The sequence below is a fragment of the Odocoileus virginianus genome, unplaced genomic scaffold (assembly GCF_023699985.2).
Source record: "Odocoileus virginianus isolate 20LAN1187 ecotype Illinois unplaced genomic scaffold, Ovbor_1.2 Unplaced_Scaffold_1, whole genome shotgun sequence".
Lineage (NCBI taxonomy): Eukaryota > Metazoa > Chordata > Mammalia > Artiodactyla > Cervidae > Odocoileus > Odocoileus virginianus.
The window spans coordinates 9450161-9522249 of record NW_027224263.1 but is presented as its reverse complement, the minus strand read 5'-3'; positions in this window follow the sequence as shown (position 1 = coordinate 9522249).

Sequence of the window (72089 nt, the reverse complement as noted above, 5' to 3'; positions counted from 1 at the left end):
AGAAATCTCCAGGTCCAAATGGTTTCCCTGCAGAATTCTAACAAACAGTTTAAGAAGAATGAATACCTTACTTTTATACAATGTTTTGCTAATATTTTGTTGAAATATTTTGAGTTTAAGTTTATGACACCTATCAGTCTGAAGTTTTCATCTTTTTGTACTACCATTATGTGTTTTTGGTATTAGGGTAAAACTGATCACACAAGATAAGTTGGAAAGTGTTCTATCCACTTCTGTTTGCTTTCTGAAAAAGAATGTGTAAAATGTCATATCAATTATTCTTTCCATGTGTTTTCCCAGGCATAATGCCCCTAGTGGAGATGGGAGACATCGGGCCTGATGGACCACACTTTGCCAGGTCACTTGGGGCTGGTGGAGCTCCCTCTGATCCTTCCTAGTGCTGCCTGAAAGTGTAGGATATACTGGATTGGCCAAGATATTACCAAAAAAAAAAAAAAAAAAACCCTGGATGAATTTTTTGGCCAATCCAATACTTCATTGGCCTACCGGGTGCCACCAGGTCCTACTGGGAGCTGCTGGGTCTGTGGAACGGAGAGTTCTTCCCAGGTCCTTTTCCTTTGACTATACAGTGCCAGTGGGGCTACCACTCCATCAAGACACTGAACCTGGCATGCTTTCTATCTGTTGGAGAGCCAAGAGACTTTGGGCCTGGTTTTGCTTCTTCCCCAGGTGGGTGGTTAGATACTGGGTAGCTGTATTTTTCCTCAAGTTTTGCAGTCTCTTTTCTCTTTTTAACTTGTTAGGATTCTCCATGACTGTCTATTTTACAGTAGTTATTTCCAGTATTTTCACTTGTACTTAGTAGAGAGCAGCCAGAAGAGATATGTTTATGTCATCTTGTCCTACATCAGAAGGTTGTTTTGTTTTCTTTTAAAGCCATATTTCTGGGTTGATTGTTTTCAGAGTAAGAGGGTTGGCAAAACGTCCTACTTCACTTTACCTCTGGGAATGGAAGTTATACATCCTTAGCCAAACATGTAAAGTTCTCAATCAGTTTATTCTATCACTCTTATCACCTCCATAAATGTATTTTTCATTTCTCAAAGTATCACCCATCTCTTCAGTCAAATCACTATCATTAATACATCTTGCTCCCTCCTGCCACCATGTCTTTACTAATGCCACTGCCACTGTTTGGAATCTTTATTTTTCTCAATCAATTTACATCAGTTTGGTTAAGAACAAAACTATAATCATTAACCATTATGAAATTCTTCTTCACTGACTTTATTCTGTGCCCAGTTCTTAGGAGATCTTTTAATCTCCCAGGAGACTTTTTGATCAACATTCCTTCAGCACTAAACATGTAGCATTTCTTCTGATACATTCTGTCTTTCTTCATGAGCTATTTTTTAACATAGTCAAACCACCTGGAACAGTACTATACATCGAGGAAAAAAGCTTTTAGTATGAATTGAAGGGCAATTATTTTTACTATTTTGATGAAAGCTTGTCAAATATTTCTGCTTTGTATTTGTGAATATTTCATGCATCTTTTTCTGGATTTTATTTAGGTCTGGGGGGTGAAGAGAGACTGAAGGCAGAATAATTTAGATAACAGGCTCAATTCTGCATTTTGATTTCTATTTGTAGACCTAAATTATGTGACCAGATGTCAAGAGAAAAACTGGAAACTCTCCCACCCTGTGAATGGATGATATTGTCATGAAAAGACAGATGGTAAAGAGCAGCAAACAGTTTCTGGAATGTTTCTTGCTTTGAAAGCCCCTGAAGTTTAAAACCTGGCCTTTATTGAAGTTTCATAAAGGCATGTCTGTAAATTTCATATCTATGGTAGATTAAATATACCAAATTACAGAAAGAGAGGATAGATTAGTGGTAGTAAGGGGTGGGGGTAAATAGATGTTGGTCAAAAACTACAAAGTCTCAGTTATGCAGGATACATAAGTTTTGGAAATCTAATGTACAACAAGGTGACTATATTTAATAATACTCTTTTGTATACTTGAAACTTTCTAAGAGAGTAGATCTTAAATGTTCTCATCTCACACACACAAAACGGTTAGTATGTGAGATGATGGAAATGTTAAATGGCCTGATTGTGGTAATCATCTCACAATATATATACAAATATATCAAAATGTTGCAAACCTTAAATATATAAAACTGTTTATTTGTCAAGTATACCTTAATGAAACTGGAAAAAATTGCATATGATCATTTAAACAAATGGAGAGACATTTTATGTTCTTTGATGATATGGTTTAGTAGTTATAAAGATGTTAATTCTTTCTTTAAATGACCATTAAATTCAGTGCATTCAAAACAAATATTTCAATTTTATTTCTTGAGGAATTTTATTAATTACTCCAAAGTTCATATGAAGAAATAGTGTACTGTAAGGAGCTGAATCAATCTTTAAAAAGAAAAGTCAGAATTGTTGTACCAGTTACTGACATAATAAAATCACAGCAGTAACACCAGTGTGGTGGTGGTGAGTAAGCAGACCAGTGGAGCAGAAAAGAGCCCAAAATTCATATTGTCTAAATAGTTACCACAAATCAATGAACACATGAAAGACTATTTAATTAATAATCTTAGGAAAACTGGATCACTTTATGAAGAAAGCTGAAATTAGCTAACAAAGCATAAAAAATTTGGACCCTAGATGAATTATTGACATAAACATGAAAGATAAAACTATAATGTTAGTAGATGGAAATGAAGGAGATATTTGTGTGTCCCAGGGGCAGGCAAAGAAAGGACTGTTTTGTTTTTACTCGGTAAGACATGTCTGACTCTTTTGCGACCCCGTGGACTGTGTAGCCAGCCAGGCTCCTCTGTCCATGGGATTTCTCAGGCAAGAATACTGGAGTGGGTTGCCATTTCCTTCTCCAGGGGATCTTCTCGACCCAGGGATTGAACCTGGTCTCCTGCATTGGCAGGAGGATTCCACCAAGGAAGCTTGTGAAAGGACTGTTAAAATGATATTTTACCAGTATAATTCATAAATCAGAAAAATGACCCAATTAAATTAAAATTCAAGGTTTATGTTTAACAAAAGGCACAATAGACAAAGATAAGTGACAATAGCAGTAGAAATAAATATACTTAGTGTTTAAAACTGATAGCTTATGGTGAATGATGTCAGATTCATGATCTCCAGAAGATTTAGCTTCAGGACCAGGGACCAGGCTTGATCACTCAAGAGCTTTTGTGTAGCAGAGTTTTATTAAAGTGAAAAAGGGACAGAGAAAGCTTCTGACATAGACATCAGAAGGGGGATGGAGAGTGCCCCCCTCACTAGTCTTAGAAAAGGGAGTTATATACTTTTTCAATTGGTTATTACAATAAATCAAAAGAATGTCTCAAGGTTGTAAAGATCTTACTAGACCCACTCCCACAATTTACATTTTAAGATGACAGGATTAGAACTAACAATAGAAAGATCTTACCAGACCCACTCCCATAATATACATTTTAAGATAACAGGATTAGTCAGAAGGTTCTTAAGAAGGAGAAACATGTCCTCAAGCAAGATACATTGTTGTTACATAATCCTTACTAAGACTAAGGAATGTAGAAAAAAAAATTTGTCCTTTCCTCCTCCTTGAGAATTCCAGACCCCTTTCTCCTCCAGACCTATCAACCTGCCTAGAAATTGACTCTCTCAAAACTGCACAAATGGTTAATTTATATAAAATAAGATAAAGACAGGAACTTAAGTAGAAAAATGATCAATGAATACAAACAAGCAGTTAACAGAAATGGAAACATCAAAGGCTAGCAAGTGTATGAAGAGATGCTCATGTTCATTAAAAGTGAGAGAAATACAAATTAAAATAATGAAGAACTATCATTTTAAATCTAACCTGGTGGCTCAACAGTTAAGAATCTGCCTGCAATGCAGGAGATGCAGGAGACATGGGTTGATCCCTGGGTCAGGAAGATCCCCTGGAGGAGGAAATGGCAACCCACTCCAGTATTCTTGCCTGGGAAATCCCATGGACAGAGAAACCTGGCAGGCTACAGCCCATGGGGTCACAAGGAGTTGGACACGACTGAACGACTAACACAACAGAACAGCAAAAATTAGGAGACTGGATAAGCCATGCTGGTAAGGAAATAGGAGTGTGGGAACTATGCCAGATGCTCTGGTGCCTGGATTCACACCTTTCTGCTTCACCTCTGATTTTAATCCTCTTGGTACAGGTCTGTGAACACTTGCAGCTCAGCTCATCTCACGCACATATCACGCATCTCCGCTTTCCATGCTGGGCTCTTTCAATGTTTGGACAGCTATAGAAGCTCACTAGTCCCAAGGGCACGCACAGATCAGAAGTGCAGGGGCCAGAAAAGGAGAGGTGGGGTTAACACCACCAGGAACAAATACTGACCTGTGAATGCCAAAACTGACAAATGCTTCTGCCTTTGGTCTTTTATCAAACATAACGGGAGTGATTCTGTATGCTTTCAGACATTCCTAGCAGAACTGAGTCCTCTGTGCCTCTATCAGAACCAAGTCATTAATACACACATTACTGGCTTTCCTTCCTTCTCTGTCTCTGCCTCCCCAGGGCTTATGCTGTGTTCTGAGATCACCTTCCCCATAAATTATCTGTACATAAATCCTGGTCTCATTATTCTAGGGAACTTTAGCTAAGATATTCACCATCATGTTCTGCAGGTAGGAATGTAATTGTGCAGCCTTTCTTTAGAGAAATCTGGCACTATTCATATAGGTAAATTACATATATGTGTATCCTGAAGTCAGCAAAGTGAAGTCGCTCAGTCATGTCTGACTCTTTGCGACCCCATGGACTGTAGCCTACCAGGCTCCTCCGTCCATGGGATTTTCCAGGCAAGAATACTGGAGTGGGTTGCCATTTCCTTCTCCAGGGGATCTTCCCGACCCAGGGATTGAACCCGGTCTCCCACATTGTAGGCAGACGCTTTACCATCTGAGCCACCAGGGAAGCCTATGTGTATCCTATGGCCTATCAATTCCTTTCCTAGATATATATCCCCAAATAATTATAATATAGCTTCATAAGGGGATATATTCAAAGATATTTATTGAAATATATTGTTAAGGAGGAGAATAAGAGGCAACCCAATCTTGATCACTGGTTAAATGTGGTCAGTGTACATGTGGAGTATTTATTATGCAACAGTTAGATGCATGCTTCAGATATACATAGAGCAACATGAATGGATCTTAAAAACACAATACTTGGTTCAAATAAAATAAATAAAAAACAGAATGATATAAGACAGTACCATTTACACAAATTAGAAAAACATGCACAGATACATGTTTTGCAAAACACTCATTCAAATATGCAGATATACATTTAACTTACTAACATACTTGCCTATGAGGTAGAAGGGAAAGGAAGTGGAGTATGAAGCTTAAAAAAGGAAAAATAAATAAAGACTTCTTTCACAAATAACGATAATGCATTATAAATTAAGAAACAAGACTACAGTAACTGAAACCTCTTTACTTGAGGTTCAAACAAAGTAAATACATTTTTAGATGCATATATATTACTTCATTTTCAACCTTAAGTTATGTGCTTGTTCTACTTAGGGTTAGATTAATCATTCCTCAGTCTTTCATTTCTTCATGTATAAAATATTCAATGAGTCTCCTACTATTAATATATACTAATCTTTGAAAGGGACTTCCCAGTTGGCGATAGTGGTAAAGAACCTGGGTAAAGAGACATAGGTTCGATCCCTGGGTCAGGAAGATCCCCTGGAGAAGGAAATGGTAGGGCTCATTAAAAATTTACTGTATTTTACTTTCTTTACCACAATCTTTCCTATTTCAGTGGATATTATTTGGGTTGTATTTTTTACATTACATTTCATTTCATTTAAGAATATTTTTATGTTTTCTTACTGGTTGATTCTTTAGTAGTTTAGTGTTTCTAGAAACATTGTATTGTGTGTCATGTTATTACTTCTTTAATTATGTTCATTCCAGAACATCCCTATCTCCATTTTCCTATGAATCTGTTGCATTATTTCTCCAAGATTCAACATTTCTCTTATGGATTCACTGTTTATTTAAATTTTATTGAAAGTAGGAAGCAGATGTTTTCTAAAAATTATTTCTGCTTACTCTAGTAAATAGTTTTAAAAGTGTCCGCTTTTAATTTTTTTTCAGATTAAAAAATGAGATGAGAACTTATTAATTGCATCAGATCATTTCAAATAATAAAAATACCCCTAAAAGCTGCCTTTTACATATTTCACATGTTTGCCATTGGCAGATATGAATACTGGTTTCTGGGATCTGACAATATTTTCAAAAATATACTCTTGCAAAATACGGATTTCAGTAGCAGACTTTAAAAAAAAAAAGGTCAGTTACAACTATACCAAGCTAAAAGCCTCTAACCAATAACATGGGACTTACCCTCTTAACAAGTTTTAAGTGTACAATACACTATTGTTAACAGTAAGCACAATGTATGATGGATCTATACAACTCTTTCATCTTGTATGATTAAAACCTTATACCCATTGGGTAGCAACTCTCCTTTTTCTCTTCTTCCCAGTTCCTCCCTAGTAACCAACATTCTACTTTCTGCTTCAATGAGTTTGAGTATTTAGATACCTGTTTGTATAAATGGAATCATGTAGTTATTTGTCTTTCTGTGACTAGCTTATATCACTTAACCTAAAGCCCTCAAGGTCCATCTATGTTTTTGCCTATGACAAGATTTCCTTGTATTTTATGGCTAAATAGTATTTCATTGTATCATATACAGCATCTTCTTTACCCATTCATCCTTTGCTGGACATTTGGGTTGCTTCCACCTCCTGCTTGTTGTGAATAATGCTGCAATGAAGATGGGAGTCTTCGAGATACTGATTTTATTTCCTTTGAATATATACCCAGAAATTGGTTTGGATCATATGGTAGTTCCATTTTTAACTTTTTGAAGAGCCTCTGTACCTTTTCCCATAATAGTTGCATTACTTTACGTTCCCATCAACAGTGCATAAATGATCCAATTTTTCTACATCCTCACAAATGCTTGTTGTTTTCTATTTATTTTTTTTGAATAATGGCCATCGTAACAGATATGAAGTGATAGCTCATTTTGATTTTGATTTGCATTTCTCTGATGATCTGTGATGTTGAGCATCTTTTCATACACTTGTTGGCCATTCGTAGGGTTGAGAGGCTATGTCTATTCAAAAATGGGCTATTAATGGAGATGCAGACATACAGCACAGACTAGTGGACACACAGGGTAGAGGTGGGGCAAATTGGGAGAGTGGCATTGCAACATATACATTGCCATATGTAAAATTAGATAGCTGGTGGAAATTTGTTTTATGATGCAGGGAGCATGAATCTAGTGCTCTGTGGCAACCTAGAGGGGTGGGATGGTGTGGGAGGTGAGAGAGAGGTTCAAGACAGAAGGGACGTACATATACCTATGGCTGATTCATGTTGATGTATGGCAGAAATCAACACAATATTGTAAAGCAATTATCCTCAATTAAAAATAAATAAAAGCAAAACAAAACATAAAAAATGGGCTATTCAGTTTTGCCTTTTCACTCTGTTGAATGTTTTCTTTGTTCTCTACTTCTATTTAAACCTCATGTTCTCATTAGAACTGATTCAAATGAATTCTTTTTAATGGCTGAGTAATATTCCATGGTGTATATGCACCACAGCTTCCTTATCCATTCGTCTGCTGATGGGCATCTAGGTTGCTTCCATGTCCTGGCTATTATAAACAGTGCTGCGATGAACACTGGGGTACACGTGTCTCTTTCAGATCTGGTTTCCTCGGTGTGTATGCCCAGGAGTGGGATTGCTGGGTCATATGGCAGTTCTATTTCCAGTTTTTTAAGGAATCTCCACACATATTCATAGCGAAGTAAGCCAGAAAGATAAACACCAATACAGTATACTAATGCATATATATGGAATTTAAAAAGATGGTAATGATAACCCAATATGCAAAACAGAAAAAGAGACACAGATGTACAGAACAGGCTTTTAGACTCTGTGGGAGAAGGCGAGGGTGGGATGTTCAGAGAGAAGAGCATTGAAACAAGTATACTATCAAGGGTGAAACAGATCACCAGCCCAGGTTGGATGCATGAGACAAGTGCTCAGGGCTGGTGCACTGGGAAGACCCAGAGGGATGGGATGAAGAGGGAGGCAGGAGCAGGGATGGGGATGGGAAACACATGTAAATCCATGGCTGATTCATGTTAATGTATGGCAAAAACCACTACAATATTGTAAAGTAATTAGCCTCCAACTAATAAAAATAAATGGAAAAAAAAGAAAAAAAATAAACCTCATGTTCATCTTTTTCTTTTATTTGGCAGAATATTTTCATAAGTCACATGCTAGCTTCACAAAATAAGTATGCATCTTTTAATTGGGGCAGGTCTATACTAAGCTGGTCATTGACCGAAATTAGTGTATAAGAAGTTCCCTTGGATTCCCTCACTGTGTCTGAATACTGTTGTACTTAATGACTCAGAAGTTTTGCAGGACGTGTGGGTTGATGTATCTTTATGTGACCAAATGAGTGATATTGAAGTCTGTTGTTTAGTCACTAAGTCGTGTCTGACTCTTTGAGACCCCATGGACTGCAGCCCACCAGGCTCCTCTGTCATGGAATTTCCCAGGCAAGAAAAGCCACCTGAGCTTGAGTGTGGAAGAATTTAGAATTTGGGGCTTGTCTTTCAGGGAAGATTTTTCTCTGCACACTTCCTCTTCACCATTTAGTGAATTGCTATTCCATAATTTAAAATGTGGATATTTTTCTCTGCTCTGTCTAAACTCTCCACCAGTAACAGAATGTGGCTGAGTCAGGGCATTTTCTTAGCATTCCTGTCAATTACTGCTAAGGTGGAAGTCAGGAGAAGCGAAGTCACAGCACTGTTAGGTTTTCTGTTATGTTTGACCTTGTGGCCCACTTGCAGCTGATTTCATGTGGTGTGGATCTACAGTAATGAATTTGGTCAAAGTGCCTGTTCTACATTTGTCCCCATTTTTACCCAACTTACAGCCAACATCCTCCAAATTAGGGGGTTCTGTTCAGCTTGTATTAAGCAGGGACTGCTCCAATTATTCACGCTCTGTGAAATGATATTTTGAGGCTTTTCAGGGTCTTCAATTAATCTTTTTCCATTTTTTATCTTTATTTTTTCTTTTTCCATTTTTAAAATGCAACTACTCTGTTTCGTGAAGGACACCATGATGTGTGTGTGTGTATTTAATCAAATTCCATTATATTAGAGTTACTGGAAATTCCTTAATTTTGGCAAAGTTTGTCTGTAAATCCGTTTTTCTCAAAAGCTGTGTGTTTTACTTTAAAAAAAAATGTATTCAGGCATTTTAGAAGGCATCAGGAGAGGTGGCTGTGACAGCAGCTGTCAGATATGATGTTTTAAAGCCACTCTTTTTTGTGTGTGTGCCAGGATCATATGAAAGCAAAAGCATTCACTTTTATGGTCAAAAAAATAATTACACTCATAAAAATTCATTCATTAGAAACAATCTTATATTATTTCTTTGAAAGAACAACTTTTCTTTAATTTATGTTAACACTTTCTAGTTTTGTAAAAATATATTTCATGTAGAAGATGAAAGTGTAAGCAATTATTTCATTCCTATATGGTAACAAGAATTCTTTATGATTGCAAAGTCACCTATAAGGAAAGGAAATAAAATTGTTAGAAAGTAAAATATTTTGTTAAAAATAAAAGCCAAGCGTTATAATAAGTCTATCCCAAATAGCTAGTTTGGAATGTGTGAGTCACTTCAATAAAGAAATATGACCTTGAATTTTATCTTTACATTTTTCCAAATGAGCAAATAAAATTCTCTTAAGTATTAATGTGGCAGGTAAACAGAAAATCTCCAGTTAATTGTTTTTATAATGAATTTTATGATTGTAAAAATGAATTTATGAATATAATTTATTCTCTTTTTTGACATCTTAATAGCAAGAGCATATCTATCTATCTAATCATGTAACTGTATTTTCTTCAAGAGGAAGAAATTTATGGACATTGGCTTGCTGCCCTTTTCTTCAGAAGGCTGCTAGAACATGGCATCTGACAGTAATTCTCTTTCAAGTATCCTGTGAGCATTTTCACACCCATGACAGGTGCACATCCTGTTCTTCTTAATTTCCAGAAATGAGATCATCTATGTGAACTGTTAAAGGTGCTAGATATATTGAAGGTGTGAAGTGGCACTATGATGGCTTTTTAGAATACTGAACATTTAAAAAAAATTATAGCTCACCCTCAAGTCTCATTAGTTCTAAGGGTAAAAGTTTTTCTCAAGGATTCAGGGGTTACCTGAGTGTCTTTTCTAATTAGATATAGCAACTTCTTTTAGGTTTTCAGCTTACAAGATTTTTTTTTCAAATCCTGTTTGAAAATTTTGTTTACTTTATGAATCTTTTTGAAATGTCAGCCTTCAGTTCAGTTCAGTTCGGTCGTTCAGTCATATCTGATTCTTTGCGACCCCATGGACTGCAGCACGCCAGCCTTCCCTGTCCATCACCAACTCAAACTCATGTCCATTGAGTCAGTGATGCCATCCAACTATCTCATCCTCTGTCACCCCTTTCTCCTCCTGCCTTCAATCTTTCCTAGCATCAGGGTTTTTTTTTTTTTTTTTTTTTTTATAATGATTCAGTTATTCACATCAAGTGGCCAAAGTATTAGAGTTTCAGCTTCAGCATCAGTCCTTCCAATGATTATTCAGGACTGATTTCCTTTAAGATTGATGGGTTGGATCTCCTTGCAGTCCAAGGGACTCTCAAGAGTCTTCTCCAACACCACAGTTCAAAAGCATCAATTCTTCAGTGCTCAGCTTTCTTTATAGTCCAACTCTCACATCCATACATGACTACTAGAAAAACCATAGCTTTGACTAGATGGACCTTTGTTGGCAAAGTAATGTCTCTGCTTTTTAATATGCTGTCTAGGTTTGTCATAGCTTTTCTTCCAAGAAGCAAGTGTCTTTTAATTTCATGGTTGCAGTCACCATCTGCAGTGATTTTGGAGCCCAAGAAAATAAAGTCTGTCACTGTTACCCCATCTATTTGCCATGAAGTGATGGGACCAGATGCTATGATCTTAGTTTTCTGAACGTTGAGCTTTAAGCCAACTTTTTCACTCTCCTCTTTCACTTTCATCAAGAGGCTCTTTAGTTCTTCACTTTCTGCCATAAGGGTGGTGTCATCTGCATATCTGAGGTTATTGATATTTCTTCCAGCAATCTTGATTCCAGCTTGTGTTTCATCCAGCCCAGCATTTTTCATGATGTACTCTGCTGATAAGTTAAATAAGCAGGTGACAATATACAGCCTTGATGTACTCCTTTCCCAATTTGGAACTGGTCTGTTGTTCCATGTCCAGTTCTAACTGTTGCTTCTTGATCTGCATACAGGTTTCTCAGGAGGCAGGTCAGGTGGTCTGGTATTCCCATCTCTTTAAGAATCTTCCACAGTTTGTTGTGATCCCACATTCAAAGGCTTTGGCATAGTCAATAAAGCAGAAGTAGAGTAGATGTTTTTCTGGAACTCTCTTGCTTTTTTGATGATCCAACTGATGTTGGCAATTTGATCTCTGGTTCATCTGCCTTTTCTAAATCCAGCTTGAACATCTGAAAGTTCACAGTTCATGTACTGTTGAAGTCTGGCTTAGAGAATTTTGAGCATTACTTTGCTAGCATGTGAGATGAGTGCAATTGTGTGGTAGTCTGAGCATTCTTTGGCATTGCCTTTCTTTGGGATTGGAATGAAAACTGACCTTTTCCAGTTCTGTGACCACTGCTGAGTTTTCCAAATTTGCTGGCATATTGAGTGCAGCCCTTTAATAGCATCATCCTTTAGGATTTGAAATAGCTCAACTGGAACTCCATCATCTCCACTAGCTTTGTTCATAGTGATGTTTCTTAAGGCCCATTTGACTTCGCATTCCAGGATGTCTGGTCTAGGTGAGTGATCACACCATCCTGATTATCTGGGTTGTGAAGATCTTTTTTGTATAGTTCTTTTGTGTATTCTTGCCACCTTTTCTTAACATCTTCTGCTTCTGTTAGGTTCATACTGTTTCTGTCCTTTATTGTGCCCATCTTTGCATGAAATGTTCCCTTGGTATCTCTAATTTTCTTGAAGAGATCTCTAGTCTTTCCCATTCTATTGTTTTCCTCCATTTCTTTGCATTGATCGCTGAGGAAGGCTTTCTTATCTCTCCTTGCTATTCTTTGAAATTCTGCATTCAAATGGGTTTATCTTTCCTTTTCTCCTTTGCCTTTAGTTTCTTCTTTTCTCAGCTATTTGTAAGGCCTCCTCAGACAACCATTTTGTCTTTTTGCATTTCTTTTTCTTGGGGATGGTCTTGATCACTGCCTCCTGTACAATGTCATGAACCTCCATCCATAGTTCTTTAGGCACTCTGTCTATCATCTAATCCTTGAATTTATTTGTCACTTCTACTATATAATCATAAGTGATTTGATTTAGGTCATACCTGAATGGTCTAGTGATTTTCCATATTTTCTTCAATTTAAGTCTGAATTTTGCAATAAGAAGTTCATGATCTGAGCCACAGTCAGCTCCCAGTCTTGTTTTTGCTGACTGTATAGAACTTGTCCATCTTTGGCTGCAAAGAATATAATCAGATTTCAGCCTTGGTTTTACTGATATTCTTAAAAAGTTTTTGGTGTTGTTGTTAATATTTAAAATTTCTCTTATCTTTAATATTTCTTTATGCTTTTGTCTATGCCTTTAGTTCTTAGCTTATTTATTTCAATACTCTACTCAATTATTTTCAATATTATTGTTTTTAAATATGCATTCTTAATGTTACATATTTACCCGTAAGTACGACTTCAGTTTTGATGTATAGAACTTTCATTATATCATATTCTAAATGTTCTGTTTAACTGACCATTTGTTTACAAGTGACTTTTAAACTAATTAAATATGTTTTTCTATATTTAGATAGTTATGTGTGCATGCTAAGTCGCTTCAGTCATGTCGGACTCTGTGTGACCCTATGGACTGAAGGGGCTTCCAAGGTGGCTCAGTGGGTAAAGAATCTGCCTGCAGTGCAGGAGACACAGGCAGACACTGGTTCGATCTCTGGGTGGGGAAGATCCCCTGGAGGAGGGCATGGCAACCCACTCCAGTATTCTTGCCTGGAGAATCCCAGGGACAGAGGAACCTGGTGGGCTACAGTCCATAAGGTCGCAAAGAGTCGGACATGACTGAAGTGACTGGGCGTGCTCACATACATGGACTGAAACCTACCGGGCTCCTCTGATCATGGAATTTTCCAGGCAAGAATACTGGAGAGGGTTGCCACGCCCTCCTCCAGGGGATCTTCCTGACCCAGGGATTGAATCCGTGTCTCTTTCATCTACCTGCATTGGCAAACGAGTTCTTTACCACTAACGCCACCTGGGAGTGTTTTTAGTCGCTAAGTTGTATCTGATTCTTTGGAACCCCATGGACTGCAGCCCGCCAGGCTTTCTTATTCTTCACCATCTCTTGGAGCTTGCTCAAACTCATGTCCATTGAGTCCATCTGACCATCTTATCCTCTGTTGTCCCTTCTCCTCCTGCCTTCAATCTTTCCCAGCATCAGGGTATTTTCCAATGAGTCAGTTCTTCCCATCAGGTGGCCAAAGTATTGGAGTTTCAGCATCAGTTCTTCCAATGAATATTCAGGACTGATCTCCTTTAGGATGGATTGGTTGGATCTCCTTGCAGTCCAAGGAACTCTCAAGAGTTTTCTCCAACACCACAGTTCAAAAGCATCAATTCTTCTGCTCAGCTTTCTTTATAGTCCAACTCTCACATCCATACATGACTACTAGAAAAACCATAGCTTTGACTAGATGGACCTTTGTTAGCAAAGTAATGTCTCTGCTTTTTAATATGCTGTTCTAGGTTGGTCATAGCTTTCCTTCCAAGGAGTAAGCATCTTTTAATTTCATGGTCGCAGTCACCCTCTGCAGTGATTTTGGAACCGAAGAAAAGAAAGTCTGTCACTGTTCCCATTGTTACCCCATCTATTTGCCGTGAAGTGATAGGACTGGATGCTGTGATTTTAGTTTTTTGAATGTTGAGTTTAAAGCCAGCTTTTTCACTCTCCTCTTTCACTTTCATCAAGAGGCTCTTCAGTTCCTCTTTGCTTTCTGCCATAAGGGTGGTGTCATCTGCATATCTGAGGTTATTGATATTTCTCCCAGCAATCTTGATTCCAGCTTGTGTTTCATCCAGCCTGGCATTTTGCATGATGTACTCTGCATATAAGTTAAATAAGTAGGATGACAGTATACAGCCTTGACATACTCTTTTCCCAAGTTGGAATCAGTAACCCCCCAAAATGATAACATTTCTATATCATTTTTTGGGGGTATTTGCTTTGTGTTAGTTGCTTGTGTCTGACTCTGTGACCCTATGGACTGTAGCCCGCCAGGCTCCTCTGTCCATGGGATTCTCCAGGCAAGAATACTGGAGTGGGTTGCCATTTCCTTCTCCAGGGGATCTTCCTGACCCAGGGATCAAACCCAGGTCTCCTGCATTGCAGGCAGATTCTTTACCATCTGAGCTATAGGGAAGTCCCAGTATTTGCTTACCATAACATTTTTTGTGTTATTCTTAATTTTAAACTTCCTGTGACAGTTTGTTTGTTGTTGTTCAGTAGCTGAGTTGTGTCCTACTCCTTGCAACCCCATGGATTGTAGCACATCAGGTTCTTCTGTCCTCCACTATTTCCTGGAGTTTGCTCAAATTCATGTCTACTGAGTTGGTGATGCCATCCAACCATCTCATCCTCTGTCGTCCCCTTCTCCTCCTGCCCTCAATCTTTCCCAGCATCAAGGTCTTTTCCAATGAGTTGGCTCCTCACATCAGGTGGGCAAAGTATTCAAACTTCTGCTTTAGCATCAGCCCTTCCAATGAATAGTCAGGGTTGATTTCCTTTAGGATTGACTGGTTTGATCTCCTTGCTGTCCAAGGGATTCTCAAGCATCTTCTCCAGCATCACAATTCGAAAGCATCAATTCTTTGACACTCAGCCTTCTTTATGTCACAACTCTCACATCCACACATGACTCCTGGAAAAATCATGTTTGTGCAGTTGCTCAGTTATGTCTGACTCTTTGCGACCCATGGACTGTAGCCTGCCAGGCTCCTCTGTCCATGGAATTTTCTAGGCAAGAATACTGGAGTGGGTTGCCATTTCCTACTCCAGAGCATCTTCCTGACCCAGGACTTGAACCTATGTCTCTTCATGTTTCGTGCATTGGCAAGCAGATTCTTTATGACTGTGTCATCATGAAGATGCTATGGAAAAACCATAGCTTTGATTATACGGGTCTTTGTCACAAAGTGATGTCTCTGCTTTTGAATATACTGTCTAGGTTTGTCATAGCTTTACTTCCAAGGAGCAAACACCTTTCAATTTCATCACTGCAGTTACAGTCCACAGGGATTCTGGAAGTCAAGAAGAGAAAATTTGTCATTTTCCCCTATTTGCCATGAAGTGATGGGACTGAGTGCCATTATATTAATTTTTTGAATGTTGAGTTTTAAGCTAGCTTTTTCACTTTCCTCTTTCACTTTCATCAAGAGGCTCTTTAGTTCCTCTTCACTTTCTGCCATTAGGGTGGTATCATCTGCATATCTGAGGTTGTTGATATTTCTCCTGGCAATCTTGATTCCACCTTGTGCTTCATCCAGTCCAGCATTTCACATGATGTACTCTGCAGAGAAGTTAAATAAGCAGGGTGACAATATGCAGCCTTGAAGTACTCCTTTCCCAATTTGGAACCAGTCTGTTGTTCCATGTCCAGTTCTAACTGTTGCTTCTTGACCTGCATACAGGTTTCTCAGGAGGCAGATAAGGTGATCTGGTATTCCCATCTCTTGAAGAATTTTCCAGTTTGTTGTGATCCACACAGTCAAAAGCTTTAGCATAGTCAATGAAGCAGAAGTAGATGTTTTTCTGGAATTCCCTTGCTTTCTCTATGATCCAATGAATGCTGGCAATTTGATCTCTGGTTTGTCTGCCTTTTCCACACCCAGCTTGTACATCTTTCAGTTCTCAGTTCAAGTACTGTTGAGCCTAGCTTGAAGGATTTTGAGCATAACCTTACTAGCATGTGAAATGAGTGCAATTGTACAGTAGTTTGAACATTCTTTGGCATTGCCCTTCTTTGGGATTGGAATGAAAACTGATTTTTTCCAGTCCTGTGGTCACTGATGAGTTTTCCAGATTTGCTGGCATATTGAGTACATCATTTTCACAGCATCATCTTTTTAGTCAGTTTGGTACAGTCCAGTCACTCAGTCATGTCCAACTCTTTGTGACCCCATGGACTGCAGCATTCCAGGCCTCCCTGTCCATCACCAACTCCCGGAGCTTGCTCAAACTCATGTCCATCAGTCAGTAATGCCATCCAACCATCTCATCCTCTGTTGCCCCCTTCTCCTCCCTCCTTCAATCTTTCCCAGCATCAGGGTCTTTTCAAATGAGTCAGTTCTTCACATCAGGTGGTCAAAGTATTAGAGTTTCAGCTTCAGCATCAGTCCTTCCAATGAATATTCAGGACTGATTTCCTTTAGGATGGACTGGTTGGATCTCCTTGCAGTCCAAGGGACTCTCAAGAATCTTCTCCAACACCACAGTTCAAAGCATCAGTTCTTCGGCACTCAGCTTTCTTTATAGTCCAACTCTCACATCCATGCATGACTACTGGAAAAACCATAGCTTTGACTAGATGGACCTTTGTTGGCAAAGTAATGTCTCTGCTTTTTAATATGCTGTCTAGGTTTGTCATAGCTTTTCTTCAAGGAGCAAGCATCTTTTAATTTCATGGCTGCAGTGACCGTCTGCAGTGATTTTGGAACAAAACTAGTGGATGTGATGGAATTCTAGTTGAGCATCATCATTTAGGATTTGAAATACCTCAGCTGGAATTCCATCACTTCCACTAGCTTTGTTCATAGTGATGCTTCCTAAGGCCCACTTGACTTCACACTCCAGGATGTCTGGCTCTAGGTGAGTGATCACATCATCATGGTTATCTGGGTCATTAAAACCTTTTTTGTATAGTTCTTCTGTGTATTCTTGCCATCTCTTCTTAATCTCTTCTGCTTCTGTTAGGTCCTTACCATTTCTGTCCTTTATTGCCCATCTTTGCATGAAATGTTCCCTTGATATCTCCAGTTTATTTTGGTATTTCTCTTTAAAACAACAGTTTTCTGGCTTTTAAAAAAAGTTGAAACAATCTTTGTTTCTCATAGAGATTCATTTTTAATATGGTTATATTTTGAATTATATTTTAATATTATTCTTTTATTTTCATCCCTTTATCCTTTTTAATTCTCCATTCTCACCTTAGCTTATATGGAAAATGTTCTGTATGAACTCCATTTCCCCTTCATTTGCTAGTATAAAAGCAGTAAGTTGTTTTATTATTATCTGCCCATTTGTCAGTTGTAATGTACACTGTGTACTACTTCTCTATCTTATTTCTGTCCCAGCAAAGCTAGTTACTACCCTGAATGCTATTTTAAAATTTAATTTGTATGTGTATGTATGCTTAAACATGTATCATTTTACATATTTGATTTTTTTGGTACATTTTCAAAGATATAATAGTACACAAAATGTTGTTTTATCACTCAAAAATATGCTACTAAAGGTCATCTATTCTGTACATGCAGTTCTAGGATATATTTATATGAATATACCATAATTTATCCATTCTTCAGTCACTAAGCATTTGAATATTTTTTTTGTCATTTTACTTTTTTTACATGTAAAAGTACTGCTATGAACATTCTTATAAATATGTGCCAGAGTTTTCATGTCATTTTTGTTTTGTAGAGTGTGTGAATATTCATCTTTACAAAAATGCTAAATTGTTTTCCTAAGTAGCTGTACTAGTTTATACTCTCAACAGTGATATATAAGAGATTCTGTTCATTCAACACTGGATCCTCTTCAATACTTTTGACTCTTTACTAATCAAAGTGGGTACATATGGTTATCACATTGTGGTCTTGGTTTATTATAGTCCCTTCTTTGTGAAGTTAGACATATATTTAGTCCTCACAAATGTTTCTCTTCTACAAAATATTTGTTCATGATTTGGTATGTTTTCTTTTTCTTATTTTTTTTTTTGAGTTTACAAGAATTCTTGCTGTATTATCAAATAATCCTTTGCCAGCTCTTTGTGCTGTAATACCTTCTCTGTATCTAGATTGTCTTTTAATGGACAGAAGTTCATTCTTTTAACATTCAAATTTATCAAACTGTTTAATTCTGGTGTTAAGTATGGCTTGTTTTAGAAAGCCTCCCTTATCCTCAAAGTTAGAGAGATATTCACCTATATCTTATTCTTTAAAGTTGTGCTTTGGCAGCCTGGATGGGAGGGGAGTTTGGGGAAGAATGGATACATGTATATGTATGGCTGAGTCCCTTTGCTGTCCACCTGAAACTATCACAGCATTGTTAATCAGCTATACCCAATACAAAATAAAAAGTTAAAAAAAACCAAAGTTGAGTCTTGGACTTTTAAATTCTTAATCCAGTTGACATTTATTTACCTATATGATGAGGCATAGCTGTATGATTTCATTTTGGGAAAGTAGATAACAAATATTTTCAGCTCCACCTAAAAAATATTCTTTCCCCTGAACTAATTCATTTAACAAAGTACATGCATGTATTTAAACATGTTTGGTGAGGGTACTTTTCTCTCCTCCCTTTAGTGAATAGTGTGCCTCATCCCCAACCACTGGCTTTATAGCGAGAGACTGGCATTGATCCCATCTCATGTGGAACACATTTCAAAAGAGCCAAACTCCTGGCAGCTACTACATGCTCCAGAGACCAGAGATTTCAAATCCATTCACTTCCTTTTATTCTTGTTATGTTTCTGGTTCTTGCTGTGCTGTGCTTAGTCGCTCAGTCATGTCCGACTCTTTGCGACCTCATGAACTGTAGCCTGCCAGGCTCCTCTGTCCATGGGATTCTCCAGGCAAGAATACTGGAGTAGGTTGTCATGCCCTCCTCCAGGGGATCTTCCCAACCCAAGGATCAAACCCAGGTCTCCCACATTGCAGGCGGATTCTTTACTGTCTGAGCTACCAGGGAAGCTCATGAATACTGGAGTGGGTAGCCTATCCCTTCTCCAGGGGGCCTTCCTGACCCAGGAATTGAACCAGGTCTCCTGCATTGCAGGTGGATTCTTTACCAGCTGAGCTACTAGGGAAGCACTTCTGGTTTTTAGTTATTGCTAAATATTTGAAGCACAATTGGAGAACTAGATAATAAAGTTACTAACTCATTTTAACCAGACTAAACTAATAATTTTTTTAATATTATAGAAACTAGATGGTGAGATCTTAAAAAGCAAGAATTTGTATTTGATGCCATATAATCTTCAACAACAAAAAAATGTATGTCTTAGTATAAGTTAAGTCTTCAACAAATGATGTTGAATAAATGAAATGAGTGTCTGCATGATCATTTGGGAACATAGAAAGCCTGGAAAACCTGGATTAAAAAAATATATGTACATGTGTAACAGCACACATCATCTCTTTAGTTTTTGCTTCACTGAGATGTTTAAAATTTTATTTTTAGTGATTCAGTGGTTAAGCAATAAACCGTATATGTAATTATCTGTTTGGTACTGTCATCACAACATCATTATGTTGTTGCTAGGAATTTGGGGCCTTATCTTGTGCTTAAGCAAAATATACATGCAAATAATCCCAGCATATTTGTAAAACAATATTAAATTAAACTGCTTCTATAATGATTTAAAACTAGCTATCACTCCATTGCAAAACACCTATTTAAGCAAACTCTTTTTTTTAACTTTATATTTTATATTAGAGTGTAGTTGATTGTTGTGATAGTTTCAGGTGTACAGCAAAGTGATTCAGTTATACATATATATATATATATATATCATTCCTTTTCAAATTCTTTTCCCATTTAGGTTGTTATATAATATTGTTGGTGATGGGCAGGGAGGCCTGGCATGCTTCAGTCCATGGGGTCTCAAAGAGTCGGACACGACTGAGTGACTGAACTGAACTGATAATATTGAGCAGAGTTCCCTGTGTTATATAGTGGGCCTGTTGGTTATCCATTTTAAATATAGCAGTGTTTTTTAAATAAGGATTTAGTAATCACAAGGTGAAACAAAGATTCAATTACCACTGAAATTTTAATGTGACAATAATCTGTTTGCTCTATTCCCTTGCATGGTCCAACACTATACACTATATATTATCCATTTAGCAAACCAATGATTCCTATTTTTCAAATTCCCAACTGCACTGGCAAGGTTAAGATAACTGTTCTTTCTAGAAATGTATGAAGTTCAGTGTCCAAAGCCTTTGTAACAAAGCTATTAATTAGTGTGTCTCTCTGACTGTTTTTCCCCACTCTCTTCTATTTTATTTCAAACGACCAACAAATGTCTTAATGGGCTTCTGTAGTAAACAAAATGTCACCATTAACATTACACCTCTGAATAATTTTCCAAGCTTTGGGAGAAGTTTAACATCAGTCAGAATTGGTGTATTGAAAGCAATATATAAAAATTATTGGCTTTAATTTATTTCAGACTCGTATGCCTAAGTCATACTAAATGAATTTTGTTCAAAGTAGCATAGGAATCAGGGTACTTACCCCATTTTATTGGGGTATACTTGATAACCACGTAAAATGTACTGTGTGAAGAACTAAGCTTAAAGAAATACTATCATATTTATATGGATAATGCCAATATCCACCCTGAAACAGGGAGAAGCTTGTGTTATCTTGGAATAAGTCTAATTAATGTCTTGATTCAAACATTTTAATCAAGAATTGCATTGCATACTCATTTAGCAGGCAGCAACTGACATGCTTCCAATATTCTCACATTCTATTTTGATATGCAAATAAGCAACTTTATGGTTGATTCCATCAATATTAAATTAATTCAATGTCTCTATCTTCTTCTATTCTTAATTAATTCAATTAATTAAATTCAATGTCCCTGCCCTCTTTCCTAAATAAGTTGTCAAGCATTAAATTTCTTCAGGTTGAGCATATAATAATTGGCTTAACTTTATGCTTGGGAAGAGTGTTTGGTCAGATCACTGGACTCTAACCTAAATTTTTGAGGTTATTTGGACTTACGAGTTGATACTGAGCTAAACCTTGGAAATGTGCACTGTACTTAAAACTATAAATTCCATGCAGAGAGGAGGGTGGATATGAGCTCTTTCTGGAGTTTACCCTCCTTGCTGAAAATCTTCAAACAGCTTAAACAGGAGGAAGAGCCATTGCCAGCAGCTTCAAGAATTGTTCAGGGGCTTCCCTTGTGGCTCAGCTTGTAAAGAATTGTTCAGTACTGAAAATAATTTTTAAAAATTTAAACCATATATAAGTATCAGGAAGCATTTAACAGGAGGCTTCCTGTGTGCTGTTTTGGATCTGTCAGGAATCCTCTGTTCCTTATTAATTCCTGAATATTCAGGAATTAAGAGGAGAGGCAAGCCTTTCCCGGGGCTGAGGAATCCAGGCATCTCCTTCGTTAGTTTTTCAATACAGTGATAAGTACCCTCTTCCTTCTTATGAACCATATGGTAAAAGTGATTGTTTACAACTCTCTCTCTTTAATATGGATCGCCTTATGTTTTGTAAGTCTGGAATTTTAATCTTTATCTTTGCTGAGAATAACTACTTTGTAAGACAGTATATATGCCCACACCATGTTGATTAAAACACCTTTGCTCCATCAGAGCTTGGGTCCCCGTGTCTTTCTTTCTTTCTCTTCTCTCTTCTCTCTCTATTTCTGGCTGATTCCCTGGAGCGCAAAGGCCGGCTGCGTAACCCAGGGAATATTAGCCTCTTTCCTTCTTTCACTCTCTCATCGTCGACTCCGGACCACCAGGTTCTGGTCCAATAAAGGACCAACATATAAGTATTATTGTAAGTACATATATAATGTCATTTAATTTTCTCTATTGTTCTATGAAATGGGTTATAATCCCCATTTTGTTGGTAATTAAAGAAAAGAAAGTAAGTAATAAGCACTTGATAGTACTGATAGGTACTAATTATTTGGTTGGTTGCCCTTGAGCAGAAGCTTTGAAGTAATCAGCACCTACTCAAAGATTTGATCATCTGTGGCACATTTTACCTCTGCCTCATTTTATTTCTGTGTCATAAGTTTCATAGCAAACAATCCCCTCATCAAGGAAACTAGTCAGGATAGTATAGTTTGATCACTGAAATCAGTCTTACAGGAATATAAACATTCAGTATCAGCTGATGGTGAACTTTTATATTCATGAAAGCCTGAGTTCTCTTCCTAAAAATTTGATGAGTTTTGTCTGTATTTACCACATCTAGCAATCAGATATAGGTACCAACTAATCCCATAACTTCAAAATCAAGGAAAAATGCATTGTTTGCTTTTACATGGCTGGAAAATGGCCCTACGTCTTCAGGCTAGAAGCTTATAATTCAACAACCATTTATGACTTCCATTTCTGAAACTGACCACATGGAAAGAACTGGGGACACACAATAAAGAAATGATTCCTGCCATCACAGAATTCACAATTCAGTGTGGAAGGCACACATGCTAACAATTCATCACAACACACATATGAGTACGTGATAATAAATATATGCATACAATATTGACATCATGTTGATATAATACAGTAGTGAAAAAAGAAAGACTGCATAGGGAAAGTGATATCTGAGCATGGCTTTGAGAGATAAGTAAGTGTTTACCATGAAAAAGAGAATCAAAAAATGAAGGAAAAAGCAATGAGACCCTCATTGTTCAAATGTACACAACAAGACAATGCATGTCTTTGGTTTCTTTTGGAAAAGTTATTTACCTCTATCCTTAAGAACTGGGTCACACTACTTCAGAAATAGTAGAAGTAAAATCACTGTGCACTATTAGAGGGAAAGCAAACCAATTTGATGTGTTTTTGAAGTAGAATCTTGTGCCTGGCACTGTGCTACAGATTATGAGGAGTGATGTGTTAGTTGCTTAGTCATGTCTGACTGTTTTGCGACCCCGTGGACTATAGCCCACCAGCCTCTTCTGTCCATAAAATTCTCCAGGCAAGAATACTGGAGGGAGTTTTTGTGCCCTCCTCCAGGGGATCCTCTCAATCCAAGGATCGAACCTGAGTCGCCTGCATTGTAGGCGCATTCTTTACCATTTGAGCCACCACAGAAGCCCTAGTGTGATGGGTAATCAGAAAGGATAGGTAATACTGAATCTCAATAGGTCAGAAGTGTCTCTTATTCGCAGCTTCCAGGACTTTTGTGAGTACAGTATTTCATTGTCACTATCATTACATTGGTCATAATAGTATATCTTATATATTGTGCTGAACTTGAATTATAAGAGTTGTATTTATGATACTTCTGGTTTGGCAGATAATCACCTATAGTTGTATATTAGGCATCATTTGTATCTGGGACACCTTTCCCATGACAGTCTTAAGCCACTGATAGCAATGTCTCCTTACACAGTATAATGCCTCTCGTCATTGATTCTAGAAATAGTTGCTAAATGGAAATGCAAAGTCATGCCCCAATTTCTGGCTAGCACTCTCAATACAAGGATGCTTTTATAAAGATGTAATTTAGGGGGGAGGGTTTAGGGAATAAGAGCAATAAATGACACATTCTTTAATTTCATAAATTCCAAGTCCATTGAGACATAGGACAAGGTAGCCTGACAGATGATTATCAAAATATCAGCTATAATTTGATAAAGTGATACTGGAAAGCATGTGTCTGATTGCTTAGCAACAGCTAACTTCCTATTATTGTACCCTAGAAGGATTGCAGGCACAGCTTAAACACCTCTAGACCACCCCTGACAAGTGTAGAGATTAGACCACTTACTTTCCTACCTGGGTTGAGTGCAGAGCAGTGTGTTCCTTCATTGTAGTCAATCAGATCTCCCAAAGAGAAATATCAGAGCCAAAAAACACCTACTTCTTTCTCTGAAACTCACTGACCAGATCAATCACGCCTCCTTCTGTAGAGAGGATGGAAGTAGTAACAGTTAATTAATGTTCCTTCACACAGAAAGCTGAAGTCAAGAAAAAGGAGGTTCTCTCCACATGAATTAATAGAAAATATAAACGTATGTAACACAAATAAAACAAAAGATATCATATCAATGCTAACAAGACTCACAAAACTCCTACATTCGCCGAGGGTAGATGATCTCCAGAAACTTAAAGGCATTAGAGAGAAAAAGACTAAACAGAGTTTTTTCTGCCTTGGAAACTAGAGTGGCTGTGCTGCTTACTACTGGATCAATTTCAATTCCTAGCAGGTGTCTTTTTTTTTTCCATTTATTTTTATTAGTTGGAGGCTAATTACTTTACAACATTGTAGTGGTTTTTGTCATACATTGAAATGAATTAGCCATGGATTTACATGTATTCCCCATCCCGGTCCCCCCTCCCACCTCCCTCTCCACCCGATCCCTCTGGGTCTTCCCAGTGCACCAGGCCCGAGCACTTGTCTCATGCACCCAACCTGGGCTGGTGATCTGTTTCACCCTAGATAATATACATGTTTCAATGCTGTTCTCTTGAAACATCCCACCCTCGCCTTCTCCCATAGAGTCCAAAAGTCTGTTCTATACATCTGTGTCTCTTTTTCTGTTTTGCATATAGGGTTATCATTACCATCTTTCTAAATTCCATATATATGCATTAGTATACTGTATTGGTATTTATCTTTCTGGCTTACTTCACTCTGTATAATGGGCTCCAGTTTCATCCATCTCATTAGAACTGATTCAAATGTATTCTTTTTAATGGCTGAGTAATATTCCATTGCATTTATGTACCACAGCTTCCTCATCCATTCGTCTGCTGATGGGCATCTAGGTTGCTTCCACTTCCTGGCTATTATAAACAGTGCTGCGATGAACATTGGGGTGCACGTGTCTCTTTCAGATCTGGTTTCCTCGGTGTGTATGCCCAGAGGTGGGATTGCTGGGTCATATGGCAGTTCTATTTCCAGCTTTTAAAGAAATCTCCACACTGTTTTCCATAGTGGCTGTACTAGTTTGCATTCCCACCAACAGTGTAAGAGGGTTCCCTTTTCTCCACACCCTCTCCAGCATTTATTGCTTGTAGACTTTTGGATAGCAGCCATCCTGACTGGCGTGTAATGGTACCTCATTGTGGTTTTGATTGGCATTTCTCTGATAATGAGTGATGTTGAGCATCTTTTCATGTGTTTTTTTGCCATCTGTATGTCTTCCTTGGAGAAATGTCTGTTTAGTTCTTTGGCCATTTTTTGATTGGGTCATTTATTTTTCTGGAGTTGAGTTGGAGGAGTTGCTTGTATATTTTTGAGATTAATCCTTTGTCTGTTGCTTCATTTGCTATTATTTTCTCCTAATCTGAGGGCTGTCTTTTCACCTTGCTTATAGTTTCCTTTGTTGTGCAAAAGCTTTTAAGTTTCATTAGGTCCCATTTGTTTATTTTTGTTTCTAAAATTCTGGGATGTGGGTCATAGAGGATCCTGCTGTGATTTATGTCGGAGAGTGTTTTGTCTATGTTCTCCTCTAGGAGTTTTATAGTTTCTGGTCTTACATTTAGATCTTTAATCCATTTTGAGTTTATTTTTGTGTATGGTGTTAGAAAGTGTTCTAATTTCATTCTGTGTAAGCTGTGCTGCTTACTACTGGATCAATTTCAGTTCCTAGCAGGTGTCTTTTAATTAATCACTTGATAATTTTGGTTTTCTCTGTGATAACAATGGGCTTCCTCGTGGCTCAGTGGTAAAGAATCCACCTGCCAATGCAGGAGACACAAGAGACACAGGTTCGATCCCTGGGTTGGGAAGATCCCCTGGAGGAGGAAATGGCAACCCACTCCAGTATTTCTGCCTGGAGAATTCCACTGACAGAAGAGCCTGGTGGGCTACAGTCCCCGGGTGCCAAGAGTCAGACAGGACTGAATGATTGAGCATGGGCCTATGATAACAATTGCTCTTTTTCCACTGTGTTGCCAAGTCTCGTAGTCAACTTTAATCTTTTTTTTTTCCTTAAATACTTTTCTAAGTACTTATTATATTTTAGGCATTAGAACCTACAAGTAGCCCAGCTGCTTCATATTTGCTTTCAAAGAGATATTAATCAAGGGTCTAAATACAAATAAAAAACAATTAAAAATTTTACTGTAGGCATGGCAAATAGATGGGGAAACAGTGGCTGACTTTATTTTTGGGGGCTCTAAAATCACTGCAGATGGTGATTGCAGCCATGAAATTAAAAGATGCTTACTCCTTGGAAGGAAAGTTATGACCAACCTAGACAGCATATTAAAAAGCAGAGACATTACTTTGTCCACAAATGTTCATCTAGTCAAGGCTATGGTTTTTCTAGTAGTCATGTATGGATGTGACAGTTGGACTATAAAGAAAGCTGAGCACCAAAGAATTGGTGCTTTTGAACTGTGGTGTTGGAGAAGACTCTTGAGAGTTCCTTGGATTGCAAGGAGATCCAACCAGTCCATCCTAAAGGAGATCAGTCCTGAACATTAATTGGAAGGACTGATGCTGAAGCTGAAACTCCAATACTTTGGCCACCTGATGCGAAGAGCTGACTCATTTGAAAAGACCCTGACACTGGGAAAGATTGAGGGCAAGAGGAGAAGGGGACGACAGAGGATGAGATGGTTGGATGGCATCACCGACTCAATGGACATGGGTTTGGGTAGACTCCGGCAGTTGGTGATGGACAGGGAGGCCTGGCGTGCTGCAGTTCATGGGGTTGCAAAGAGTCAGACATGACTGAGCAACTGAACTGAGCTGAACTGAACTTTGGTAAACTATCAATGGCAGATTTTATTCATAATATGGCCATGCAAATAGCAGCTGTCCTTTCTCCTCCACAGCTCCACTGCCTATCCGGTGAACCTCTCCAGCTTTACTGTTCTTTTCCTCATTCATTATCCTAAATTTTAACTGGCTAGTTAAAGGGAATTAACTCTCCTTAGAAATTAGACAAAGATAAGGGATAATTATATTTTCTTCATCACATGTTTAAAACTTATTTAGTCACAATGATAATACTGTAAGTTATTATTTCCCTTTTGTAGAAGAGGAAACAGGAGCTTGGAGAAGTTAAATTAATTTCAATGTCTACAAAACCAGTAAAGGTAGGAGAACTTGGATTTGAAAGTAGGTTTGTTTGTTTGTTTGTTTTTAAAGAAGCTTTGGAAATGTATTTAAAAAATGAAGCAAACAAACAAAAAAAAGGATTTAAAATAAAGTTTCACTGACCTAAAAATTGTTAAAGATTAATGAAGAATTTTATACACTCAAAATATTCCTTGCAGATAGAACAAAAATTCAGCGTTATGAGCTACCAAATGCTTGAGTGAATATTCTCTTGAGGAATGTCTACCATCAAAGGATTTTTTTTTCCTTTTGGTGGTATTATTTTACAGAGATGACTTTGTGAAATTTGTTTTGTGGGGCTGGGAGAGGATCTCAGCTCAGGACAAAGTCTTACTTGTGTTAAGTTTATAAAATTAATAGACTATTTTTTAAACAGTTTTAGATTTACAGAAAAATCAAGCAGTACAGGGGGTTCACATATGCAACAGTTTTCCCTTTTATTAACATCTCCTGTTAGAATGGTACATTTGTTAATATTAATGAACCACTGTTGGTGTATTATTAATTTAAGTCTACACTTTATTCAGATTTCTTCATTATTTTATTACTGTTATTTTTCTGTTTCACAATCCCATTCAGGATACCACATGACATTTAAATGTCATATCTCCTTAACTCCTCTTAGCTGTGACAGTTATTCAGATTTTCCTTGTTTTTGATGATCTTGCTAGTTTGGCAGAGTACTTGTCGTGAATATTGTAGGAGGCCCCTCTATTGGAATTTGTCTGATGATTTCCCTATGATCAAATCGAGGTTATGAGTTTTAGAGAGGAAGATCACAGAGTCAAAGTGCCATTCTCATCACATCATATCAAGAATGCAGACTACCAGCAGGACAGATAACTCTTGACCACCTGACTGAGGTTGTGTTTGTTAGGTTTCTCCACTGTGAAGTTACTCCACCACCATCCACCACCCCCCCCCCCCCACTTTTCATACTGTTCTCTTTGGAAGGAAGTCACAATGTGTAGCTCACACTTAGGGAGTGGGATGCTTTGCTCCATCTCCTTGAAGGCACAGTATCTACATAACATATTAAAATTATTCTCTGTGGGGGATTTGTCTATTCTCTCAGCGGTACATTTTTTTTTGCCCATTATTTAATAGAGTTGTTTGCTGTCTTATTTTTGAGTTTTGAGCATTCTTTCTTTATTGTAGATACAAGCCCTTTATCAGATATGTGTTTTGCAAATATTTTCTCTCAGACTGTGGCTTGACTTTTCATTATCTTAGCAGAGTCCTTTGCAGAGCACATTTTGAATTTTGATAAATAGTAATTGGTCAGTTATTTCTTTGATGGCTCATGTTGTACATATGCTATCTAAAAACTTATCACCAAACCCAGGGTCACATAGATTGTTTTCTGTTTTCTTCTAGAAATATCATAGGCTTTGTCTTTTTAAATATTCATTTTAAGTTTATTTTTTAGGTAAAGTAATCGATCTGTATCTAGATTTTGTGGGGTTTTTTTTTTGCTTATGGATGTCTACTTGTTCTAGCACCATTTATTGAAAAGACTATCCCTTCTCCATGGAATTGTTTTCCCATTTTGTCAAAAATCAGTACTTGTTTGGGTCTATTTCTGGGCTCTTTATTCTGTTTCACTGATTTATATATCCATTCTTTCATCTAATATCAAGCTGTCTTAGTTTCTATAACTTTATAGTACATCTTATAATCACATAGTGTGAGTTCTCCAACTCTGTTCTTATGCGATATTGTGTTGGCTGTTCTAGGGTCTTTGTCTTATCATTTAAGCTATAGAATAAGTTTGTCAATCATTTTAAAATATCTTGCTGGGATTTTAAATCAGATTGTGTTGAATCTATAAATCAAATTGAGGAAATTTTCATTTTAAAAATATTGAGTTTTCCAATTCATGAATACAAAATATTTCTCCATTAATTAGAACTTCTTTGATTTTTTTATATAATAACTTTTTTTTTAAATTGGAGGATAATTGCTTTGCAATGTTGTGTTGGTTTCTGCCATACACCAACATGAATCAGCCATAGGTATACATATGTCCCCTCTCTCTTGAACCTCCCTCCTACCTCCCACCCCATCCCACCCTTCTAGGTGCTTCTTTGATTTTGTTTTGTCATTTTCAGCATAGAGTTCCTGTACACATTTACTAGATATATACCCAATTATTTCATTTGGGGGGGATGCTATCATAAATCATTGTTTCATGGTGAATTTTTTCAAATAACTTTTCAGCATTAATTAATATGATCATATGATTTTTCTTCTTTAGTCTGTTGATGTGGTAGATTACATTCAGTGGTTAATTGATTTTCTTTTTTTTTCCATTTATTTTTATTAGTTGGAGGCTAATTACTTTACAATATTGTAGTGGTTTTTGCCATACATTGACATGAATCAGCCATGGATTTACATGTGTTCCCCATCCCAATCCCCCCTCCCACCTCCCTCTCCACCTGATCCCTCTGGGTCTTCCCAGTGCACCAGCCCCGAGCACTTGTCTCATGCATCCAACCTGGGCTGGTGATCTGTTTCACCCTTGATAATATACATGTTTCGATGCTGTTCTCTCGAAACATCCCACCCTCGCCTTCTCCCAGCTTCACAGAACATTCAGTCATGGTGTATTTTTTTAGACATTGTTGGATTCATTTTGCTAACATTTTCTTAAGGATTTTTACATCTATATTCATGAGAGATATTGATCTGTCATTTTTCTTCTTGGAATCTCTTTGCCTGATTTTGGTATTAGAGTGATGGTGTCCTAATAGAATGAGTTAAGAAATATTCATTCTGCGTCTATTTTTGTAAGAGATTGTGGAGAATTGGTAGTCCTTCCTTAGAAGTTAGGCTTCCCAGGTGGCTCAGTGGTAAAGAATCCACCTGTAGAATTTAATGGTGAAATCATCTGGGATAGTATGTTAAAGACATTAATATTTAAAGTAGTATTGATACATTTAGATTAATATTATCCATGTTTATAACTGTTTTCTAATCATTGCCAGAGCCTTCTTTTCAATCTTTGCTTTTAACTAAGTGTTTCTTTTTTTTTTTTTTTTTTTCCCATTTATTTATTTTTTTTTTCCATTTATTTTTATTAGTTGGAGGCTAATTACTTTACATCATTACAGTAGTTTTTGTCATACATTGAAATGAATTAGCCATGGATTTACATGTATTCCCCATCCCAGTCCCCCCTCCCACCTCCCTCTCCACCCAATCCCTCTGGGTCTTCCCAGTGCACCAGGCCCTAGCACTTGTCTCATGTACCCAACCTGGGCTGGTGATCTGTTTCACCCTAGATAATATACATGTTTCAATGCTGATCTCTTGAAACATCCCACCCTCACCTTCTCCCAGAGTCCACAAGTCTGTTCTATACATCTGAGTCTCTTTTTCTGTTTTGCATATAGGGTTATCATTAGGCAAACCCAGTGTGGCCGGAACTCGGTGAGCGCTTTAACTAAGTGTTTCTTATTATTCCATTTTACGTCTCCCTTAGTGCACCAATTACTGTTTTATTGAAAATATGTTATAATACTCTAAGTCCACTTTAAATAAAATTTCTTGTGTAGCTCAGTCGTCTTATAACAAAATAGTCCTCATTCCTGTCTCTTGGCTCTTATGATATTGCTGCTACTCATTCATTCACTCACATGCTATAATCACTGTACTCTGTGAATATTATAACATTAAATAGTTATCTTTCAGATAAATGAAGAATATGAAAAAAGTAGATTTTATTTTATTTCTATTTACTCCTTCTCTGCTGTTCTTCCTTTCTCATGTAGATCTGAGTTTATGACCTAAAGCATTTTTCTTCTTCCTGAAGATTTTCCAAGAACTTTTCTTGGAGGGCAGGTCTCTTGTCAATGACTTTCTGTTGGGGGAGTGGAAATGGGAGGGTTTGTAAAAGGTTTTATTTCTTCTTCATATTTGAAGGATAATTTTACTGTTTTCTTTTAACACTTTAAATATCTCATGCCACTCTTCTTACTTTTTATAATTTTTGATAAGAAGTCCACTGTAATTATCATTGTTTTCCTTCTACACACAAGCTGTCCCCACTGCAGTTTAAATAGGATATTCCTAAGTATAGTTATTTAGTGCTTATCCCATTTGATATTCTATGAGCTCCCTCAATCTATGATTTGATGTCTGTCATTAATTTTGGAAATTTCTCAGACATCATTGCTTCAAATATTTCTTCTCTATTTTTTCTTTCTTCTTCTTCTGGTATTCCAATTATTCCCTTTGAAGTTGTTCCAAAGTTCTTGAATGTTCTGGTGGGGTTTTGTCCCCCATTTTTTCTTTGCATTTCAACTTGAGAAGTTTCTAGTGATCTATCATGAAGTTCAATAATTTTTTCCTTGGCTATGTCTGGTATATTGATAAACCAAACAAGAACGTTCTTCATATCTGTTACAGAGATTTTCAAGTTTGTAATTTCCTTTTGATTTTTTTCCTAGAAATTTTCATCTCTGCTTACAATACCCATCATTTCTTGAATGTTTAATTTTTTCATTAGAGCCCTTAGCATGTTAATCATTGTTATTTTAGTTTCATATCTGATAATTCAAAATCTGTGTCCTATCTTAGTCTGATTCTGACCCTTGCTTTGTCTCTTCAGAATATGCTTTTTTCTTCTTTCGTTTTAGAATGACTTGTATTTTTGTTGTTGTTGTTAAAAACCAGACAGGATGCATTGGGTAACAGGAACAAAGATAAATAGGCCTATAGGGTGAGGATATATATTAATTTTTCTAAAATTGACTTGTGTCTAATATTTTCTTTGTAACAATAGATACTGAAGGTGTCAAATTCTTAAAATGTCTTTCTTTTTGTTCCTTCCAGTTTGGGTTCTATAATTACTCCTTCTCACAGAGATTTGCTCTCTTGTAGCTCTTTCAGCTGTAATTCACTGTTACCATACTACAGGTCTGTTGGCATCATTGTAGTATATAGGAGAGGCAGAGTTTTCTATAATCTCTTGATTAAATATCAGGCTTTCAGTGGATTTATGCCTTTGACCTATGACCTTTGTAAGTGTTTCTGAATGCTAGAGGGGGCTGGAGTGGGAGAATGTCATTTCATCAGGTGGGATAGGGCTCTGGTAAGTCTTTCCAGCTGGAGAGTAGGATTTTTTTTTACATGTACTGATATGTACACACTGCTGTATTTATGTATTTTGGGTGAGCTGGGTCATCATTGCTGCACATGGGCTTTCTCTAGTTGCAGAGAGCGTGGGCTACTCTCTAGTTGTGCTGCACAGGCTTCTCTTTGTTGCAGAGCACCGGGCATCAGTAGTTGCAGCATGCAAGCTCATTAGTTGCAACTTGCTGGCACACAGGCTTAGTTGCTCTATGGCATGTGTGGAATCTTCCCAGACCAGGGATCAAACTCCATGTCCCCTGAATTGGCAGGTGGATTCTTATCCACTGAGCCACCAGGGGAGTCCAAGACTGGGATTCTTATGCACAGTGCTCTGGGCATACTTCAAATGGATACTTTGCCCCTAATTCTGCCAGAGACGTATGATTTTTCTTGGCTCTTTAATACGAGAAAGAATTAGGATTCTTGCAAATAAACCTCATGGGAATGTGAGGGTCTATGAGGCCCTGGTTGTTTCTCACTTTCATGCTCATCAACCTTCAGCTTCCAACAATTCATTAGAATCACCATTTAAGTGTTCTGATTAATTTATGGCTCTGGCAGTTTCTATTCCAAAGAAGTAGATTCCAGTGACCATTCTCTGGATTGACTGTCTATTCATTATTCATGAACTGGTGGTCCTCCAAACTAAGTTTATTTCTGGGTCTCTTTGATTTTTAGTTTGTCCAGCTTTTCTCTTGTTGTAAAGATGGGAGTCAGCCACTGTTTCCACTGTTTCCCCATCTATTTGCCATGAAGTGATGAGACTGGATGCCATGATCTTAGTTTTCTGAATGTTGAGCTTTAAGCCAACCTTTTCACTCTCCTCTTTCACTTTCATCAAGAGGCTCTTTAGTTCTTCACTTTCTGCCATAAGGGTGGTGTCATCTGCATATCTGAGGTTATTGATATTTCTCCCAGCAATCTTGATTCCAGCTTGTGCTTCCTCCAGCCCAGTGTTTCTCATGATGTACTCTGCATATAAGTTAAATAAGCAGGGTGACAATATACAGCCTTGACGTACTCCTTTTCTTATTTGGCCAACCAGTCTGTTGTTCCATGTCCAGTTCTAACTGTTGCTTCCTGACCTGCATATAGGTTTCTCAAGAGACAGATCAGGTGGTCTGGTATTCCTATCTCTTTCAGAATTTTCCACAGTTTATTGTGATCCATACAGTCAAAGGCTTTGGCATAGTCAATAAGGCAGAAATAGATGTTTTTCTGGAACTCTCTTGCTTTTTTGATGATCCAGCAGATGTTGGCAATTTGATCTCTGGTTCTTCTGCCTTTTCTAAAATCAGCTTGAACATCTGGAAGTTCACAGTTCACATACTGCTGAAGCCTGGCTTGGAGAATTTTGAGCATTACTTTACTAGCATGTGAGATGAGTGCAACTGTGTAGTAGTTTGAGCATTCTTTGCCATTGCCTTTCTTAGGGATTGGAATGAAAACTGACCTTCTCCAGTCCTGTGGCCACTGCTGAGTTTCCCAAATTTGCTGGCATATTGAGTGTAGCACTTTCACAGCATCATCTTTCAGGATTTGAAATAGCTCAATGGAATTCCATCACTTCCACTAGCTTTGTTCGTAGTGATGCTTCCTAAGGCCCACTTGACTTCACATTCCAGGATGTCTGGCTCTAGGTGAGTGATCACACCATCGTGATTATCTGGGTTGTGAAGATCTTTTTTGTACAGTTCTTCTGTGTATTCTTGCCACCTCTTCTTAATATCTTCTGTTTCTGTTAGGTCCATACCATTTCTGTCCTTTATTGAGCCCATCTTTGCATGAAATGTTCCCTTGGTATCTCTAATTTTCTTGAAGAGATCTCTAGTCTTTCCCATTCTGTTGTTTTCCTCTATTTCTTTGCATTGATCGCTGAGGAAGGCTTTCTTATCTCTCCTTGCTATTCTTTGGAACTCTGCATTCAAATGGGTATATCTTTCCTTTTCTCCTTTGCTTTTTGCTTTCCTTCTTTTCACAGCTATTTGAAATCCAAAATCACTGCAGATGATGATTGCACTCATGAAATTAAAAAGACGCTTGCTCCTTGGAAGGAAAGTTATGACCAACCTAGACAGCATATTAAAAAGCAGAGACATTACTTTGCCAACAAAGGTCCATCTAGTCAAGGCTATGGTTTTTCCAGTGGCCATGTATGGATGTGAGAGTTGGATTATAAAGAAAGCTGAGCACAGAAGAATTGATGCTTTTGAACTGTGGTGTTGGAGAAGACTCTTGAGAGTCCCTTGGACTGCAAGGAGATCCAACCAGTCCATCCTAAAGGAAATCAGTCCTGAATATTCATTGGAAGGACTGATGCTGAAGCTGAAACTCCAATACTTTGGCCACCTGATGAGAAGAACTGACTCATTTGAAAAGACCCTGATGCTGGGAAAGATTGAGGGCAGGAGGAGAAGGGAATGACAGAGGATGAGATGGTTGGATGGCATCACTGACTCGATGGACATGAGTTTGAGTAAGCTCTGGGAATTGGTGATGGACAGGGAGGCCTGGCGTGCTGCAGTCCATGGAGTCGCAAAGAGTCGGACACGGCTGAGTGACTGAACTGAACTGAACTGAATGAGGCAAGTTCTCCAGCCACTACCACAAGAATTATGTATGTTTTCTGTCTAGTTCATCTGGTTGGTGAGAATAGGTATTATTACTAACTCTGTATGAGAATGGGCCACTCTTTTCCTTTTTTTTTTTTTTAATCCCAAAGACATTTATTTTTCAAGATTGGTAGTGCCCTCTAAGCTCCACAGATGAGAGACATACAAACTCTTGATCACTGAGCCTCTCTGAAGCCTCAGTTTCTACATTGGAGTCCTCCCACTGGAGTAAATGTAGCTTCCATGCAGAATAATACAAAAATCCCAGTACCAGAAAAAGGCAGAGGGCTAGCAGCAGATTGCGTACAAATATCAAGAGTCCCATCTTCACATGATCTACAATTTCCTACATGACCCCAGCGGGAAGGGAGGCAGTGGGGAGGCGGTGCCGGAACGAAGCGGGAGGGAAGGTGGGGGCGACGGCTTAGGCGGGGGCGGCAGCCGCGGGGGACCCCGGCGGGCGCCCACGACGCGGTGGGCCGCCTGGGCGCCGCCATAGTGGGGACGCAGCCGCGGGCGGAGCGCACGGCCGCGACCCTTGGGCCACTCTTTTCTGATTCTTTTTGAGTATATTTTCCCTCTAGCCTCAGGTGACTCTTTTCATACATATGTGCTTATCAACTCTCAATCAAATACCATAGGGATATTCTCTAAAGATCTCTAGGGTTCTCATTCTGTGCAACTCTCTTTTCTGTGGCACTCTGTCCTGTGAACTCCTGGTCACCTTGTTCTCCCTGGACTCTCAGCTCCATTTCCTTACCTCAGGGATACCAAGGGTGCTCTACTTGAATTATCCTGCTCACCATAGCAGTCTGGAAACTCAAACAGATAATCTGGGATTCACAGTGCTCAGTTGATTTGTTTTCCCTTCTGTCTTGGATTACTTTCCTTCATTGCTTGATAGCCAGTGTCTTGAACTCTACTATTTCATACATTTTGTCTATTTTATTTTTGTTTCAGGAGGAAAGGTAAATTTGGTCTTTGTCATTCTATGACAGTCAGAAGTAGACCTCTCCATTATTTGAGTTTAACATTAATCTGGACAAGTGTAGTACAGTGCTTTTCAAAAAGTCATCTTTAGAGTTAGAAAGACCTATGTTAGAATTCAAATTTCGACTTTGAGCAATCTACTTAACCTAAGATAATGTCAGAGTTGATGAACAGTACAAATAAATGATTAAGAGCATGAGCTCTGAAGTCAGCAGTATATCTGATTAACCTCAGGCCTCATTATGCAGGTGGATACCCTTTACCTCATGATATGGAGATGACATGAAAACACATGCTCTCAGCTAGACAGTAGCTTCAGTGCTGAGAGAGGAAGAGAAGAAGGGTTTAATCATGCTTGCACAGTTTATTCTCCCAGGCTCTCCAATCAGTTAAGTCACTCTTCCTCTGGTGAGGAGAAAGGCCAGGAGCATTACTTTAGGGAAAGGCCTTCATATAGAATAAGTGGAGTGAAAAATAAGTAACCACTCACCTCCAAGGGGGAAAAAAAAATTCAATTCTTGGGAAAAATAGACAAGTAAGAATTGCCTAGTGTTCATGTTGAACTTGAGACCTTATTTCCTAAGGGCTCCAAGTTCAATAAAAAGAGGTGATTATAAAAAAAAAAGAGGTTATTATTAAAAAAAATTTAAGCCATACTTATACCAACTAGAATCTTTTAAGAAATTGCAAGTACCTTTTTTTTTGTGGATGATCTACTCTCAGATAATGTCATAGCCCTCATGTGGTCTTTTTATGGATGAAATTCTGTGTGATATAATTGAACTGCCCAAAATCAAACCATGAGAAAAGAAATCAGGGTATTGAGACAGATGCTCTTTCTGTGATTTACAAGAAATACCATTTCTTAATAAGACATTGATTAGCGATCACTCTGCAGAAAACATCCTGTGTAGTGAAGCATGTAATAAACTGTCAGGAAACAAATTGAACCAGCAACTAACCTTTGAAAATTTCTCCTAAATTTATTTGATCTTTTTCATAAAAAGAAAGGTGGAAATACTGTTATTTCTTAGCATTTTATTCTTGGTTTGGATGTAGGTCAAATATAACTAGGAATTATAAATAAAAATGTGATATCTGACATACAAAAATGTATTTCACTTACAGGTTAGTAAGTATGATTGTCTTTCTATTCTCTTTTCAGTTTCTTTTATTAGAAGGGTAAAACCTTTTATTTTAGTGGTCTCAAAAATAGGAATTAACACATCAATAAAAAGAAAGAATTTTAATTCCTTGAAAATAAGATTTACAGGATTTTCTTCATCATTAGGCCAAACTAAGCCACCAGGTCTTTAACATATTTTGTCTTCAGTCTTGAGTTATATTTAACTTAGCAAATCAATATCAATAAAAATCTTCAGCAGCATAAATGGATTAAATTCCTACTATATGTTATCTTTGTAATATTATAAGATTCAGCTTCTCACTCAAAGACTTTCCAGTCTAGTTAAAAACCCTAAACTATCAAATGCCCACTAGAACCAGAGTTCTCTGAAAGTCTAAGAAAAGAGTGATGAGTATAAGTTCTGGTGAATATGAAGGCTTTATGGAGGAAATGTCCTTAGGTAGTAGGTAGGAATTAGATAAGTAGAGGAAAGGAGGGAGAATATTCTTAGTTTTGCAATCAGTGTGGAAGTATAAATGAGATTTATGTAAAAGAAAAAGAATTCATGAATAAAGTTCATGATAAGGAATTGGTGGAAATAGGAGTGGGGACATAGGATAGATCTCAAATATGGAAATCATGGAAAGATATTCAAGATTGATGGGCTGACAAATGTGCCATTAATGTTCTGTGCAGAAGAACAATGTGCTCAAATTTTCGTTTTATGGAATTAGAGGTTATATGAGGAAAGGGGCAAGATACAAGAAGCAACAGGCTGCTGTAGTCATTTAGGCATAAAAGATAGAAGAAAATAGAATTAAAAAGGAAAATGAACATGTCTCTAATTATACCAGGAGATTTTAGCACAGATTTTTGCCTCAGAGATTGATAAGATTACACACACAAAAGACAAATAGGATATAAAAAAAATGAAAAACTATTAACAAGCTTTATCTGGAGATGATATATCTGCTCCCATTGTTTAGATATTACACATTCATATAACACAGATATTGACCATGTACAGGCCACAAAGTAAGTCTAAAAATGGAATATATAGGCCACTTCTACTGATGACTATGTGATAAAGTTAGAAATCAATAAAACAAGAGTAGCCTCCATATACTCAGAAAATGAAAAACAAAAAATTTCTATATAATTTATGGCTCAAAGAAGAAGTCATAATAGAAATAAGAAAACAAAACTGAACAATAATAAAAACACCACATTCAGATTGGAGATGACGTTAAAATGACACATAAAAGAAAATGTATATTCTTAAAATCTTCTTTTCCTATTTGGAATTTTAAGGATAAACATTACGTTAGTAGCCAAATTAATAAGATGGAAAAGTACAAAAGAGTCAACTCAAAAAACTGGAAAAAAAGAAATAATAAATATGAAATAGAAGAAAATAGTTTAATCCAAAAGTGGTTATAAAATGAGAAAATAAGCAAAATCAAAAGATAGTTTTCTGAAAGATTTAATAAAATAGACACATCTCTGTCAAGATTAAAACTCTCCAGGATAAATTCCATGATCCGAGTGATTGCATTTGTTGTTTTTGATGTTGATCATGTTTTTACCAATGTATCCCTAGAACCTAAGAAAGATCCTGGAACGTCTTGTGTCTTGAATAATATGTGTTACGAAATGTCATGTTTGAGATGATAAGCTGCCATCTAAATGGAAGGGCAACAGGATGATGTACATGTAAAATAGCACTAGTCTGAGAGTCAAAGCCTCCTTACAAGTACAGGTTCAGCTGCCTAATGTTGGGAAACTAACTTATCTTCTCTGGACCTTAAAATAGAAATAGAAAATAGAAAGGTGTGAAATTCATTCATATCCCTTCTAGCTCTTAATCTGAATCTCAACTCTAACTCTGCATCTGTAATTTACTTTTCTTAATTAGAAATTACAGATTTATTCATTTGTTTGTTTGTTGTGCATTTTTAACCAGTAAGCTTCACTGAATAACCTTATCTGTTTTGCTTCAGTGTCTACCCAAGACCTAAAACTGTCCCTGGCACTTACCAGTGCCTAATAAATGTTTGTTGGCTGACTGAATAAACACTACAGTGGATAGATAAAAGACACAGAGCTTGAAGAGAGACCTATAGGTCATGAGCAGTAAGATATACATGCGTACGGCTTGGATAAAAAGTTCAGAGAGAATTTAATAGCTTTAGGAGGCATCAGAAAAAAGGTATGAGCTGAAGCTCTGAGGAAAGAAATCATAAAAAAAATGTGGGCCTCTCAAGTTTTTCAATGGTGTATAATTTTCTACTTAAAAGGTAATGCAGAGTCATTGCACAGAATTTGAAAAATAGAGAAATGTACAAAGAAGAAAACAGCACATTTTAAAAACACATTTGAAAATGCTTGTGATTCACTAAAAACTCTAGTTTTAACAACAAGATATATCAATTGTCTGACTGGGGAAGGTTGTGCGTGGGTGGTTTGGGGTTGGGAGCTGTTATTAAGCAAGCAGGAGGGCCCCTGTCCTTAAAGAGCTCGCAATTAAATTGAAGGGACAAAACAATCTTTCTGAAATAATCAAGAATAATTCCAAAGTACTATATGATTAAGGACATAAACACACAAAAAAATTAAAACTTGAGTGTTGTGCTGAGAGCTAGAGGTATAAATCTGTAATCAGCGTGGGCTGGAGAATGGAGTTAGTCAGGTTTCACAAAAGAGGTATGTTTTTGCTTAGGACGTGGCAGATCTAGGGGCAGGTGGTGAGGGTGCTGTATTAGGGAAGGGAGACAGGTAAATAGGAGAGAGAGAATGCCTACAGTTTGAATGAGAGCCGTTAAAGGCCTCCTTTCCTTTGCAGTTTTACAGGGGCAGCTCTTGTATAAAGCCATGGCCTGGGAGCAGTACGATCTGGGCTCTAGTTTCATCTCTGTCACTAATTTTCTGTGAGCTTCTAGAGAAGTTGCCTCAAGCTCTGTACCTCAGTAGGACTCAGGTTTCTTCTACCTCTAATATTAAAGGGAATATCCATAAAATCTGTCATTTAAATCACTGCTTGCCCATTTTGTCTCTTTTGACTTTCAAATAAAGCATATCATTAATGAAGAATGCAAGTTGATTTGAGAGGAAGAGCATTTATTTAGGCAAAACATTAGTTCCCCAACTATGATCGTTTTTCCAGACGTGAGAATATTTTAAACCTGAGGCAGAGCCAAAGGCATATTTGCATAATGATTGATATAAAAGCTATGCCACCTCCCACTCGTCTATTCAGCCTGTACCCAGAATGGGAGAAGGCTCTGAAACACAAATTTATGTAATGCAAAACTTTCCCTAAGAAGTACCAAATTGCCTACTTAAGTACTTGTCACCAGGGATATGTTCAATGTTTTATAAGTACTGTGTAATTTTCAGAATCCACAAGCAATTTGCTCCTGTGAAGAAATTTTCCCCATTGACTACTAGATTCTCCTGCCAAAGGCAGACAAAGCCCTGAAGTTCCATAGTCAATGCCTTCTCCCCTTGACAGTTTTTTTCTTTTTTCTCTTTTTCTTTCTCCCTTTCTCTCACTCTCCCTCCCTCCCTTTCTTCTTCCCTTGCTTTCTTCCTTCTTCCTTCTTTCTTTCTCCCCTCTCTCTCACTCCCTTTCTGTCTCTGACTCTTTCTCTCTGAGTTTTCTATCTCTGTCTCGCTTTCTCTCTGAGTTCCTCTCATTGTTCATCTATCAGGCAGCCTCACTCCCTCTTGCCTCCAATTATCCATTAATATTAAAGTTATTTTCATAATCTTATTAGCAAAGGTTTTTCTGGGAGTCTACATTCAGACAGTTGAAGTCTTTCTTGTCAACTTGAACTCAAGGAAAAGAATCAAAGGTGTGTTCAGGTAGCATAATAAAAAGAATAATGAAAATTCATATCAGTATGTCAGTGAAAAGTCTTATGAAAATAAGACCACACAGTACATTATTTATTAACACATCGGTTGAGTAAAAGTGTGAAGTCTGTCAGCTAGAACAGGAGAAAATGAGAAGTCTTAGTATTCAGAAGAGTGAACTCTTCATTAAGTTAATTAATTCTTGCACTTCTTTCTGGAAATGCAAGAGTAAGACTTTTCACAAGATTTTTCATTCTATTCTGCAAATCTGAAACACATCCCCATATCCTGTTGTTTCAGAAATAGCTTTGCTATTACTTAAATGTCACCGGTAGATACCTCTTGAATGCTCATCTTCCTCTTCTTTATATAATTGTTTCTTCTACACAGCTCCAAACAAAATCTTCACCATATATACCAATCAAAGTCTGTTTTTATTTTGAGCTGCTTGGAGAGGGTATTACAAAGGACATAATTTCTATGCATTAAAGAACAATAAGATTATTCAGGGCCAAAGTAGAGGCATTCACTTTCTTACTTATCTTCAGTTGATTTCAATCAAAAGAATTGTCAAATGTAAGGCTAAAGGAAAATGAACACATAATACTTACAATGTCCTATTTCTTTCTCCACTAACAATCATTTTTAGAATTTGCAGGTCATAAAAAACAACTAAAACAACCAACAAAACAACAATGATTGCCCAAGAAAACTCTAGGTAGTTGCATGTTTTTCTTTCTTGATATTTATCGACTCAATTCAATTTATCATCATTGAGTTCTATTTTGCTTAAATGGGTAATTCTGGTGATTTAAGGCATTTGATCGCCTATATGTGGGTGTATGAAGTTGCTTCAGTTGTGTCTTTGTGACCCTATGGACTGTAGCCTGCCAGGCTCCTCTATTCAAGGGAATCTCTCCAGGCAAGAATACTGGAGTGTGTTGTCATATACTGCTCCAGGAGATCTTCCTGACCCAGGGATCAAACTTGCGTCTCTTCACGTGTACCCCAATGTTCATCGCAGCACTGTTTATAATAGCCAGGACATGGAAGCAACCTAGATGCCCATCAGCAGATGAATGGATAAGAAAGCTGTGGTACATATATGCAATGGAATATTACTCAGCCATTAAAAAGAATACATTTGAATCAGTTCTAATGAGATGGATGAAACTGGAGCCCATTATACAGAGTGAAGTAAGCCAGAAAGATAAACACCAATACAGTATACTAATGCATATATATGGAATTTAGAAAGATGGTAATGATAACCCTATATGCAAGACAGAAAAAGAGACACAGATGTATAGAACAGACTTTTGGACTCTATGGGAGAAGGCAAGGGTGGGATGATCTGAGAGAACAGCATCGAAACATGTATATTATCAAGTGTGAAACAGATCACCAGTCCAGGTTGGATGCATGAGACAAGTGCTCATGGGCTGGTGCACTGGGAAGACCCAGAGGGATGGGATGGGGAGGGAGGTGGGAGGGGGGACCGGGATGGGGAACACATGTAAATCCATGGCTGATTCATGTCAATGTATGGCAAAAACCACTACAATATTGTAAAGTAATTAGCCTCCAACTAAGAAAAATAAATGAACAAACAAACAAACAAACTTGCATCTCTTTATGTCTCCTGCTTTGACTGGTGGATTCTTTACCATTAGTACCACGTGGGAAGACGTTTGTTTGCCTAGTAGAGATCAAATACTTGTACCACATTAATTAATTTACAAATTTTGACTAGTTTTAGATGCATTTGTAGGTCCTTTAAGGGTGGTGTCATTGCATATCTGAGGTTATTAATATTTCTCCCAGCAATCTTGATTCCACCTTGTGCTTCCTCCAGCCAGCATTTCTCATGATGTACCCTGCATATAAGTTAAATAAGCAGGGTGACAATATACAGCCTTGATGTATTCCTTTTCCTATCTTGGAACCAGTCTGTTGTTCCTTGCACCACCCTTATGGCAGAAAGCAAAAAAGAACTAAGGAGCCTCTTGATGAAAGTGAAGAGGAGAGTGAAAAAGTTGGCTTAAAACTCAGCATTCAGAAAACTAAGATCATGGCATCTGGTCCCATCACTTCATGGCAAATAGATGGGGAAACAGTGGAAACAGTGGCAGACTTTATTTTTGGGGGCTCCAAAATCACTGCAGATGGTGACTGCAGCCATGAAAGCAGAGACATTACTTTGCCAACAAACGTCTGTCTGGTCAAGGCTATGGTTTTTCCAGTGGTCATGTATGGATGTGAGAGTTGGACTGTGAAGAAAGCTGAGCACAGAAAAATTGATGCTTTTGAGCTGTGGTGTTAGAGACTCTTGAGAGTCCTTGGACAGAAAGGAGATCTAACCAGTCCATCCTAAAGGAAATCAGTTCTGAATACTCATTGGAAGGACTGATGCCGAAGCTGAAACTTCAATACTTTGGCCACCTGATGTCAAGAACTGACTCATTTGAAAAGACCCTTATGCTGAGAAAGATTGAGGGCAAGAGTAAAAGGGGATGACAGAGAATGAAATGGTTGAATGGCATCATCGACTTGATGGACATGAGTTTGAGTCAATCTAGGAGTTGGTGATGGTCAGGGAGGCCTGGCGTGCTGCAGTCCATGGGCTTGCAAAGAGTCAGACACAACTGAGTGACTGAACTGAGCTGTAGGTCCTTTGTTCCCAATAGGGGAGAAAGAATTGTCCCCACTCTGATTCTGGGCTGAGAAGTATAATTGACAAAGAATATAAATAAGAAGGAAGGCTCAGATATACAGGAATCTTGAGCAAAACTGTCAAAGTTGTTTTCAACTTTGGCTGCCTCACTTGTACTAATAACTGCTCCAGAAAATCTGTGATCTACAAGTTACTATAATTATAAATCATCTACAGTCAGTAGAGAAGTTTATGATTGTTAATCATTCATAAGAAAAAATAATTACTATATCACTATTATTTGGCAAGCTTTATATTAAACTATTGGTATAAAATACAGACTATCTGCAAGGTATTCATAGGGCTCTTATTTTTAATCTTTTAGTCATGTACAAAAAGACCATAGTTGAGGTCTTGAAGCTGAAAATAACAATATATGAATGGATCTCCATTCTATTTTACTGTTTCTTATAAACTAAACTCTGAGTAGACAGGAATGAAACTTCCTCCAGATACTTGTAATACAAAAGGCCAGACTCATTGGGTGTAATCACTGTAGATGTCATAGAGATAGTTTCATCCTCAGAGAAGGCAATTTGTCAAGCATCATTTTATGAGGTAAAACCAGAAAAATAAAGAAAATGATCGTTTTTATTCCTACTGCCATTGTCTTTTGTCAAGTACTAAGTGATTATTTTTTAATAGGTCTTAACCCCTTCAATCCATCCTCTACACCACATACAGAGGGAAAGTGAAAAGTGAAAGTGAAAGTCACTCAGTCGTGTCCGACTCTTTGTGACCCCATGGACTATATAGTCCATGGAATTCTCCAGGCCAGAATACTGGAGTGGGTAGCCTTTCCCTTCTCCAGGGAATCTTCCCAACCCAGGAATCAAACTGGGGTCTCCTGCATTGCAGGCTGATTCTTTACCAACTGAACTATCAGGGAAGCCCAAGTTGTCTACAAATACAAATTATATCACTTCATTCCCTGAGTGCTCCCTGACCCCTGCTAATATGGTTTGTTAACTGTATCATTCAGATTAGATTTTGAAAACAGTATTTACATCCCTTAATTAACTAGCCTCAGTGTAGTTTTTTAAAAAAATCTCATCTCCAATTGGAGCACCCAAAACTCCAGCGACACTGCTGTCAAAGTTTAATAAGCAAGGGCTTCCCCGGTGGTCCAGTGGTTAAGAATCTGTCTTCCAATGCGCAGGTTCCATCCCTGATCTGGGAACTAAGGTCCCAGAAGCCACTCCACATCCTTACTCATGACTATTCCCACTACCTGAAATACATTTCCGACCTAACAAAATTCATTTTCTTCACTGTAGCTCATCTCAGCTCCATATTATCAAATTCACCCCATTTCTCTCAGCTGAGATTAATTATTCTCTTGTAAGTGCCCTCAAGCACTTTCTTTAAACTCTTGTTATAGCATATAGATCATTCTATTACTAGTAGATGCAGGTTGCAGCAGCATCTGCTGTTTTCTTGAGTGAGTTGCTGGAACTTGTGTCTTTCTAAGAACTGGTCTTTTTCTTGTTTATTTTTGCTTTTGCTACTTAAAATGAAAATTGTTGATGAACAGTCAGAGGCAGACACAGAATAACACCATGGAGAGGTAGATGAAAGTGAAAGAGATTTATTATACTCACAACTCCTAAAGGAGAGAGGCACGGGACACCATTCAGGTGGCCATATGAGAGGAGCTCCTAGGAAGAAGGCTCAACCAGGCAGATGGGAGGCCAAGAGAGTGAAGACACATGAGCAAGTGCCTTTATTGAGGGTCAGTGTGGAGCACACAAGTAAGAGATGTGAGGAGAATTTCTTGAATGCCATTAGGTCACAGTCAGGGGAGGGCAAGACCGGTGAACTGTGACAAGGACCAGTGTATCACACTGGTGCACCTAGCCTGCACAAGGTATTCACAGATGATGGAGATGTTGAGGCATCAGGTAAATATGAATTTTAAAAATTGTACCCTACTATTGATCCCATGATGCCTCACCATTAACAATACTAATTAAGCACTGATTCCCTTGGTCATAGAGATGTTAAAGGTGAATGGAACAGCCGGGCCAGGCGACTGAAGTTGGATCAGCCAGGGCAGATGCCAGTCCTTGGTGGGTGCTGCTGCCTAAGCCACCCTGAAGGGACTGTTGGGGCTGAAGTAGGCCCGGGCTGGAGACAGTCCCTGGACAGTGCTGCATCCAAGGCTTCCTTGGCTGAATGGCTGGGGCTGACGCTGGAGTGGGCCTGGGCTGGGGGAGCCCCACAGGGATTCAGTGGCCCTCACTGTGCTTCTGACCACAGGGAGGGCTTCGGCAGTTGCCTGCTCTTTGACAGAAGTTCTAGGGTTAGTAAATAGATTTTCTTCCCTTAGAGTCTAGCTGTTCTTTAAACTGCTATTTCTTCACTGTGTCCCATGGTGGGTGAGTGCATTCAGGTCCCTCAGCAACCCCTTCTTACTGCTGAGTCAAGAGTGGGGTTCCTATGGATATCGTGTCTCTGTCTTTTCTACTCATTTCTACACATTCATTCTGTGTATAGTAGCTGGTCAATCAGTCCTCCAGTCTTCTTCAGGAGGAATTGCTCTATAGGCAGGTGTAGATTTGGTGTGTCTGTAGAGGAAGTGAGCTAACAGTTTTCCTTTACAGCCATATACCCTTCCCCCAAATATGGTAGGCTTTTAGCCATTATTTCTTCAAATATTCTTTCTGTCCCTTTCTTTCTCTCCTGTCCCTTTGGGACTCCATCATGTGGATGTTCATGTACATGATGGTGTTTCACAATTCTCTTGGGATATGTTCATTTTTCTTCATTTTTTTCCTTTCTGCTTAACGAATAGTCTCAATGATCTTATCCTCAAGCTTGCTAATTCTTGCTTCAGCCCGTTCAAATCTGCTGTTTAACCCCTATAGTGAAGTTTAATTTTAGCTATTTTACCTTTCAGCTCCAGAATTTCTATTTTGTTATGTTTAATATCTTCGTCTCCATATTTGATTCTCTATTTGGGAAGACTTCATCCTCCTGTTTTGTTTTTGTTCTTTGTCCACAATTTCTTTTAGCTATTTGGTTATATTTAAATCAGTTGATTTAATCGTTTCTAATATGTCCAGGGCTTTTCCCTTGACAGCTTTTTATTTCTTTTCTTTTCATGTGAATGTGCCATACTTTCTAATTTCTTTGCCGGCCCCATTATTTTTGTTGAAAATTGAACTTTTTGAATATTATAAAGTGGCAACTATAGAAATCACATTCTCCCCCTACCTGGGGTTTGTTTTGCAGTTTCTTCTGGTTTGTTCTTGTTTTCTTGTTTAGTAACTTTTTAAAACTGTTTTGTAAAATCTGTGTTCTTTGTCACATGTGACCACTGAAGTCTGTTCTTCATTAGTTAAATGGTTAGCCATTGTTCTGACAGTTAAAAGAAATACCTAGAGAAAAAAAGAAAGGAAGAAAGGAGGAAGGAAGAGTCTCCCAGTCTTTTCAAATTGGATTTGTATTAGAACTCTTTTTCAATGCTTATCTAGGCCATTTACTACTTTGCCTTAGCTTTCACTCCCTGCTTGCATGAAGTCTTTAGGTCAGCTTCAAGTGAAGTTTAGGTTTTCTTGGGACTTTTCTGAGTGTGTGGTCAGTCCTGGTCATGAACATGGTCTTTTTGAATCCCTGGTATATATGGGAACTTATAGAATCCTTTAGTTCCCTTCATGTATTCTTTCCTAATCTCTTCCTTCCCAAGTTTTCTGATATGCCTAATCCTTGTTTCAACTGTTGCCCCTTGTCACAGTGTGCTATGGCTAAAACTTGTGCTTTTACATGCTTTTGGAAGATGCCACCAGGAAGCCAACCCTGCTCTGGGAACATTCATCATTAGGCAAAATACTGACAAGTTCATGTACTTGCTTCTCATGAAAGATCAGGCAGTTCCAAATGGACACACAGTTCCTTAAGAATAAGGTCCATATTGCTCACTCTGACACTAGCAACCTTCACCATTACCTCAGGGCCACTCCCAGCATAAAGATTGGTGGATGGTAGGTAATCAATCCAAAATGCTAGGTTACTCTTGCTTCATCATACCTTCTCTTGATTGTTGCAGAGTCTAGGGTTCTGTAAAAGTTAATCTGATAATTTTTGCTGGCGCATTAGCTGCTTTTGTGGTGAGATGGAATCTTGGAGTTTCCTACTCTATCAATTTCCAGAAGATATTCTTTTTAAAACCACTATATATTTTCTATATTGGGGCATTCCTTTTCTCCCTCCAAAAGATGGTGCCAGTTTCTACTTTTGTCCATAAGAAAATAAAAGTGTATAAAATTAAGTTCCAGCTACAAAAAAAAAAAAAAAAGAAACTGCGTCAAATATATTAAATGTCTGTTTTCAGTTACTGGACAGTGGGCAACAAAGGATTATAAACTTTGAGAAAAGAAAAAAAGACATAGTTGAGGCTTACAGATACCTGAATTTCTGTCTAGAGAAAATTTCTGAGACACAGAGCAGGGGGGATAAACTCAAACAGAGGTCTGTGTTCTTGCTGAGTTAAGTAAAGTGATATATGAGTTTTAAGATGCTGAGACAACTAGAATTTGAGGGGCAGAATACTGAAAAAAAAAGGGAGCTATACAGAAAAATAAATCCAATAATCTGCATGAGTGACTGAAAGTCCATTTGTATACGTATAAAATGAAAGGCCTTTCTGTCTATCGAAGTACAATTTTCTGAGGAAAAAAAAACGATTACAGAATCTGTAAGTCACAGCACCCCAAAGATCATGCAGGTCAAGGGATCATTTGACTCCGCAAAAGCCAGAATGAAGATACCTCATTGACTATTTAGAGAATTCAGTATAGACCCTGAAGGATTATGCCTTAGCAGTGGGGCTAAATTAGTCTCAGGATGAAGGCTACCCCTCACCACAACAAAGCTACGGAACAAGCATAGCAAGGAGCCAAGTTACTGTAAATAACTGAAATGCTTGTTAGATACTTAATTTGTCTAAAGACTCAAAGAAAAATATGAGAGAACAGCAAATAATAAAAAGGAAAAATCTACCAGTGGAAATTCAATATTGGAAATTAATACTTTACTAAATAAGATTAACAGCAAATTAGACACTGGAGAAAAATATATCTATGAACTTGAAGACCTAACAGTAGATATTATACAATAGCAAACACAGTAAGAGAAAAGACTTACAAGGCAAGGCAACATTAGTGAAAAATGACACAGTATCAAATATTCTAAAAGGCACATAATTAGATTGTCAGGAACAGTGGGGGTAGAAACCTATTTGAAGAAATAATGGCTGAAGTTTTCCCAAATTTTTGAGAAATCAGTTCAGTTCAGTTCAGTTGCTCAGTTGTTTCCGACTCTTTGCGACCCCATGGACTGCAGCACGCCAGGCCTCCTGTCCATCACCAGCTCCTGGAGTTTACTCAAACTCATGCCCATCGAGTTGGTGATGCCATCCAGCCATCTCATCCTCTGTCGTCCCCTTCTCCTCCTGCCCCCAATCCTTCCCAACATCAGGGTCTTTTCCAATGAGTCAACTCTTCGCATGAGGTGGCCAAAGTACTGGAGTTTCAGCTTCAGCATCAGTCCTTCCAATGAACACCCAGAACTGATCTCCTTTAGGATGGACTGGTTGGATCTCCCTGCAGTTCAAGGGACTCTCAAGAGTCTTCTCCAACACCACAGTTCAAAAGCATCAATTTTTTGGTGCTCAGCTTTCTTCACAGTCCAACTCTCACATCCATACATGACCACTGGAAAAACCCATAGCCTTGACTAGATGGACCTTTGTTGGCAAAGTAATGTCTCTGCTTTTTAATATGCTGTCTAGGTTGGTCATAACTTTCCTTCCAAGGAGTAAGCGTCTTTTAATTTCATGACTGCAGTCACCACCTGCAGTGATTTTGGAGCCCCAAAAAATAAAGTCTGACACTGTTTCCACTGTCTCCCCATCTATTTCCCTTGAGGTGATGGGACCAGATGCCATGATCTTAGTTTTCTGAATGTTGAGCTTTAAGCCAACTTTTTCACTCTCCTCTTTCACTTTCATCAAGAGGCTTTTTAGTTCCTCTTCACTCTCTGCCATAAGGGTGGTGTCATCTGCATATCTGAGGTTACTGGTATTTCTCCCAGCAATCTTGATTCCAGCTTGTGCTTCTTCCAGCCCAGTGTTTCTCATGATGTACTCTGCATATAAGTTAAATAAGCAGGGTGACAATACACAGCCTTGACATACTCCTTTTCCTATTTGGAACCAGTCTGTTGATTCCATGTCCAGTTCTAACTGTTGCTTCCTGACCTGCATATAGGTTTCTCAAGAGGCAGGTCAGGTGGTCTGGTATTCCCATCTCTTGAAGAATTTTCCACAGTTTACTGTGATCCACACAGTCAAAGGTTTTGGCATAGTCAATAAAGCAGAAATAGATGTTTTTCTGGAACTCTCTTGCTTTTTTGATGATCCAGTGGATATTGGCAATTTGATCTCTGGTTCCTCTGCCTTTTCTAAAACCAGCTTGAACATCTGGAAGTTCATGGTTCACGTATTGCTGAAGCCTGGCTTGGAGAATTTTGAGCATTACTTTACTAGCATGTGAGATGAGTGCAATTGTGTGGTAGTTTGAGCATTCTTTGGGATTGCCTTTCTTAGGGATTGGAATGAAAACTGACCTTTTCCAGTCTGTGACCACTGCTGAGTATTCTAAATTTGCTGGCATATTGAGTGCAGCACTTTCACAGCATCATCTTTCAGTATTTGAAATAGTCAACAGGAATGGAATTCCATCACCTCCACTAGCTTTGTTTGTAGTGATGCTTTCTAAGGCCCACTTGACTTCACATTCCAGGATGTCTGGCTCTAGGTGAATGATCACACATTGTGGTTATCTGGGTCATGAAGATCTTTTTTGTACAGTTCTTCTGTGTATTCTTGCCACCTCTTCTTAGTATCTTCTGCTTCTGTTAGGTTCATACCATTTTGTCCTTTATCGAACCCATCTTTGCATGAAATGTTCCCTTGATATCTCTAATTTTCTTGAAGAGATCTCTAGTCTTTCCCATTCTGTTGTTTTCCTCTATTTCTTTGCATTGATCACTGAAGAAGGCTTTCTTATCTCTCCTGGCTATTCTTTGGAACTCTGCATTCAAATGGGAATATCTTTCCTTTTCTCCTTTGCTTTTTGCTTCTCTTCTTTTCACAGCTATTTGTAAGGCCTCCTCAGATAGCCATTTTGCTTTTTTTGCATTTCTTTTCCATGGGGATGGTCTTGATCTCCTGTCTTCTGTACAATGTCATGAACATCCATCCATAGTTCATCAGGCTCTCTGTCTATCAGATCTAGTCCCTTAAATCTACTTCTCACTTCCACTGTATAGTCCTAAGGGATTTGATTTAGGTCATACCTGAATGGTCTAGTGGTTTTCCCTACTTTCTCCAATTTAAGTCTGAATTTGGCAATAAAAATTTCATGATCTGAGCCACAGTTAGCTCCTGGTCTTATTTTTGCTGACTGTATAGAGCTTCTCCATCTTTGGCTGCAAAGAATATAATCAATCAGATTTCAGTATTGACCATCTGGTGATGTCCATATGTAGAGTCTTCTCCTGTGTTCTTGGAAGACGGTGTTTGCTGTGACCTGTGCATTCTCTCGGCAAAACTGTTAGCCTTTCCCTGCTCCGTTTTGTACTCCAAGGTCAAACTTGCCTGTTACTCCAGGTATCTCTTGACTTCCTACTTTTGCATTCCAGTCCCCTATGATGAAAAGGACATCTCTTTGGGGTGTTAGTTCTAGAAGATCTTGTAGGTCTTCATAGAACCACTCAACTTAAGCTTCCTTGCCACTAGTGGCTAGGGCACAGACTTGGATTACTGTGATACTGAATGGCTTGCCTTGAAAACAAACAGAGATCATTCTGTCATTTTTGAGATTGCACCCAAGTACTGTATTTTGGACTCTTGTTGACTATGAGGGCTACTTCATTTCTTTTAAGGGATTCTTGCCCACAGTAGTAGATATAATGGTCATCTGAGTTAAATTCACCCATTCCTGTCCATTTTAGTTCACTGATTCCTAGAATGTCGACATTCACTCTTGCCATCTCCTGTTTGACCACTTCCAGTTTGCCTTGATTCATGGACTTAACATTCCAGGTTCCTATGCAGTATTGCTCTTTACAGCATCAAACCTTGCTTCTATCACTAGTCCCATCCACAACTGGGTATTGTTTTTGCTTTGACTCCATCCCTTCACTCTTTCTGGAGTTATTTCTCCATTGGTCTCCAGTAGCACATTTTACACCTATCGACCTGGGGCGGTTCCTCTTTCAGTATCCTATCATTTTGCCTTTTTGTACTCTTCATGGGGTTCTCAAGGCAAGAATACTGAAGTGGTTTGCCATTCCCTTCTCCAGTGGACCACATTCTGTCAGACCTCTCCACCATGACCCGACTGTCTTGGGTGGCCCCACATGGCATGGCTTAGTTTCATTGAGTTAGACAAGGCTGTGGTCCTGTGATCAGATTGGCTAGTTTTCTGTGATTATGGTTTTAGTGTGTCTGCCCTCTGATGCCCTCTCGCAACACCTACCGTCTTACTTGGGTTTCTCTTACCTCGGACGTGGGGTATCTCTTCACAGCTGCTCCAGCAAAGCACAGCCGCTGCTCCTTACCTTGGACAAGGGGTATCTTCTCACAGCTGCCCCTCCTGACCTTGAACGTGGAGTAGCTCCTCTCGGCCCTCCTGCACCCCACAGCAGCTGCTCCTTGGAGGTGGGGTTGCTCCACAAATCTACCAAGATAAATAAGCAGCTACCAAGAAGATTAAACATAAAGAAAACCAGTCAAATGTACATCATGGTCAAATTGCTGAAAGCCAGTGTTAAAGAGAAAATCTTATAATCAACCAGAAGCAAGAAGTATGTTTCATACAGAGAAAAATGATCAAACTTTGAACATGCTTCCTTTTAGAAACTCTGCAAGACAATAGAATCATACCTTTTAAATGCTATGAGGGGGAAAAAAGCTATCTAAAATTCTATATAGAAAGAAAAGTGAAAGTCACCCAGTCATGTCCGACTCTTTGCGACTCCATGGACTATAGAGTCCATGGAATTCTCCAGGCCAGAATACTGGAGTGGGTAGCCTTTCCCTTCTTCAGGGCATCTTCCCAACCCAGGGATCAAGCCCAGGTCTCCCGCATTGCAGGCAGATTCTTTACCAGCTAAGCCACAAGGGAAGCCCAAGAATACTGAAAATATAGTTCAAATGTGAAATAAAAACAGAAGTGAGGAAAATTTGGTCTCAGTGGATTGGTAGTATAAGATATACTAAAGGAAGTTTTACACACAAAAGGAAAATATTGCCAGATGAAAGCACAGATATACAGAAGAAAATGAAAAACATAAAAAAGAAGTATGTGAGTAAATATGAGAGACATTTCTTTTTTATTTTTAACTTCCTTGAGAGATAGTTCCTTCAAAATAAAAATTAATAATTGAGAGGTTTATCACAAATATAGAAATGAGATGTGTGACAGCTATAGTACATTAGTACAAAAGAAGAGGGATTGCTTCCTCTACTTTTGAAAGGCTTTTATATTTAACATGAAGTAATATGCTATTTTTTAAAATTAATTTGTTTATCTTAATTGGAAGCTAATTAATTTGTGATATTGTAGTGGTTTTTGCCATACATTGACATGAATCAGCCATGGGTGTACATGTGTCCCACATCCTGAACCCCCCTCCCAGTAATATACTATTGTTTGAAGTTAGCCAATGATAAGGAAAAGGTGTACATTGTAAAACTTAGAGCAAGGACTAAAAAAGTAAAACACAGAAGGTTAGTTAATAAGCTAAATGTGTAGATTAATAGAATCCTAAGTAAGTTAGTTATTCCAAATGAAGCCTGGAAATAGAAAAGGGAATAAAGAAGAAATGAATCAAAAGCAAAGTTGGGAGACTTACACTACATAATTTCAACACTTACTAAAAGTTACAGTAATGATATTGGCATAAAAACAGAAATATAGATAAATGGAATAGACTACAGAGTCCAGCACATTTATGGTCAATTCATTTTTGACAAAGGTGCCAAGGTAAATCAATAGGGAAATGAAAGTCTTTTCAATAAATGGTGCTGAAACAATTGGCTGTCCATGTGGAAATAAAATAACTTTAATGATTACCTAACACCATATGCTAAAGTTATCACAAATGTATACTAGACCTTAATATAAAGGCTCAAATTATAAAACTGGATGAAAACAAAAGAGAAAATCTTATTAGGATAAGAACAGTTTTCTTAAACAGGATCCAAAATGTGTGAATTTTGAAAGATAACTTGATAAACTAGACTTCATCAAGATGGAAAACTTTTCAAAAACGCTTATAATATTGAAAAGATAAGCTCTAAAACACAGTACTTATATCTGACAAACGGCCTGCCTGTATCTAGCACATATGACCTTGCTTCTGCTAAGTCACTTCAGTTGTGTCCGACTCTGTGTGACCCCATAGATGGCAGCCCACCAGGCTCCCCGGTCCCTGGGATTCTCCAGGCAAGAATACTGGAGTGGGTTGCCATTTCCTTCTCCAATGCATGAAAGTGAAAAATGAAAGTGAAGTCGCTCAGTCGTGTCTGACTCTTAGCGACCCCATGGACTGAAGCCTACCAGGCTTCTCTGTCCATGGGATTTTCCAGGCAAGAGTACTGGAGTGGGGTGCCATTGCCTTCTCTGACATATGACCTTACACCTCAGTGATAGAAGAAAAACTCATGAAAACAGCTAGATTAAAAAAAAAAGATGGCAATATCAAGTACTGAAGAATGTGGATCAAATGGAACTCCCATGTTGATGGTGGAGCATAAAATAATACAACCACTTTTGAAAACAGTTTGACAGCTCCTTAAAAGTTAAATGAATACCATCAGTTCAGTTCAGTTTAGTCGCTCAGTCATGTCCGACTCTCTGCAACCCCATGGACTGCAGCACGCCAGACTTCCCTGTCCATCACCAACTCCCAGAGCTTACTCAAACTCATGTCCATTGAGTTGGTGATGCCATCTAACCATCTCATCCTCTGTCATCCCCTTTTCCTCCTGCCTTCAATCTTTCCCAACATCAGGGTCTTTTCAAATGAGTCAGTTCTTCATATCAGGTGGCCAAAGTATTGGAGCTTCAGCTTCAGCATCAGTCCTTCCAATGAATATTCAGGACTGATCTCCTTTAGGATGGACTTGTTGGATCTCCTTGCAGTCCAAGGGACTCTCAAGAGTCTTCTCCAACACTACAGTTTAAAAGCATCAATTCTTTGGTGCTAAGCTTTCTTTATGGTCCAGTTCTCACATTCATATCTGCCTACTGGAAAAACCATAGCTTTGACTAGACGGACTTTTGTTGGCAAAGTAGCATCTCTGCTTTTTAATATGCTGTCTAGGTTGGTCATAGTTTTTCTTCAAAGGAGCAAGTGTCTTTTAATTTCATGGCTGCACTCACCATCTGAAGTGGATTTTGGAGCCCCAAAAAGATCCTGTCACTGTTTCCATTGTTTCCCCATCTATTTGCCATGAAGTGATGGGACTGGATGCCATGATCTTTGTTTTTGAATGTTGAGTTTTAAGACAGCTTTTTCACTTTCCTCTTTCACTTTCATCAAGATGTTCTGCCTTGACCCCAAATGATGTAACAATTTTGGGCAGCAGGGCAAGCCTTAAAGGGGGCTGTGGACATTTCCCTATGCTTATTTTTCTTGACAGAAATTATTGAAACTGGAATGTTCTAAAGATAAAATTTCCCCCCCACTAATAGTATCTTTAAAATTTTCTCTGGTAATATTAAGTGATTAAACAAAAATAAGACATTAACTCTTCTGGTTGAGCTCTGGAAATATTCTTTGGGAGTGATGACCTGTATAGCTTGTAGAAAGGCATTTAGTCAGTTGCATTTCTATGTAAATATTACAAGACTAGAAAAAGATATGCTAAATAGATAACCGGGAGGAAGTTGGCTATGGTGTCTTTGATATTTATTGCATGTTTAATTTCTTGCTTCTGAAGATGGATCTGTGATAAGAAAGAGCATAAAGTAAAAGTTAGGAGCCCTGACTCTGACACTAACTCCCCATGTGATCCTGGAGCAATTCTTCTCCACTCCCTGAGCATCCATTCTATTATCTACAAAATTAGGTACTGATGAAAGCATTTCTTTTTAAAAAAATTTTTTTATTGGAGTATAGATGATTTATAATGCTGTGTTAGTTTCAGGTGTACAGCAAAGTGAATTCAGATGTGTGTGTGTGTGTGTGTGTGTGTGTGTGTAAATGTGTGTGTGTGTACTCTTTTTTAGATTCTTTTCCCATATAGGTCATCACAGAGTATTGAGTAGAGTTCCCTATGCTATACAGTAGGTCCTTATTAGTTATCTATTTTATATATGCTAGGAGTTGACTGTGGCTCAGATCATGAAATCCTTATTGCCAAATTCAGGCTTAAATTGAAGAAAGTGGGGAAAACCACTAGACCATTCAGGTATTACCTAAATCAAATCCCTTATGACTATACAGTGGAAGTGAGAAATAGATTTAAGGGACTAGATCTGATGGACAGAGTGCCTGATGAACTATGGATGGAGATTTGTGACATTGTACAGGAGACAGGAATCAAGACCATCCCCAAGAAAAAGAAATGCAAAAAAGCAAAATGGCTATCTGAGGAGGCCTTACAAATAGCTGTGAAAAGAACAGAAGTGAAAAGCAAAGGAGAAAAGGAAAGATATACCTATTTGAATGCAAAGTTCCAAAGAATAGCAAGGAGAGATAAGAAAGCCTTCCTCAGTGATCAATGCAAAGAAATAGAGGAAAACAATAGAATGGGAAAACAATAGAATGGGAAAGACTAGAGATCTCTTCAAGAAAATTAGAGATATCAAGGGAAAATTTCATGCAAAGATGGGCTCATAAAGGACAGAAATGGTATGGACCTAACAGAAGCAGAAGATATTAAGGAGAGGTGGCAAGAATACACAGAAGAACTGTACAAAAAAGATCTTCACCACCCAGATAATCATGATGGTGTGATCACTCACCTAGAGCCAGATATCCTGGAATGTGAAGTCAAGTGGGCCTTAGAAAGCATCACTACAAACAAAGCTAGTGGAAGTGATGGAATTCCAGTTGAGCTATTTCAAATCCTGAAAGATGATGCTGTGAAAGTGCTACACTCAATATGCCAGCAAATTTGGAAAACTCAGCAGTGGTCACAGGACTGGAAAATAGAAAAGGTCAGTCTTCATTCCAATCCCAAAGAAAGGCAATGCCAAAGAATGCTCAAACTACTGCACAGTTTCACACATCTCATACGTTAGTAAAGTAATGCTCAAAATTCTCCTAGCCAGGTTTCAGCAATATGTGAACCGTGAACTTCCAGATGTTCAAGCTGGTTTTATTTATTTATTTTTCTTTTTTTTTTGTTTGTTTTTGGTTTTATTTATTTATTTTTTTTAGTTGGAGGCTAATTACTTCACAATATTGTAGTGGTTTTTGTCATACATTGACATGAATCAGCCATGGATACATATGTATGCCCCATCCCGATCCCTCCTCCCACCTCCCTATCCACCCGATCCCTCTGGGTCTCCCCAGTGCGCCAGCTCCGAGCACTTGTCTCATGCATCCAACCTGGGCTGGTGATCTGTTTCACCCTAGATAATATACACGTTTTGATGCTGTTCTCTTGAAACATCCCACCCTCGCCTTCTCCCACAGAGTCCAAAAGAAGACAGAAGAACCAGAGATCAAATTGCCAATATCTGCTGGATCATCGAAAAAGCAAAAGAGTTCCAGAAAAACATCTATTTCTGCTTTATTGACTATGCCAAAGCCTTTGACTGTGTGGATCACAATAAACTGTGGAAAATTCTTCAAGAGATGGGAATACCAGACCACCTGACCTGCCTCTTGAGAAACCTATATGCAGGTCAGGAAGCAACAGTTAGAACTGGACATGGAATAACAGACTGGTTCCAAACAGGAAAAGGAGTACCTCAAGGCTGTATATTGTCACTCTGCTTATTTAACTTATATGCAGAGTACATCATGAGAAACGCTGGGCTGGAGGAAGCACAAGCTGAAATCAAGATTGCTGGGAGAAATATCAGTAACCTCAGATATGCAGATGACACCACCCTTATGGCAGAAAGTGAAGAAGAACTAAAGAGCCTCTTGATGAAAGTGAAAGAGGAGAGTGAAAAAGTTGGCTTAAGGCTCAACATTCAGAAAGACTAAGATCATGGCATCTGGTCCCATCACTTCATGGCAAATAGATGGGGAAACAGTGGAAACAGTGGCTGACTTTATTTTTCTGGGCTCCAAAATCACTGCAGATGGTGATTGTAGCCATGAAATTATAAGACGCTTACTCCTTGGAAGGAAAGTTATGACCAACCTAGACAGTACTTTATAAAGCAGAGACATTACTTTGCCAACAAAGGTCCATCTCGTCAAGGCTATGATTTTTCCAGTGGTCATGTATGGATGTGAGAGTTGGACTATAAAGAAAGCTGAGTGCTGAAGAACTGATGCTTTTGAACTGTGGTGTTGGAGAAGACTCTTGAGAGTCCCTTGGACTGCAAGGAGATCCAACCAGTCCATCCTAAAGGAGATCAGTCCTGGGTGTTCACTGGAAGGACTGATGTTGAAGCTGAAACTCTAATACTTTGGCCACCTGATGCAAAGAACTGACTCATTTGAAAAGACCCTGATGTTGGGAAAGATTGAGGGGCAGGAGGAGAAGGGGATGACAGAGGATGAGATGGTTGAATGGCATCACCGACTCGATGGACATGAGTTTGAGCAAGCTCCGGGAGTTGGTGATGGACAGGGAGGCCTGGTGTGCTGCGATTCATGGGGTCACAAAGAGTCAGACACGACTGAGTGACTGAACTGAACTGAGTATATATATATAAATATCAATCCTTAGCTCCCAATTTATCCCTGCCCCTTCGCCCCCCTGGTTACTTGCCATGTTTGTTTTCTATATCTGTGACTGTATTTTGTTTTGTAAATAAGTTCACTTGTACCATTTTTAGAAGATTCCGCGTATAGGTGATAGCATACGGTATGTGTCTTTCTCTGTCTGACTGACTTTAGTTTTCTGCCAGTTTTAAAATTTCAAGACGGTAACTATTACTGTTTGTGCTGTTTCTGAATCCTGAAGAATCCAGTTTATTTTGGTTGGATACTCAAGGTCGCACCCCAGTCAGTTTCTTGACACAGAGCAGTGATTTCCTCTACCCTCACAGAAATCTCCTCAAAATAACTACTATTAGGCCCAGAGCTCTCTCAGCTGCCAAACTGGTTTCCTCTGCTCTCTAGCCTCAATTAGTGTTATCTTCTTATTTATGCTCCACCTCTTTCCAAATCAGCTTTGAGGAGGGCTTAACTCACTCTATCCTGGATTTCTCATTGTTTCCAGACTGACTGATTTTGTCACACATAATCTAATTCCTATTATACATCCCCCCTCTACTTTGTTCCTGTTTAGTTATAATCTTGCTTCTTGGTCATTCAGTTCAGTTCAGTTCAGTCGCTCAGTCGTGTCTGACTCTTTGCAACCCCATGGACTGCAGCACGCCAGACTTCCCTGTCCATCACCAACTCCTGGAGCATCATTACTATTTATTAATACATCCAAAAACTGCCACAAACGTAACTTGTATAAGATGAATCCTGTGTGTGTGTCAGTCACTTAGTCATGTCCGACTCTTTGCGACCCCATTGACTTTAGCTTGCCAACTCTTCTGTGTGTGGAATTCTCCAAGCATGAATACTGGAGTGGATTGCCATTTCCTTCTCCAGGGGATCTTCCTGACCCAGGGACTGAACCCGGGTCTCCTGCATTGTGGGCAGATTCCCTACTATCTGAGCTATAGGGAAATCCCTTATATGAATCTTATTGTCAGCAAAAGGTGTACATTCAATACGTACTTAGGGGAGAACTACAAAAGATCTTTATAAGTTCTTTTCTTATGAATCCTTCTTTAGGTGTCTTACCTATTTTTCAATAAGATGTGAATCCTTCCCTAGAGACTCCTAGAGAAAAAGACTTTGAATTGTCTGCACTGTTGGCATTTTCTTTAAAAATGCAGTGGGATATCTTGGAGACTGGGGATTATCAGTTGTCTTGAGTGGTGTGCTATTTTGAATAAACCAATATCAGTGGATGAAAATTTTATGATTCTCTGTACTCTTGGGTATTATAAAATAGAAATACCATATCACTCAAGAATTTCAAGTTACAAAGTTGCTTTCATGTGTTTTTTCTTCCCTTGGATTTGGAGTTTTACTATAACCTGAGAGAAGCATCTAAAGATAGAGCAATTAGATTTTTATCTTTCCCTCAATCATTATTTTCCACTGAATGCTAGTCAGCCCATAATAAGCGCTTCCTCTATCTCCTTCTCACTTTGAAAACAGATACAGCCACTTTTCTGATGGTTCAGACGATAAAGAATCTGCCTGCAATGCAGGAGACCTGGGTTCAATCCCTGGGTCGGGAAGATCCCCTGGAGAAGAGAATGGCAACCTACTCCAGTATTCTTGCCTGGAGAGTCCCATGGCCAGAGGGTTACAATTCATGGGGTCACAAAGAGTCGGACACAACTGAGTGACTAACACTTTCACTTTTCACAGCTGCTTTTTAAGCGCTTGTATCTATGTCTTATAGTACTGTCTCCTTAACTCCAAAGGGATTGATATTGTCAACAATTTGGTCAGTATATATAGTCAGAAAAATCAGGACAACCCACATAGCCATAACCACTTGCTAGGATCACTGTATTATAGGTGAAGACTACAGGTTCCCCATTGTTCTATAACTCTCTTAGTGGGTCTAGGCAAATGATGGAGAGAGGACATAGATTCATTCACATCCCTTTCATTCACAGATCACCAATCCCTATTATATCTGCCTATAATAATTATTAACACTAACCAAGCACTTAATCTGCCACAAACACTGCTTTAAATTTTTTTAATTGAAGTATAGTTGATTTACAATATTGTGTTAGTTTCTGGTGTACAGCAAAGTGATTCAGTTTTATATATATATATATGAAACATATGATTTGGTTATATATATATATATATATTTGTGTGCATATATATATATACACACACACACACACAGTAGAACCTTATTGTTCACGTACTTTATATATAGTAGTTTATGTCTGCTAATCCCAAACTCCTAATTTATCCTCCCCCACCCCTTTCCCCTTTGTTAACCATAAGTTTGTTTTCTGTCTGTGAGTCTATTTCTGTTTCATAAATAAGTTCATTTGTATCATTTTTTTTAGATTCCACATATAAGTGATATCATATGGTATTTGTCTTTCTCTTTCTGACTTACTTTGCTTAGTATGATAATCTCTAGGTCCATCCATGTTGCTATTGTGTATATATTCTATTGTGTATATACACCACATCTTCTTTCTCCATTCATCTCTTGCTTCCAAGTCTTGGCTTTTGTAAATAGGACAAACATGGTTTTAAATGTTCTACACGCATTGTCTCATTTATTTTTTTCCCATTTATTTTTATTAGTTGGATGCTAATTACTTTACAATATTGTAATGGTTTTTGCCATACATTGACATGAATCAGCCATGGATTTACATGTATTCCCCATCCCAATCCCCCCTCCCACCTCCCTCTCCACCTGATCCCCATGCATTGTCTCATTTAATCTTTTCCCCTGGATTATGCAATAAGTGCTAATTTTGCCTTTATATTAAAATGGGAAAATTAAAGTACAAGGAATTTAATTGACTTGCAAGGTCACAGAGTTAGTAACTGACAGAGTCATGATTTGACTACAGCAGTCTGGCCAGAACATTAAACATATCTTTACAGGAAATATGGACATTCTCTGGTGCATATAGGAGTCTGGACAAAATTAGTCCTTTTGAAGGATGAAATAGGTAGCCTTCTAGCTAGTGTAAATGAAAGAGTCCAGAAATGTTCCCTCCAAGTCTAAAATTGTATCCTTACCACCCAAGTACAATGCTTGGATGTATACATGAATTTTTTGTTTTGAACACAGTGAGTAAAACTGCTTTTAAAGAAAGGATTTTACCCAGGAATAATAGTATATTAAGCCATTACCAAGTTAGTGTTCATCAGATTTATTCATCAAATTAAGGAACACTCATATAACAATAATCTAACAGAGGGAAAGGGACATAGAATATGGTTTCCAAACTGCACCAAGGTACCCCAGCAAGACACAATGAACTCCACAGGGGTGCCATGGGATACTTTAAAATTTAAAGAAAAAGAATATGATATTTGACATATGTCAGACACCACGTGGACTTTTAGCTTAAGATATTTCACAGTTTCAACACCAGACTGTATTACATTATTTCTTATAAGATCATGCATTTGCTAAATTAGAATTTGGGCAGTTCCTGTATTTAAAAGCAAGTGCCCCGGTGAAAACCATTGTGGAACAGGAAATGATGATGTCCAATCTGATTCTAAAGGTTTAAGAATTTATATAAGCATGTGTATTCCATTAATAAGTAATGATGATTTTTTAAGGATAAAATAAAAATATTTTTCCTTCCAATTTATGTGTATAGTTTTCTCAATTTGTCACTAAATTGTTAGGACATTGTTGTTGTTCAGTTGCTAAATCATGTCCGACTCTTTGTGACCCCATAAACTGCAGCACACCAGGCTTCCCTGTCCTTCACCATCTTCCTTCACCATTGCTCAAACTCATGTCCATTGAGTTGATGATGCCATCCAACCATCTCATCCTCTGTCGCCCCCTTCTCCTCCTGCCCTCAATCTTTCCCAACATCAGGGTCTTTTCCAATGAATTGGCTCTTAGCATCAGGTGGCCAAAGTGTTGGAGCTTCAGCTTCAGTATCAGGAATTCCTTCCAATGAATAATCAGAGTTGATTTCCTGGTTTGGCCTATTGCTATTCAAGGAACTCTCAAGAGTCTTCTCCAGCATCACAAATTGAAAGCATCAATTCTTTGGCACTCAACCTTCTTTATGGTCCAACTCTCACATCCATATATGACTACTGGAAAAAACCATAGCTTTGACTATATGCACCTTTGTTGGCAAAGTGATGTCTCTGCTTTTTAATATGCTGTCTAGGTGTGTCATAGCTTTTCTTCCAAGTAGCAAGCATCTTTTAATTTTGTGGTTGCAGTCACCATCTGCAGTGATTTTGGAGCTCAAGAAAATAAAATCTGTCATTGTTTCCACTTTTTCCCCATCTATTTGCCATGAAATGATGGGATGGGATGCCATGATCCATACACACTTACTAATTTGGTTGCAACTAACTGTTTAATATATTGAAATAGTCTTTTGGTCTGGGAACACAAAGAATATTATTGCTGGGATATTAAGTGATCTGTGAACAGAGAAATTTGGAGAACCTCTGCACAAAGATTATATCATATATTTTGTGGGTAAAGAGTAGAAAGAGGGAAAGTATATTTGGGCTGGCAGGCAGTGTACCATGAAAGTTCTGAGCATGTGCATGGCAGGAAAGTGTTGCCAAAAGATATGGAACCTTTCTGAGAGAAAATTGTAGACAAAAATCCCCCATGAGTCTGTTAGACATTGAGCTCTGTGAGGATAGGGACCATGTGAATCTAATTCCTCTGTGGTTTCTCAGTCCCCAGTATATTATGTAGCAGGGCAAATACTTTCTGAAAGAACAATGAATGGAATCTATTTCTAGCATTGCCACAATAGTTCAGTTTGTCCAAATGACAAATAAAGTCAATTATTGCACTCAATATCTCTAGCAATCTAAAAGGGAAAGATTTTATTTCATTATATCACAACTCACATACAAGTACTGCTTTCTTAGCCAATAATGACTGTTTCCTGGATGTTAGCAACACCCTTATCTTGATACTACCCATCTAAGCTGGAGGTACATTAACACTTCTGCTGAGAACTAAATTTAATATCAGGCTCAAGCCTATTGATGAATTCAGAGCACTGTTTTTAGGTACATCTATGCTGCCTCATTCATTTATTGAAGCTTTCTTACCTTGGTTAACTGTAAGTATAATTAAGAGTTCTTACCTGGAAAATTCCATGGACAGAAGAGCCTGGTGGACTATAGTCCATAAAGTCGCAAAGAGTCGGACATGACTGAGCAACTAAGCACACGCTTACACACACCTCAGTCTTTACATGTTGACCAATTGATTTTTAGCTTATTTGTGATCCCTGGTGATTTGGGGAGCCATATTATTCACACTAAGAAGTACAAAAGAATAGAAGCAAACGTCTTCAGTCTAACATAAAGTATTTAAGAAAAACCGTTTATTTACAAGTGATATAAAATGGTATGTGTAGAAAACTGACATAATCACAGATAAATTATCAGAATTATTTTAGAAAAGTAAGGTTGCTGGATGTAATCAGTCAGTCAGTTCAGTTGCTAAGTCATGTCCAACTCTTTGCGACTCCATGGACTGTAAGCACACCAGGCTTCCCTGTCCTTCACTACCTCCCTTCACTATCTCTATCTCATGTCCACTGATTCGATGATGCCATCCAACCATTTCATTCTCTGTTGCCCCCTTCAAGATAGCTTTAAAATGAACAATTCCCAGAGCTTTCTCAGAGCTATGAGCCAATCTAATTCTAAGCAACCAGGATGAAGGGTTGCTGTCTTGCACCTAAGTAATGCAGTAGAATTCCTTGAGTTACACCTTAGCAATACAACTAAACTAGCCCTAGAGTAAATGTCATTCTAGACCCATGCCCTAAAGCCTAAGAAAGTGAAAGTGAAGGTGTTAGTCACTCAGTCATGTCCAACTCTTTGTGACCCCATGGACTACAGCCCACCAGGTTCCTCTGTCCATGGATTTCTCCAGGCAAGAATACTGGAGTGGGTTGCCATTTCCTTCTCCAGGGGATCTTCCCGACCCAGGAATTGAACCTCTGTCTCCTGCATTGCAGGCAGACTCTTTACTGACTGAGCCACCAGGGAAGACAAGATCTCATAAAGCCTAAAATAGGCTTCAAAAGAATCAAGTTGATCCAAAAGTGTAATTCATACTGGCTAAAACAAGATAACTAATTCTAGTACTTGGCAATGTAAACTTCACCCTATTCAAGCATATTAATGTCATATGAAGAAACAGGAAAATGTGACCTATAATTTGAATGGAAATAAGTCAGTAGGAAAAGAAACAGAAATTAGAATGATGATAGAATTTACAAACATTTTAAATGGATGACATAAATATGTCCAAGGTATTAGAGAAACACATGAAAATGAAGAGAGAAATCAGTGCTACCAAATAGATTTTCTAGAGCTGAACAATATACTATTTAGAATGAAAAATTCGCTGGTTGAGAAAAGCAGCAAGCTAATTACTGAAGAATAAAAGATAGACTCTTCAATATTGTCGACTAAAAAATATAGTCACAACCTGAAAGTAGAGAGTTATTTTATTTGGTGGGAATGTTTAGGACTCCGAGCCCAGGAGACAGCATCTCAGTAGCTCTGAGAAAACTGCTCCAAGGAGGCAGGAGGGGAGTCAGGCTATATACAAGTTTGCAACAAAGGGAGCAGGCAGTCTGAACATCAAAGATCAGGTATCAAGTTAAGGAATTTAGCATTCTATGTATGGGAAGATGCAAGCCTCTGGGCTCACTGAATTCATTCCTTTCATATGCACCTTAGCAGATTTGGGGCCAAATCTGTTTCCTTGTTCACCTTGCTTCCTGCATTCCCCCAGCTCCTTAGCAGTCACCTTGGGGAGTGGCTGCATCCGCTGGATTGCGGTTTTGGGAGCCCTCATTTACATTTGGAGGCCAGAAATCGCTGATGGCTGTGACATTTCTTATTGATATGGCAGGAGATATTTTCATTTCACAATATCCAGAAATAGAAATTATCCAAACTTAGCTACAGCAACAGAAAATAATGAGGAAATTTAGCACAGCATCAGTGAATCTGGCTAGCATGTACAAACGGACTATCAGAAATGAAAGAAAGCAAAAAGAGAAAAAAGAAAATAATGGTTGCAATTTTCCAGGTTTGGTGAAAAGTAAAAACACGCACCCAAGAATCTCAGCAAATATCAAGCAGAAAAAAAAAAAAACATATCATGATCAAACAACTGAAAACCAGTAGCAAGGAGAAAATCATTTAATCAAGCTAAGATGCACAATATACAAAAAAAATTTTTTTTAAAAAGATTGCAGATATTGGATTAGAAAAAAAAATTACCAGAAGACACTGAGACTTTTGGTGTAAGTGCTGAAAGAATAAAAGTATGTTAGTCTAGAATTCTATACCAGTAAAAATACTCTCCAAAAAAGCAGGCCAAAAAAAAAAAAAAAGGCAGAGATAATTCAATGTAGATGTTCATGCATTACAAAAATAATAAATTCTTCAGATCAAAAGAAAAATTGCACCCGATCAAAATTTAAAACTCAATAAAAGAATATAGAGCAATAAGAATGAAGAATATATGAGCAAGTATGAATATAAGAGTTACTTTTATCATTAACCTACCACCTGAAAAAACAAATAAACCAACCAAAATTTATTAAAGTCAGTTTTCCAAACACTAGATATTGGGCAATGATGAACAGCAATCCTCAAGACTAAGGGAACAAATAATTTGATTTGTAATATTGCCTAAGTGTTATAGGGAAGAACAAATCTGACTCCATATTACTTTAACCTTTGTATTATATTGCTTTTCCTACAAATTAATCACTCAAAGGATTTTGTCTATAGCTTAAAGTATACATAATGATCCATCACCAGGAACCCTGCCTCCCATGTCTAAATGTTAAGCTAAAATACCTTTGTTTAGCTCACAGGAAACATCCTGACCAAGCCCACCTGTGAATGGCCACAGGAAGGAAGAAATTAACACATCCACTATGGAGTCTGGCTGGAACCAGGAAATATCTGTAGTAACTTATCACCTTTTTAACTTTACCTCCCCATTCTTTGCTCTATAAGAGAAACTAGCACCCAAACCTGGGCAAAATGGTTCTTTGAGACATTGGTCCACCATATTCTTGGTTTGCTGGCTTTCCAAATAAAGTCACTATTTCTTGCCCCAAAGACTTGTCTCTTGATTTCTTGGCCTTCATGTGGCAAGCATTAAGAGCTTGGGCTTTGTAACATAAGTAAGTACTGCTTGGAATAAATCCCCAAGCTACAGCATAGGATAAGGTGGGGGTGCGGCTCAGGTAGAATATCACAGCCTCTGAGTTGAGGAGATCGAGCTGAAAGTCCGGACAACCAGAGTCACTAGAGTTCCAAGTAAAACATAATGGTGAAGAAAGAACTGCACAGAGAACTGGAGATCTGCAAAGCAATATTCTGGAGTTCTTAGCTGAGTACTGATGAGTGCATATGTCTGAGGTGTCTACCTGAGGCTATGGAAAGAATCACACAGAAGAATTATAGGAAACAATTCCTAGGGCTTATAGAAGTGAAAGTGAAGTCGCTCAGCTGTGTCTGACTCTTTGCGACCCCATGGACTGCAGCCTACCAGGCTCCTCTGTCCATGGGATTTTCTAGGCAAGAGTACTGGAGTGGGTTGCCATTGCCTTTTCCAGGGCTTATAGAAAGCTGGGCATAAATCCTGTTCCAACTGCACACAGTGAATAATCTCATAATTTAGAGCATTAGGTAGCATATTCAGAAATTGTTTTTATCTCAGTAACAGGAAAATTTAATGCTAGATTAAACACACTGCCTTAGTATCATCAAACAGAGATAAAACTAATATCCAAAAGGATCAAACTGTTTCCATGTAATTCAGTATGTCCTAGAATAAAGCTCGAGTATTTTAATAATGCAAACATATCCATCACCAAACAGGATAAAATTCACAACGCTTGTTATCTGATCAAAATTAAGTAGTATGTAAAGAATACAGAACATAATGACAAGAAACAGTTGTCAGCCATAAATGACCCTGAACTGAAATATTATAGATTTAGTAGTCTAGGACATTAAGATAGTCATTTTTACAGTACTCCATATTTTCAAGATGCTAGGGAAAAATTAAATATACTATATTACACAAAGACATGGAAGATATAAATAGGCCCTAATAGAATTCTTACAGATAAAAATCCCAACATCTAAGATAGAAAAATACACTGAATGATATTAATAGCAGAGCAGACATTGCAGAATAAATAACTAGTGAATATGAATGCTACAGTAGAAACTATCTGAAATGAAGCACAGAGAGGAAACATGAATAGGGTATGAGTACAATGTGAAAAAGAAAATCAAGCTGCCTAATACATGTTGGGGAGTCCCTGAGGAGAGGAAGAAGTGAGATAATATAAAGAATATTTGACAAAGCAGTGGCCAAAATTTTCAAAATTTGATGAAAATAATTCACTTGACAGCTTCAAGAAACTCAATGAACTCTAAGCACAAGAAAAATGAAGAAAATGGATCCAAGATAGGTTATAATCAAATTACTTAAAATCATCAATAAGCGGCAAGCTTCCCAGTGGCACTAGTGGTAAAGAACCTGCCTGCCAATGCAGGAGATGCAAGAGACGCGGGGTTCAATCCCTGGGTCAGGAAGATCCCCTGGAGTAGGAAATGGCAACCCACTCCAGTATTCTTGCCTGGAGAATCCCACGGACAGAGGAACTTGGTGGGCTACATTCCACGGGGTCAAGAAGAGTCGGACACTACTGAAGCGACTTAGCGTGCATGCATCAATAAATAGAAAATCTTAAAAGCTTTTAGAGGAAAGACAAATCTTATTATCTATACCCAAACAAAGATTAGAAGGCAGTAGATTTCTTATTGAAAATAAGAGATGCTAGAACATAGTGGAGAACAAATTCTTTACTCAGCAAAAATATCTTTCATAAATGAAGGTGAAGAAAGTAGAGAGGAAAAGGATTTCCAGAATGGCTGAGTGAGGAGCTTGGCAGATCCTACCCTCAAAAAGCATCAATGAAAATGGGCAAAATTATTTTTTAAAAATTCAAAGACTCAGGCTCTAAACAATTTGAGAAGTGTTTATTCAAGAAAACTTATTGAATTGTAATAAGAACAGTGGAAGTTCATGGTATTTAATCTAGAGCTGCTCCCATTACAACCATTCCCCTACCTCCATGAGCAGAAATACTATGAGGGCAGTAGGAGAAGCTAATGTTATTTGGAGCAGAGTGCAGAGAAGTCTAGATCCAGTGGTGTTGTCTTCCAACTGAAGCCTCAAGTACCCTGGAGCACAGAAAACACAGCCCCACTTTTCCCCTGTCTGAATTCCTGACCCATGAAATCCATGAGTCATGATAAATGATTGTTTTACATCATAAATATTGGGCTAACTTGTTATCCAGCCATATTAACTGAAAGATATTTGTAACATGGATATGGGATGCTGCCATAAAACAGAAACCTAAGATGGCAGTGTTTTGAAGAACAAATGTTAGGACTAAACTGAATGGGCCTTCTTCTTTTGTAGGAGAATGTATGGAAGATGATCTTTATGATCTGTTAAAAATGAATTTCTCTACAAATATACAAACTGCAAATTCAATAAAGAAAGACTCATACATTTGATTGCATTAAACATAAGACACCTACTTGTCAAAAACAAAATGTTTAAAGAAAAGTCAGGCATTTAAGGAAAATATTTGTAACAAAGATAACTGCAAAAAGATTGATAGACATGATAAATAACCCTTATGACTTAATATGGGCTTCCCAGGTGGCACTAGTGGTAAAGAATCTGCCTGCCAATGCAGGAGATGAAAGAGAGACGGGTTTGATCCCTGGGTTGGGAAGATCCCCTGGAGTAGGAAATGGCAACCCACTCCAGTATTCTTGCCTGGAGAATCCCATGGACAGAGGAGCCTGGTGGGCTATAGTCCATGGGGTTGCAAAGAGTCGGACACGACCGAGTATGCATGCATGCATGATTTAATACAGAAAAAAACATGAATGAGTCGATAGAAAACTGGACTAACTATATGAATTACATTTCAGAGAAGACAAAATTCAAAACTTACATTAATAGATACTAATTTTCATTAGTAATCAAGTAATTGAAAATTAAAGCCATATGAAACGCAGTTTTATGCTTTTCAGATTTTAAAAGTTAAAAACCTGAGTGTTCCAAGTGTTTTTTAAGATGTGAAGTAATGAGAATGGTTATGATTCAAAATTAGAAGGGTACTTTAGAAAATTAATTTGGCATTATCTTGCAAATTAAAAAGTGCACATACCTCAGAATCCCACTCTAATGTCTATACCGTAGAAATATTCTAGATTATGAGTGCCAAGAGACAAATACAGGATTGTTTGTTTAACTACTGTTTCCAACAGCCAGAGATGAGAAGCAACCCAAATACACATCAGCAGGAGAATACTACATCTGAATGAAAAGAAAGAACTCTGGCAGCACTGATAAACGTGGATGATTTCAGATCCTTAATGTTCAGTGGAAAGACCAAGTCACAGACGAGTGCATACAGTATGTTGCTGTTTAGTGAAGGACAAAGAAGCCTGGTCTGCTGCAGTCCATGGGATCGCAAAGAATTGGACACGACTTGGCAACTGAGAACAACAAAAAAGTTCAAAAATGAAACGAAGCAATATGTTGTAAATGATACATTCTGTGCGTGCAATTGTATAAGCCACTTAGCCCCAATCCTCCCAAATAAAATTGAGAGCCATGTTTTCAGGAATCCTCTTTCCTACATGGGTCTGTGTTTGAGTTGGCTGAATAATATTTGGAAGGCAGAAATGAAACACTAGAAAATTTGTCAAAGTGAGATATAGTGGTGAAGAGATATAGAGAAGTTTAGAGAGCCCTGGCTTGTCCCTGCTCTTCTGTTCTGTTCCTAATTCATCTTTTGGACTAATGTCCTTACCTATCAACAGCAGGCTCAAGCCTATGACCAAGTGCTTGGCTACAGTTTCCCCTTAAGGGAACAGCTTTTGCAGAGATGGCCATTTCCACAGCAATATCCATTAAATAGCTCCTGGTACCACCTTGGCAGTCACTTTTATTTAGTTTCTTAGATTTTACCACATTGTCTGTCTTGTTCACCCTCATTAGTTCAGGTGGATATAAGATCTAATCACTATCATAAATGGCTTTTTGTTATTGTATTACTTTGCTGGAGTTCCCATAAAAAAATTACCAAACACTGGGTGGCTTCAACTGAGATGTTTTCTTAATGGTTCACTCCATAACAACCATAATACTGGTGATGTTCCTGTTTTCCTGATATATCTTCACATCTAATAACACTATAGTAAGAGGAAATGAAATTGCAAACACACAAATAAGAATAGCAGTGACTATGGGAGAGAATATTTCCTTTAGCATCTCTTTAGCAAATCTGCATTTCCTGAGAGTTCTTTGCTCAAGAAAGCTGTTCAGTTAATATTCTTGTATGTGATCTTGTGAGCTTCATAGACCATTGCTGACTTATCAGTTTTCCTTCCTTGCTATCTTCAAAACTGTTCTTCTATTCCCTTTCCTTACCTCTTTCATTTCAAAAATCTCTCAACTACAATATAGAACAGAAGTTGCAAAATGGTGACCCTGGCTCACATCCTGGCTACAGATACATTTTGCTTATACAAATTTTTTAAAAATTTTTTATTTGAGTATAATTGATTTACAATGTTGTGTAAGTTTCAAGTATACAGCAAAGTGAATCTGTTATATATATCCACTCTTCTTTAGATTCTTTTCCCATATAGGTTATTACAGAGTATTGAGTAGAGGTCCCTGTGCTGTACAGTAGGTCCTTATTAATTATTTGTTTTATCTGTAGTAGTGTATATGTGTTGATCTCAATCTCCCAATCTATCTGTCCCTCCTTTTTCCCTGGTAACCATAAGTTTATTTTGTACATTGTTAATTATTTCGGTTTTGTAAATAAGTTCGTTGGTATTTTTTTTTTTTAGATTCCACATATAAACAATATCATATGATATTTGTCTTTCTCTGACTTACTTCACTTAGTATGACAATCTCTAGGTCCATCCATGTTGCTGCAAATGGCGTTATTTTGTTCTTTTTTATTTAAGTGTTTAATCATGTTGTGAATTAACTGTCAACATTTTAAAATTGGGAAATTTTACACAAAAATCTGGACTTCAATTCTGAATTTTTAAGTTGGAAGATCTAATAACATTGACCACATGCACCATCTTGTCTTACATTCAGCCAGTTTCCTTCACTTATTGTAACCATTTCTTCACTCTTGGCATTTGAGCTGGTGGCCACAATTTCTAATAAGCAGGTAAAACATTTTCCTCATTTTCAGTCTCCTTGACTCCAAAACACTCTACGTGTTCATTCTCTCCTGAGTCCTACTCTCATGAGAAAATACAATTGATTCTAGAAATTTAAGAAA